Raw genomic sequence first — 72,089 nt, 5'->3', positions numbered from 1 at the left:
TATTTGTGATGCCAATTTTTAATATCATCAAAATTGATGTTAGATATATTTCTTTAGCTATTTTAGCTAGAAGAGCTTTGTGGCTTAAATCTTGGAATGCTGATATGACTTCTAAATCCAGATTGCAATCTCTTTCTTTCCAAGGTAATAAATTATTTGGTTTCTCAGTTGGATTCAATAATTTCAACTGTCACTGGGGGAAGGGAGTCTTTTTGCCTCAGGATAAAAAACCTAAGGGTAAATCTAAAGCTTCTAACTGTTTTTGTTCCTTTCGACATAATAAGGAACAGAAATCTAATCCTTACCCAAAGGAATCTGTTTCCAATTGGAAGCCTTCCTCAAATTGGAATAAATCCAAGCCATTTAAGAGATCAAAGCCAGCCCCCAAGTCCACATGAAGGTGCGGCCATCATTCCAGCTCAGCTGGTAGGGGGCAGATTAATTTTTTTCAAAGATGTTTGGATCAATTCGGTCCAAAATCATTGGATTCAGAGTATTGTCTCTCAGGAGTATCGAATAGGATTCAGAGTAAGACCGCCTGTGAGAAGATTTTTTTCTCTCATGCATTCCAGCGAACCCAGTAAAGGCTCAGGCTTTCCTGAAGTGTGTTTCAGACCTGGAGTTATCAGGGGTTATCATGCCAATTCCGTTTCAGGAACAGGGTCTGGGGTTTTATTCAAATCTATTCATTGTCCCAAAGAAAGAAAATTCAGACCAGTTCTGGATCTAAAGATTTTGAATCGATATGTAAGAGTACCAACTTTCAAAATGGTGACTATAAGGACTATTCTGCCTTTTGTTCAGCAAGGGCATTATATGTCCACAATAGACTTACAGGATGCATATCTTCATATTCCGATTCATCCGGATCACTATCCGTTCCTGAGATTCTCTTTTCAAGACGAGCATTACCAATTTGTTGCTCTTCCTTTTGGCCTAGCGACAGCTCCAAGAATCTTTTCAAAGGTTCTCGGTGCCCTACTTGCTCAGTCTTTACGTTCTGCAGAATCTCACACGAATCAACTAGTGTTGTTTCTTCAAATACATAGTTGGAGGATCAATTAACCAAAAAGTTCTTTGATTCCTCAGACAAGAGTAACCTTTTTAGATTCAATGTCCATGACTTTGTCTCTAACAGACAAGAGACGTTTGAAATTAGTTACAGCCTGTCAGAACCTTCAGTCTCAGTCATTCCCTTCAGTAGCTATGTGCATGGAAGTTTTAGGTCTCATGACTGCAGCATCGGATGCGATCCCTTTTGCTTGTTTTCATATGAGACCTCTCCAGCTTTGTATGCTGAACCAATGGTGCAGGGATTATACAAGGATATCACAATTAATATCCTCAAATCCCAATGTTCGACTTTCTCTGACTTGGTGGTTAGATCACCATCGTATAATTCTAGGGGCCTCTTTCGTTCGTCCAACCTGGACTCTGATCACAACAGATGCAAGTCTTTCAGGTTGGGGAGCTGTTTGGGGATCTCTGACAGCACAAGGGGTTTGGAAATCTCAAGAGGCGAGATTACCAATCAATATTTTGGAACTCTATGAATTCTCAGGGCTCTTCAGTTTTGGCCTCTGTTGAAGAGAGAACCGTTCATTTGTTTTCAGACAGACAATATCACAAATGAGGCATATGTCAATCAGGGTGGGACTCACAGTCCTCAAGCTGTGAAAGAAGTATCCCGGATACTTGTTTGGGCGGAATCCCGCTCCTGTCTAATTTCTGTGGTTCATATCCCAGGTGTAGACAATTGGGAAGCGGATTATCTCTGTTGTCAGACTTTACATCCGGGAGAATGGTCTCTCCACCCAGATGTGTTTTCTCAAATTGTTCAGATGTGGGGGCTTACAGAAATAGATCTGATGACATCTCATCTAAACAAAAAACTTCCCAGGTACCTGTCCAGGTCCAGGAATCCTCAGGCGGAAGCAGTGGATGCGTTGACACTTCCTTGGTGTTATCAACCTGCTTATATTTTCCCGCCTCTAGTTCTTCTTCCAAGAGTGATCTCCAAAATCATCATGGAGCAATCGTTTGTGCTGCTGGTGGCTCCAGCATGGCCTCACAAGTTTTGGTATGCGGATCTTGTTTGGATGTCCACTTGTCAACCTTGGCCACTTCCATTAAGGCCAGACCTTCTATCGCAAGGTCCGTTTTTCCATCAGGATCTCAAATCATTAAATTTGAAGGTATGAAAATTGAACGCTTAGTGCTTAGTCATAGAGGTTTCTCTGACTCAGTGATTTAATACTATGTTACAGGCTCGAAAATCTGTTTCTAGAAAGATTTATTATCAAGTTTGGAAGACTTACATTTCATGGTGTTCTTCTCATAAATTTTCTTGGCATTCTTTTAGAATTCCTAGAATTTTACAGTTTCTTCAGGATAGTTTGGCTAAAGGTTTGTCTGCAAGTTCCTTGAAAGGACAAATCTCGGCTCTTTCTGTTTTATTCCACAGAAAAATTGCTAAACTTCCTGATATTCACTGTTTTGTACAGGCTTTGGTCCGTATCAAGCCTGTCATTAAATCAATCTCTCCTCCTTGGAGTCTTAATTTGGTTTGAAGGCTTTACAGGCTCCTCCATTTGAGCCTATGCATTATTTGGACATTAAACTACTTTCTTGGAAGGTGTTGTTCCTTTTGGCCATCTCTTCTGCTAGAAGAGTTTCTGAATTATCTGCTCTCTTTTGTGAATCTACTTTTCTGATTTTTCATCAGGATAAGGCAGTTTTGCGGACTTCATTTAACTTCTTACCTAAGGTTGTGAATTCTAACAACATTAATAGAAAAATTGTTGTCCCTTCTTTGTGTCCTAATCCTAAGAATTCTTTGGAGAGATCTTTACACTCTTTGGATGTGGTGAGAGCTCTGAAATATTATGTTGAAGCTACTAAAGATTTCAGGAAGACTTCTAGTCTATTTGTTATCTTTTCTGGTTCCAGGAAAGGTCAGAAGGCTTCTGCCGTTTCTTTGGCATCATCGTTAAAGCTTTTGATTCATCCAGCTTATTTGGAGTCGGGTAAAGCCCTGCCTCAGAGAATTACAGCTCATTCTACTAGATCAGTTTCCACTTCTTGGGCTTTTAAGAATGAAGCTTCAGTTGATCAGATTTGCAAAGCAGCAACTTGGTCTTCTTTGCATACTTTTACTAAATTCTACCATTTTGATGTATTTGCTTCTTCGGATGCAGTTTTTGGTAAGAAAGTTCTTCAGGCAGAAGTTTCAGTTTGATTCTTCTGCTTATGATTTAAGTTTTTATTTTTTGAGAATAAACTTATATTTGGGTTGTGGATTATTTTTTTTCAGCGAAATGGCTGTTTTTATTTTGTCCCTCCCTCTCTAGTGACTCTTGCGTGGAGTTCCACATCTTGGGTATTGCTATCCCATAAGTCACTAGCTCATGGACTCTTGCCAATTACATGAAAGAAAACATAATTTATGTAAGAACTTACCTGATAAATTAATTTCTTTCATATTGGCAAAAGTCCATGAGGCCCACCCTTTTTATGGTGGTTATGATTTTTTTTGTATAAAGCACAATTATTTCAAAATTCCTTTGTTGATGCTTTTTATTCCTTTCTTTTTCATATCACTTCTTGGCTATTCGTTAAACTGAATTGTGGGTGTGGTGAGGGGTGTATTTATAGGCATTTGGAGGTTTGGGAAACTTTGCCCCTCCTGGTAGGATTGTATATTTCTTTCATGTAATTGGCAAGAGTCCATGAGCTAGTGACGTATGGGATATACAATCCTACCAGGAGGGGCAAAGTTTCCCAAACCTCAAAATGCCTATAAATACACCCCTCACCACACCCACAATTCAGTTTTACAAACTTTGCCTCCTATGGAGGTGGTGAAGTAAGTTTGTGCTAAGATTTCTACGTTGACATGCGCTTCTCAGCATTTTGAAGCCCAATTCCTCTCAGAGTACAACGAATGTCAGAGGGACATGAAGAGAGTATCACCTATTGAATGCAATCCCTAACGGGGGTCTATTTCATAGGTTCTCTGTTATCTGTCATAGAGATTCATCTCCTACCTCCCTTTTCAGATCGACGATATACTCTCATATACCATTACCTCTACTGATAACTATTTCAGTACTGGTTTGGCTATCTGCTATATGTGGATGGGTGTCTTTCGGTAAGTATGTTTTTTATTACTTAAGATACCTCAGCTATGGTTTGGCACTTTATGCATTTATATAAAGTTCTAAATATATGTATTGTACTTATATTTGCTATGAGTCAGGTTATGATTTTTTTGTATAAAGCACAATTATTTCCAAATTCCTTTGTTGATGCTTTTTACTCCTTTCTTTATCACCCCACTACTTGGCTATTCATTAAGCTGAATTGTGGGTGTGGAGAGGGGTGTATTTATAGGCATTTTGAGGTTTGGGAAACTTTGCGCCTCCTGGTAGGATTGTATATCCCATACGTCACTAGCTCATGGACTCTTGCCAATATGAAAGAAATGAATTTATCTTGTAAATTCTTACATAAATTATGTTTTCATACGTCACTAGCTCATGGACTCTTGCCAATATGAAAGAAATTAATTTATCAGGTAAGTTCTTACATAAATTATGTTATTTACAGGGAACACACAGTTCCCATAGACAGCAATGAAAAGGCACTTTTCAGTGCCGTTTTTTTTCTAACACCCCAGACCTGCCACTTTTAACCCCTAAAAACTGCCTAGTACAGTTATTTTTTATGGGGGGCTTTATTTTTTCCCCATAAAAAAACTAAAAGACCCTCCTTTGGGGGGGGGGGGGGCATTTTGTGCACTTTTAGAAAATTAACCAGAGATCTGATCTCTGGTTCATTTTATAAGCACTAATTGCTACCGCGAGTTTGGGGTAGAAATTACCAACCACTTGTAATAGCAGGTTATTTATCGCACGGCCACAAACGGGCACTTGAAATCTAGCCCTTTAAGTTATCACCACTCGAATGCCCTTTCCGCTCTGATTTCTTTTTAATTGCATGCTCTGTCTGAATCATGGGAGTTTCATTTGTAATTTAATGTCCCTTTAATGTGCAGCATGCCCACAATATTCTCACATTAAGCTATGTAATGTATGAGTAGACTGATGAGGATGCTTAATGTTTAAAGGGTCAGTCTAGTCCAAAATAAACATTTATGATTCAGATAGAGAATGTTATTTTAAACTATTTTCCAATTTACTTTTATCACCAATTTTGCTTTGTTCTCTTGGTATTCTTAGTTGAAAGCTAAACCTAGGAGGTTAATATGCAAATTTCTAAACCCTTGAAGGCCGCCTCTTCTCTCAGGGCATTTTGAAAGTTTTTCACCACTAGAGGGTGTCATATTGATAACATTGTGCTCACGCACGTGGAGTTCCAGTGAGCCAGCTCTGATTGGCTAAAATGGATGTCTGTCAAAAGAACTGAAATAAGGGGACAGTTGCAGAGGCTTAGATACAAGGTAATCACAGAGGTAAAAGGTGTATTTATAGAACTGTGTTGGTTATGCAAAACTAGGCAATTGGTAATAAAGGGATTTTCTATCTTTTTAAACAATACAAATTCTGGTGTAGACTGTCCCTTTAAATATACAATAGCAATCCAGTGGAGAAAGTTGTATGGATATTTGTGTTTCCCAACCCTGAATGTAATTTTGAAGAAAAAAAAATACCCACCTGTTTTGAGTAGTGTGTAAATTATGGACAAGGTGTTCATGTTTAATATTTGTCTTACAAAACTGTAAAAAAAAATTAATCACCATTTTCCTCCAATTTTCTATTTCCAGTGTCTGTCAATGAGTCATCTGGTCCCATTTAAAGCAATTTGGGTTTGTTGAATGTGAACTTTACAAGAGGGATAAATTTGGGTAGATTTAGAAAAGAAAATTGTTTTGTTTTCATTACAGAGCACTGTCTGGAGTTAAAGGGAAATGAAACCTAAAATATTTCTTTCATGATTCAGATTAGAGAATACAATTTTAAACAACATTCCAATTTACTTATAGTATCTAATTTGTTTAATTCTTTAGATATCCTTAACTGAAGAATAGCACTGCACATGGGTGAGCCAATCACATAGAGGACTCTATGTGCAGCCACCATTCAGCAGCTACTGAGCCTATTTAGATATGCTTTTAAACAAAGGATATCAAGAATGAAGCAAATTATATAATACTAGTCCTAAAGCCCGTTCACACGGGCCATGTTGTGTTATTTATTTATTTATTTTTATTTTTCTCTCTCTCGCGTGCGATCAGCTGTGCTGCCGGGTCCTCGCGCTGCTGTCGGGTGGGTGCGCGTGCGATCAGCTGCAAGTGTTTGTCTGAACTGCGCATGACGGCTTCAGACAAACTCTTGTCTTTTATAATATAGGATAAGTAAATTGGAAAGTTGTTTAAAATTGCATGCTCTTTCTAAATCCTGAAAGAAAATTTTTGGGTTTCATGTCCCTTTAAGCTGAGTTGAACGTATTGTAGTTACATTTATGCTCACTACAGCTGAAGAAGTGTTGAAGTGTGACATAACCCCCCCCCCAACAAAGTAGCCCTTTTCAACGGATTCCATTTTTGATCTGTCTATCATTCGGTCTATCTATGTCTCTTTAAAATCATTATTGCTTACTACTGACTTACCTTTGGGGAGCCCCAAAAAAAATGTTTACACAAGAGTCCTCTGTTGAGTAGGTCCGCGACTGTTAAAGGAGTAAACTTGTGATGGGACAGGGTATTATATATTTTATACATTATAAATATATCATTATAGGTGCAGAAAATCTCACCTATGTTTTGGCTAGTGAGAAAGAATGAATCTTTAGTATGTTTAATTATTTGGATTTATGCTTTATACACATATATATATATATATATATATATATATCAGGGGCGTATTATGGCCTAGGCCAACAAGGCCGGTGCCTAGGGCAGCAGATTTGGGAGGGGCAGCACATCTGCCCTATCCTCTCTCTAAAAGCCACCACACAGTACAGTGAGCGATAAAGTGCAGGTTTTTACAGAGAAGACAAGCCATGTGCGCTGATTAAGGTCACTCTTCACAGGCAGTGCTCCTTTAAACCATTGCTTCATTTAGAGCCGCCGGCATTTTTGCAGTGGAAGAGTTCTTGATGAGAAACTTGCCCGGAGATATGCTTACAAGGTGAAGTTGGAGGAGAAGACCTTGTGCCCATATGCTACCTCCCCTTGTCAGCTGTGGTGGGTCTGCGAGCGCAGTACTTATTGCCGGTCTTAGTAACTAACAGACTGGATGCACTGCTTGGATCAGCTTGTGATGTCTAATCATAAACTCTCAGCGCTAATGTATGTTAGCTACTAATAGCTAGCTTTCTCTGCATTCATGAACCCATGGAGTAAATAGTAAACGGACACTTAAAAGTTTCACTACTTGAATGATGGTAATGACTGTATGTTGTTGCATGTGAAGGGCAGTGACTGTTTTAAAGTGTATTCTTCTTTCCCTCCCTTCCTCCTCTATCCCTTCTTTCCCTTTCTCCCTCCCTTCTTTCCCTCCCTACCTTCTTTCTCTCAACTCCCTCCCTTGCTCCCTTCTTTCACTCCTTTCCCTCCCTTCTTTCCCTCCCCCTTTTTCTCCTCTCCCTCCCTACTTTTCTCTTCTCTCTCTCGCTCCCTTCCTTCTTTCCTTTCCCTCCCTTTTCTCCCCTCCCCTTCTTTTCTCTCCCTTTTTTCAGGGAGATGCATGCAATTCAACCCACCTGTAAGCAAGTGTTTTGCTAGCCCATTTTCTTTTGAATTGTTATGAAAAAAAAATAAACATTTTTTTACACACTGACCCAAAATAATATTAAGGGAAAAAAAGGCCTAAAACCATTGTGTGTGTGTGGGGGGGTGTATGCTAGGGGAGCACAAAACCTAAATAGGCCATATATATATATATATATATATATATTCAATTTTTGCATATAACAACCAAAGGTAAAAACAGTGTAGCAGCATTTTGTTGTTATCACAGATAAATGTTACAAAGTTAGAATTCTCTAAAGAATAGTGTATCTAAGACATGATTCCAAGTTCGGTTATTATGTATACAATTGCCAAATTATCAATACTACTAATAGTTCAATTCTCCATAAAAAATAAAAAAGCACTACCCTAAAACAAAATTCAAAAACATTTCATGAAAATGTTTTTGATTGTGGTTAAAAGAAAAAGGGGAAGGTGAAAGAGGGATAAGAGGCAGCTTGTCCTTAACCCCTTAAGGACTGGGCATTTCAGACTAAAACTTCCCCCAAAAGACCAGAGCATTTTTGCCATCACTCCATTTAAACAGAAATAGAGCTTCTTTTTTTTTTAACTATATATTTTTTTTTTTTAGTAGACAACCCAAAGTATTGATCTAGGCCCATTTTGGTATATTTCATGCCACCATTTCAACACCAAATGTGGTTTCTCACTGAAATTATTTACAAAAAGCTTGGGCAATCATGGCACAAATGGTTGTAAATGCTTCTCTGAGATCCCCTTTGTTCAGAAATAGCAGACATATATGGATTTGCCATTGCTTTTTGGTAATTGGAAGGCCGCTAATTAAAACTGTGCACCACAAGTTTATTATTTCCAGCAGTGAAGGGGTTAATCAGGTAGCTTGTAAGGTCAATTTCAGCTTTAGTGTAGAGATTACCCTCCCACCTGACACTTCCCACCCCTGATCCCTACCTGATTCCTTTCAAACAGCTCTCTTTCCCTCCCCCACCCCCCAATGGTCACACCCATCTTAAGTACTGGCAGACAGTCTGCAGTTTTACACTGTTTAATTATTATTATTGTCCTTAGTGTAGGATTACCCCTTTCATGGATACCAGGCTGCCAAGGGTAAACCCCCAACCCCTACTACCTAGGCTCCTCCATTTTCTCACCGGATTTGGACTTTTCAGAGCATTCGCAATCTCCCAGACGCTTGGTTTTATTTGTTTTGTGTTCTTTACATCCTCAAGGAAGAGCTGATATCTGACCGCCCAGCCCCTCTACAGCCGTCCGGGCTTCTGATACTACCGGCCGGCCGCGCCTCACAGAATAACCGCTGACACTCACACCAGGTGACTCCAGCGGCCCTTCACCCCAGAGCTCCGCCCTTTTGGGGATTGGTACCCCATAGGGAGGGCAAGAGGTGGGGTGATTGCCGGAAGGGAGCTCCCTTGGGAACTGGGGTTTTCAGACCCCCTACAACTCCTACCCTTAGCCTTCCCGGTGTACGTTTGATCACCCTTAACTCCGGCCCCCAGCCACGGATCATGTTGCTTTTTGGACTGTCGCAACTCCCCCGAGATCACCCCGGAATAGCCACCTTTGTACGACTGGGACTCTATAAGACAATGGACATTATGGGGGGCGCCAGCCTGTCTGGAGGGGCTGGAATGGCGGGAGATCTGGGAGTCTGATAAGACTCCTTATCAAGATGAGTTGGTGTATAAAAGTAGTGTGTTTTCACAATAAAGTTGTTCTTTGTTTCACCCGAATACTGGTTCTGTCTGGTTATTTGGGTGGGCTCCACTATAATCACTTTGCTCCGCTACATAGCGGCATGTTCCAGGTATAGGAAGGACCCTTCTTGTGGAGTTACCCAGTCTGGGTAGCCGGTGTCCGTCACAACCCCCCTACCTTCCCACCTCCCTGATCCCTCCCAAAAAACTCTCTAACCCTCCCCCTTCTAACCAATTCCCTCCATCTTAAGTACTGACAGCAACTTTTAGCGAGATTGTGGCAGAGATAGGCCCAGGACAGCAGCGTTGTACAGGGTATGACGCTGGCCCTTAAGGGCTTAACAACCAGCATTGTACAGAGTACGGCACTGGTCATTAAGGGGTTAAAACCGTTCTTAATAATGATAAACCACCTTTTTGATTTCTTTTTTTAAGGTATCCTTTATATAAGATCCCTGTAGCAGAAATTCTTCCCTTTCTAGGCACATCGTTATCAGGAAGCAATACAACCAGTCAAACATTTGCTGGAGGTTTCCAGTCCAGGGAAACTTATGGCCAGGGGCCCACTGGTATTTGGTGGGCAGACCGCCACAAGAGGGCAGTGCTGCAAGTGTGCTGCAGGTAGGGTATGACATGGGTGTGATAGAACATTGTATGAAAAACTGTTACATTTGCCCTGTTGGTAAAACTGTAGGAGAGACAGCTTGCAGATCTTCAACCTGTAACAATTATCTGGGACAGTTGGGAGGTATAGGGATATGCCAGGCAACATCTATTGTAGTGAACTTATCTCCAAATGATGTCTTGCTGTAAATATTGTGCCCAATAAAGTTTACACATATTAAACTATGTATTTGTAGGGGGTGGGGGGGTTAAATCACCATCTTCCTCCAGTTTTTTTTATTTTAGTGTCTATCAATAAATCATCTTGTCGTACCTCCTGTTTCTCACCCTCCTACCCTTCTAGATTTTAAGTTCCAATGGGAATAGGGTCCTCAATTCCTTCTGTATCTGTTTGAAAATGTTGGTCCTGTTTTTCTCATCACATTTAAAGCAATTTGGATTTGTTGAATGTGAACTTTACAAGAGTGGGTGGATTTTGAATTAGTTTTGTTGTTTTTTTGTTTTTCGTCAAGTAAAAAGTTTTACATTTAGTATAAGTAGTAGTTATTTTATTTCATATTCGCTTACTTGAAAGGTGATATTAGAGACTGTGTGGTGATATTTATGTTGTTGTAGGAACGATTTGATAACAGAAAATCATGGGCGCAATCCGATATACGGCGTACTTTTCGGCACAAGCGAGGTAACCCGCACCGCCCGTAGTTTCACCTCGCACATCGGGGTATCCAATATACCCCGCCGGCAGTTGCTAAAGTGCCGTAAGTCGGATAAACTAGCGATGTCCAGAAATAAGCGTAAGTACAAATTTCTGGAGTCACCAGTGACTTACGCAACTTTAGAAACTGCCTGCGCCTACAAAAACTTACTAAAATATAATATCTCCCGTAACTGTCTAACACGCCTCCCAAAAATAGCCCGACACGTATAACCCTCTATCCGCAATCCTCCCTCTCACTCCTAACAATAAATGTATTAACCCCTAGACCGACAAACCCCCAGAATGCAATAAGCCTAATTATTAACCCCTAAACCGCCATAGCCCACACCGCAATAAACCTATCCTAGTATTAACCCCTAAACCACCGCTCCCGGACCCCGCCGCCACCTACATTAAATATATTACCCCCTAATCTGACCCCCCTACACCGCCGCCACCTACATTAAATATATTACCCCCTAATCTGACCCCCCTACACCGCCAACCACCTATATTAAATTTATTATCCCCTAATCTGACCCCCCTACACCGCCGCCACCTATATTAAATTTATTAACCCCTAATCTGACCCCCCTACACCGCCGCCACCTACATAAAATATATTACCCCCTAAACCTAAGTCTAAACCTAACACCCCCTAACTTAATTATTATTTAAATAAATCTAAATAATATTAATATTATTAACTAAAGTATTCCTATTTAAAACTAAATACTTACCTATAAAATAAACCCTAAGATAGTTACAATATAATTAATAATTACATTGTAGCTATTTTAGGGTTTATATTTATTTTACAGGTAACTTTGTATTTATTTTAACTAGGTACAATAGCTATTAAATAGTTAATAACTATTTAATAGCTACCTAGTTAAAATAATTACAAAATTACCTGTAAAATAAATCCTAACCTAAGTTACAAATACACCTAACACTACACTATCAATAAATTAATTAAATAAACTACAATTATCTAAACTAAAATACAATTAAATAAACTAAACTATATTACAAAAAAAACAAACACTAAATTACAAAAAATAAAAAAATATTACATGAAGTTTAATCTAATTACATTTAATCTAAGCCCCCTAATAAAATAAAAAAGCCCCCCAAAATAATAAAATGTCCCTACCCTAAACTAAATTACAAATAGCCCTTAAAAGGGCCTTTTGTGTGGCATTGCCCCAAAGTAATCAGCTCTATTACCAGCCCTTAAAAGGGCCTTTTGCGGGGCATTGCCCCAAAGTAATCAGCTCTTTTACCTGTAAAAAAAAGAACAATCCCCCCCCATTACAACCCACCACCCACACACCCCTACTCTAAAACCCACCCGATCCCCCCTTAAAAAAACCTAAGTCTAATCCCAAAGTGGTCCTTACCTGTCCTGAAGACCGGCGGAGAAGGTCCTGTTCCAGGCGGTGAAGTCTTCTTCCAAGCGGCGACCTCTTCTTCTTCCAGGAACCAGCCGGCGCGGAGCAGAGGAGTTGAAGACCGATGACCGCGGAGCTGAAGACCGTCGACTCTGGAACTGAAGACCGGCAACGCTGGAACTGAAGATCGGCGATGCTGGAACTGAAGACCGTGGAGCCATGGAGCGTGGAGGATCCTCTTCATACGATCTCCGCCGTACACTGAATAGGAATTCAAGGTACGCGATTAAAAATGGCGTCCCTTGAATTCCTATTGGCTGATTTGAGCCTTCAAATTCAAATCAGCCAATCGGATGAGAGCTACTGTAATTCTATTGGCTTATTTGAATAGCCAATAGAATAAGAGCTACTGACATTCTATTGGATATTCAAATCAGTGAATAAGGGCTGGTAATAGAGCTGATTACTTTGGGGCAATGCCACGCAAAAGGCCCTTTTAAGGGCTATTTGTAATTTAGTTTAGGATAGGGAAATTTTATTATTTTGGGGGGCTTTTTTATTTTATTAGGGGGCTTAGATTAGGTGTAATTAGATTAAAATTCTTGTAATATTTTTTTATTTTTTGTAATTTAGTGTTTGGTTTTTTTGTAATATAGTTTAGTTTATTTAATTGTATTTTAGTTTATATAATTGTAGTTTATTTAATTAATTTATTGATAGTGTAGTGTTAGGTGTATTTGTAACTTAGGTTAGGATTTATTTTACAGGTAATTTTGTAATTATTTTAACTAGGTAGCTATTAAATAGTTATTTACTATTTAATAGCTATTGTACCTAGTTAAAATAAATACAAAGTTACCTGTAAAATAAATATAAACCCTAAAATAGCTACAATGTAATTATTAATTATATTGTAACTATCTTAGGGTTTATTTTATAGGTAAGTATTTAGTTTTAAATAGGAATAATTTAGTTATTAATATTATTTAGATTTATTGAAATAATAATTAAGTTAGGGGGTGTTAGAGTTAGACTTAGGTTTAGAGGGTAATATATTTCTTTCATGTAATTAGCAAGAGTCCATGAGCTAGTGATGTATGGGATATACATTCCTACCAGAAGGGGCAAAGTTTCCCAAACCTCAAAATGCCTACAAATACACCCCTCACCACACCCACAAATCAGTTTTACAAACTTTGCCTCCTATGGAGGTGGTGAAGTAAGTTTGTGCTAGATTCTACATTGATATGCGCTCCGCAACAGGTTGGAGCCCGGTTTTCCTCTCAGCGTGCAGTGAATGTCAGAGGGATGTGAGGAGAGTATTGCCTATTTGAATGCAATGATCTCCTTCTACGGGGTCTATTTCATAGGTTCTCTGTTATCGGTCGTAGAGATTCATCTCTTACCTCCCTTTTTCAGATCGACGATATACTCTTATATATATACCATTACCTCTGCTGATTTTCGTTTCAGTACTGGTTTGGCTTTCTACAACATGTAGATGAGTGTCCTGGGGTAAGTAAGTCTTATTTTCTGTGACACTCTAAGCTATGGTTGGGCACTTTTTTAATAAAGTTCTAAATATATGTATTCAAACATTTATTTGCCTTGACTCAGGATGTTCAACATTCCTTATTTTCAGACAGTCAGTTTCATATTTGGGATAATGCATTTGAATCAATCATTTTTTCTTACCTTAAAAATTTGACTTTTTCCCTGTGGGCTGTTAGGCTCGCGGGGGCTGAAAATGCTTCATTTTATTGCGTCATTCTTGGCGCGGACTTTTTTTGGCGCAAATTTTTTTTTCTGTTTCCGGCGTCATACGTGTTGCCGGAAGTTGCGTCATTTTTTGACGTTTTTTTGCGTCAAAAGTGTGGGCGTTCCGGATGTGGCGTCATTTTTGGTGCCAAATAATGTGGGCGTCTTATTTGGCGCTAAAAAAATATGGGCGTCACTTTTGTCTCCACATTATTTAAGTCTCATTATTTATTGCTTCTGGTTGCTAGAAGCTTGTTCACTGGCATTTTTTCCCATTCCTGAAACTGTCATTTAAGGAATTTGATCTATTTTGCTTTATATGTTGTTTTTTCTATTACATATTGCAAGATGTCCCACGTTGCAACTGAGTCAGAAGATACTTCAGGAAAATCGCTGCCTGGTGCTGGAGCTACCAAAGCTAAGTGTATCTGCTGTAAACTTTTGGTATCTGTTCCTCCAGCTGTTGTTTGTATTGAATGTCATGACAAACTTGTTAATGCAGATAAAATTTCCTTTAGTAAAGTTCCATTACCTGTTGCTGTTCCGTCAACATCTAATACTCAGAGTGTTCCTGATAACATAAGAGATTTTGTTTCTGAAACCATTAAGAAGGCTTTGTCTGTTATTCCTCCTTCTAGTAAATATAAAAAATCTTTTAAAACTTCTCATTGTTCAGATGAATTTTTAAATGAACATCATCATTCCGATTCTGATAATGGTTCTTCTGGTTCAGAGGATTCTGTCTCAGAGGTTGATGCTGATAAATCTTCATATTTATTTAAAATGGAATTTATTCGTTCTTTACTTAAAGAAGTACTAATTGCTTTAGAAATTGAGGATTCTGGTCCTCTTGATACTAAATCTAAACGTTTAGATAAGGTTTTTAAATCTCCTGTAGTTATTCCAGAAGTTTTTCCTGTTCCTAGTGCTATTTCTGAAGTAATTTCCAGGGAATGGAATAATTTGGGTAATTCATTTACTCCTTCTAAACGTTTTAAGCAATTATATCCTGTGCCATCTGACAGATTAGAGTTTTGGGACAAAATCCCTAAGGTTGATGGGGCTGTCTCTACTCTTGCTAAGCGTACTACGATTCCTACGGCAGATGGTACTTCCTTTAAGGATCCTTTAGATAGGAAAATTGAATCCTTTCTAAGAAAGGCCTATTTGTGTTCAGGTAATCTTCTTAGACCTGCTATATCTTTGGCGGATGTTGCTGCAGCTTCAACTTTTTGGTTGGAAGCTTTAGCGCAACAAGTAACAGATCATAATTCTCATAGCATTATTCTTCTTCTTCAACATGCTAATAATTTTATTTGTGATGCCATCTTTGATATCATTAGGGTTGATGTCAGGTATATGTCTCTAGCTATTTTAGCTAGAAGAGCTTTATGGCTTAAAACTTAGAATGGTGATATGTCTTCTAAGTCTACTCTGCTTTCCCTTTCTTTCCAGGGTAATAAATTATTTGGTTCTCAGTTGGATTCTATTATTTCAACTGTTACTGGAGGGAAATTAACTTTTTTACCACAGGATAAAAAATCTAAAGGTAAATTCAGGTCTAATAATCGTTTTCGTTCCTTTCGTCACAACAAGGAACAGAAACCTGATCCTTCATCCTCAGGAGCGGTATCAGTTTGGAAACCATCTCCAGTCTGGAATAAATCCAAGCCTTCTAGAAAATCAAAGCCAGCTTCTAAGTCCACATGAAGGTGCGGCCCTCATTCCAGCTCAGCTGGTAGGGGGCAGATTATGTTTTTTCAAAGGAATTTGGATCAATTCCGTTCACAATCTTTGGATTCAGAATATTGTTTCAGAAGGGTACAGAATTGGCTTCACGATAAGGCCTCCTGCAAAGAGATTTTTTCTTTCCCGTGTCCCAGTAAATCCAGCGAAGGCTCAAGCATTTCTGAAATGTGTTTCAGATCTAGAGTTGGCTGGAGTAATTATACCAGTTCCAGTTCTGGAACAGGGGCTGGGGTTTTATTCAAATCTCTTCATTGTACCAAAGAAGGAGAATTCCTTCAGACCAGTTCTGGATCTAAAAATATTGAATCGTTATGTAAGGATACCAACATTCAAAATGGTAACTGTAAGGACTATCCTGCCTTTTGTTCAGCAAGGGCATTATATGTCTACAATAGATTTACAGGATGCATATCTGCATATTCCGATTCATCCAGATCACTATCAGTTTCTGAGATTCTCGTTCCTAGACAAGCATTACCAGTTTGTGGCTCTGCCGTTTGGCCTAGCAACAGCTCCAAGAATTTTTACAAAGGTTCTCGGTGCCCTTCTGTCTGTAATCAGAGAACAGGGTATTGTGGTATTTCCTTATTTGGACAATATCTTGGTACTTGCTCAGTCTTCACATTTAGCAGAATCTCATACGAATTGACTTGTGTTGTTTCTTCAAGATCATGGTTGGAGGATCAATTTACTAAAAAGTTCATTGATTCCTCAGACAAGGGTAACCTTTTTAGGTTTCCAGATAGATTCAGTGTCCATGACTCTATCTTTGACAGACAAGAGATGTCTAAAATTGATATCAGCTTGTCGAAACCTTCAGTCACAATCATTCCCTTCGGTAGCCTTATGCATGGAAATTCTAGGTCTTATGACTGCTGCATCGGACGCGATCCCCTTTGCTCGTTTTCACATGCGACCTCTTCAGCTCTGTATGCTGAACCAGTGGTGCAGGGATTACACAAAGATATCTCAATTAATATCTTTAAAACCGATTGTACGACACTCTCTGATGTGGTGGACAGACCACCATCGTTTAGTTCAGGGGGCTTCTTTTGTTCTTCCGACCTGGACTGTAATCTCAACAGATGCAAGTCTTACAGGTTGGGGAGCTGTGTGGGGGTCTCTGACGGCACAAGGGGTTTGGGAATCTCAGGAGGTGAGATTACCGATCAATATTTTGGAACTCCGTGCAATTTTCAGAGCTCTTCAGTCTTGGCCTCTTCTAAAGAGAGAATCGTTCATTTGTTTTCAGAAAGACAATGTCACAACTGTGGCATACATCAATCATCAAGGAGGGACTCACAGTCCTCTAGCTATGAAAGAAGTATCTCGAATTCTGGTTTGGGCGGAATCCAGCTCCTGTCTAGTTTCTGCGGTTCATATCCCAGGTATAGACAATTGGGAAGCAGATTATCTCAGTCGCCAAACGTTGCATCCGGGCGAATGGTCTCTTCACCCAGAGGTATTTCTTCAGATTGTTCAAATGTGGGGACTTCCATAAATAGATCTGATGGCCTCTCATATAAACAAGAAACTTCCCAGGTATCTGTCCAGATCCAGGGATCCTCAAGCGGAAGCAGTGGATGCATTGTCACTTCCTTGGAAGTATCATCCTGCCTATATCTTTCCGCCTCTAGTTCTTCTTCCAAGAGTGATCTCCAAGATTCTGAGGGAATGCTCGTTTGTTCTGCTGGTAGCTCCAGCATGGCCTCACAGGTTTTGGTATGCGGATCTTGTCCGGATGGCTTCTTGCCAACCGTGGACTCTTCCGTTAAGACCAGACCTTCTGTCGGAAGGTCTTTTTTTCCATCAGGATCTCAAATCCTTAAACTTAAAGGTATGGAGATTGAACGCGTGATTCTTAGTCAAAGAGGTTTCTCTGACTCTGTGATTAATACTATGTTACAGGCTCGTAAATCTGTATCTAGGGAGATATATTATAGAGTCTGGAAGACTTATATTTCTTGGTGTCTTTCTCATCATTTTTTCTGGCATTCTTTTAGAATTCCGAGAATTTTACAGTTTCTTCAGGATGGTTTGGATAAAGGTTTGTCTGCAAGTTCCTTGAAAGGACAAATCTCTGCTCTTTCTGTTCTTTTTCACAGAAAGATTGCTAATCTTCCTAATATTCATTGTTTTGTACAAGCTTTGGTTCGTATAAAACCTGTTATTAAGTCAATTTCTCCTCCTTGGAGTTTGAATTTGGTTCTGGGGCTCTTCAAGCTCCTCCGTTTGAACCTATGCATTCATTGGACATTAAATTACTTTCTTGGAAAGTTTTGTTCCTTTTGGCCATCTCTTCTGCCAGAAGAGTTTCTGAATTATCTGCTCTTTCTTGTGAGTCTCCTTTTCTGATTTTTCATCAGGATAAGGCGGTGTTGCGAACTTCTTTTGAATTTTTACCTAAGGTTGTGAATTCCAACAACATTAGTAGAGAAATTGTGGTTCCTTCATTATGTCCTAATCCTAAGAATTCTAAGGAGAAATCATTGCATTCTTTGGATGTAGTTAGAGCTTTGAAATATTATGTTGAAGCTACTAAGAATTTCCGAAAGACTTCTAGTCTATTTGTTATCTTTTCCGGTTCTAGGAAAGGTCAGAAGGCCTCTGCCATTTCTTTGGCATCTTGGTTGAAATCTTTAATTCATCATGCTTATGTCGAGTCGGGTAAAACTCCGCCTCAAAGGATTACAGCTCATTCTACTAGGTCAGTTTCTACTTCCTGGGCGTTTAGGAATGAAGCTTCGGTTGATCAGATTTGCAAAGCAGCAACTTGGTCTTCTTTGCATACTTTTACTAAATTCTACCATTTTGATGTGTTTTCTTCTTCTGAAGCTGTTTTTGGTAGAAAAGTACTTCAGGCAGCTGTTTCAGTTTGAATCTTCTGCTCCTGTTTTCAGTTTTTATCATTATAAAATTTAAACTTTATTTTGGGTGTGGATTATTTTTCAGCAGAATTGGCTGTCTTTATTTTATCCCTCCCTCTCTAGTGACTCTTGCGTGGAAAGATCCACATCTTGGGTAGTCATTATCCCATACGTCACTAGCTCATGGACTCTTGCTAATTACATGAAAGAAAACATAATTTATGTAAGAACTTACCTGATAAATTCATTTATTTCATATTAGCAAGAGTCCATGAGGCCCACCCTTTTTGTGGTGGTTATGATTTTTTTGTATAAAGCACAATTATTCCAATTCCTTATTTTTTATGCTTTTGCACTTTTTTCTTATCACCCCACTTCTTGGCTATTCGTTAAACTGATTTGTGGGTGTGGTGAGGGGTGTATTTGTAGGCATTTTGAGGTTTGGGAAACTTTGCCCCTCCTGGTAGGAATGTATATCCCATACGACACTGGCTCATGGACTCTTGCTAATATGAAAGAAATGAATTTATCAGGTAAGTTCGAACATAAATTATGTTTTTATGTAGGTGGCGGCGGTGTAGGGGGGTCAGATTAGGGGTTAATAAATGTAATATAGGTGGCGGCGGTGTAGGGGGGTCATATTAGGGGTTAATATATTTAATGTAGGTGGCAGCGGTGTAGGGGGGTCAGATTAGGGGGTAATACATTTAATGTAGGTGGCGGCGGGGTCCGGCAGCGGCGGTTTAGGGGTTAAACAATTTATTAGGTATTGTGGTGGGGGATTGCGGTTGACAGGTAGACATTGCGCATGCGTTAGGTGTTAGGTTTTATTTTGCAGGCATTTTAGGGAGTTACGGTGCTCCAATACTCAGCGTAAGGCTTACTACACCTGCATTTTGTGGCGAGGTGAAAATGGAGTAAAATTTCTCCATTTTCGCCACGTAAGTCCTTACGCTGTATATTGGATACCAAATTGTGCGTGTTTTCTATATCAGTCTATGGGCCAAAAAACTATGGGCTAAGGCAGAAATATACGAGCGTAACTTCTATGTACCAAACCCGCGCAAAATCTGGCGTCGCCGGCTTCTGTGGGCGACGCTGCATATCGTATGGGTCCCCATATTTCTGCCTATACTCTTTCCCCTGCATAGTTTGAGGTGTTTGCTTGGAAGGACACACTTTCCCACAAAATAGTTAGGGCTTTAAGGTTTTGAAGAAGACATAAATGGACTCCATTTTGTAACAGATCACTATGTTAGTCAGTAATAAGTCATTGGTGAACCCAGCCAATCAGTATGAGACTATAGCTTGGTCAAGTAATTGAGTAAATAGTAAAACTTTGTATCAAAGATCATTTTTAAAAAAAATAAAAAGTCCCTTACAATTGAAAGCTCTATCTAAACCATGAAAGTTTAATTTTGACTTCGATAACCTTTTAATCTTCAACTTATCCACCATATCTTCTCATGATTTTGCTACCTATATAAAACGTTTTGATTGATATCAGTAGATAGAAAAATATCTTGGGTCATTCTCTGGATCTGCTTGCAACCGCAACCAGCAACTTTTCTCCAATTTTCACTTTCTCCATTTTTCCCATATCCTCTCATCATAACTTTTAACAATACTTAGCCTAACTCACATCTTTAACCTCTTCCTAACTTCTTGTAACTTCTCTTTTGTTGTACAAATCAGTGTACCTATCTGCTAATTAGTATTATCACGAAATATCTATTGGCAAATGAGCTGTAAAGGGACATTGTATCATAAAACATTTTCAGTGATCCACTTTACCTGCTGGAGCGTATTAATTTGTATACAAATAGCTCCTTTGGTTTGTCATTTGAAATAGCTGTTATTAACACCTATACTGAAAATATAAATACTGCTGTATTCACTGTAGAAAAGTTATGTAAATAAAAGGCAGCAGAAAATAACCTCACAGGTTTGGGAAAGAGAGAGAGAGACCAGTCAGTGTTCCTGAAGTTGGTTGGAATAGAGCACTGGTTTTCACACCTGTCCTTAGACCTCCCTAACAGACCAGAGTTTGAGGATAACTGAACTGGAGCACAGGTGAAATAATCAGCTTATTAGTAAACATAGTTATTTTACCTGCTCTTATCCAAAGTAATACAGAAAATCCTGTTGCGGAGACTTGAGGACAGGTTTGAAAACCAGTGGAATAGAATGAACTCGTCAAATACTATTTTGTCCCTTTTTAAGTTTTTTGCCATTTAAAAATATATATTTTTCACATGTTTAATACGCATGGCAAAAAAAAATATCCCTTTAACAATTTCAATGTAAGCTTTAAAGGAATAAATTAAACTTTCATGATTCAGATAGAGCATTCAATTTTAAGCAGCTTACTAATTTACTCCTATATTCCATTTTTCTTTGTTCTCTTGCTATCTTTATTTGAAGTTATGCTTAGTAGCCAGCCCATTTTTGGTTCAGAACCTGGGTAGCGCTTGCTGACTGGTGGCTACATTTAGACACCAATCAGAAAGTGCTACCCAGGTGCTGAACCAAAAATTGGCCAGCTCCTATGCTTACATTCTTGCTTTTTCAAATAAAGATAAGACAATTAAGAAAAAATGATAATAGGACTAAATTAGAAAGTTGCTTAAAATTGCATGCTCTATCTGAATCATGAAAGTTTATTTTTGACTAGACTATTCCTTTAAAGGGACAGTCTACACCTTAGTCATCTTAAAGTCTTACCTTAGATTAAGCTGCAAATAGCCTCCTGCATCCTTTCTATATCATGCAGCAGGAACAGTAAAAAACTTATTTTAAAATTAATAGTGTTTCTGGACAGTTTGAAATGGCTGCCAAGTTCAGCCCACTGATGACATGATCTGGGCTGCATATGGCATCCAATCACAAAAGGCTCACTAGTTCAATTCAACAGACTGTCAATGCTATTCAGCAGAGTGCCTAGATGCAGCCCAGATCATGATGTCATCAGTGGGCTGAGCTTGGCAGCCATTTCAAACTGGCCAGAAACAATAGTCATTTTAAAATAAATGTTTTACTGTTCCTGCTGCATAATATAGAAAGGTTGCAAGAGGTTATTTGCAGCTTAATCTAAGGTAAGACTTTAAGATGACTAAGGTGTAGACTGTCCCTTTAAATGCTGATCTTTCATATAAACTGTGGAAACTTTTTGACTCTAATGTTCTTTTACATATGTAATTTTCCTTTATTTAAAGGAATGTTGTACTGAAAAATTAGGTACAGATGTTCAGTGAACCTACCAGCCTACAAAGAAGTACACATCTGATAACACTGTTCATTTCAGTTTAAACGTTATGTATATGCTGTACCTTTATTTCTGTATATGTTATGAGTTGGAAACATTAACAACATAGCTAGGTGCAAAGAAAAACATAGAGAACTTGTCGTTACAGTATAACTGTCAATTTTATTTTTCATTTATTTAAAATCATATGAATATTTGTTGACTCTATATTCCCTTTTATTTATATAGACATATATATTTTATTCTCTATATTTACATTGTCGGAAATCATTACCACTTCATTTTCTGTATTAAAATATTATGAAACAAAGAATTAAAAAAAAATATACATATATATTGTTCATTCTGATATTTCCTTTCCAGAGCTAGAGGTCTTCATATTGTTCTCTAATCGTCTTCAATTACTTGAATGTCTTTCAACATCCTATAGGCACCACAGAGAACATATTAATTAATACTGGAATTTAGTACATAAAGGGAGTTAAAAAGGCTTATAATTCTGCTAGCCCATGGCTATTTATGGTGTTCTATTGGAACATCTGCCTGGTGGCTACTTATTAGACAAACCCCTTTCAACTTGACTAAAGGCTTTTAAATAAAATTAAAGGGACATAAATGCATTTTATTATTTTGCTATCAATACATATTTTTAAAGTCCGTTCTGGAGCAGTAATTGACTACTAGGGGCTAGCTGAACACATAGTGAGCAAATGACAATCACCAGCTATCTCCATGAAGTACAATGCTGCTCCTGGGCCTATCTAAGTATGCTTTTCAACAAAGGATACCAAGAGAAAAAAGTAAATGTGATAATAGAAGTACATTGAAAAGTCTCTTAAAGTTGCATACTCTGTGTGAACCATGAAAGTTCTAGACTTAGAATGTCATATCCCTTTAAAGGATTGTTTTTTACAGTAGCGATGTTAATTTAACGCAGACTGAAGAACATGTTGCCGTGTTTTAATGTCCACGGATAATGTGAGAACTTGCCACTTTACAGAAAAGTAACACTTCGTGTTCCTTAAAAATACATCTGTTCAAGGATGCATACAACTTACTTTAGTCTAATACTTCTGTTTCCCTCATACCATGTACATCCTTTAGATTGTAAGCTCACTAGTTCACCTCTCCTGTTAATCACTTTATGTAAAGATGGTTTACATCTTATAGTGACTCAAGGGCAGGGCCTTCTGCCCTTATTATTTATGTAAATGTCTTCTGTTTATTGTACTCCCTAACTATATACGTATGATTTATGTATGTGTCTTCTGTTTATTGTATTCCCTAACTGTATACGTATGATTTATGTACGTGTTTTCTGTTTATTGTACTCCCTAACTGTATACGTATGATTTATGTATGTGTCTTCTGTTTATTGTACTCCCTAACTGTATACGTATGATTTATGTATGTGTCTTCTGTTTATTGTACCCTATAACTGTATACGTATGATTTATGTATGTGTCTTCTGTTTATTGTACTCCCTAACTGTATACGTATGATTTATGTATGTGTCTTCTGTTTATTGTATTCCCTAACTGTATACGTATGATTTATGTACGTGTTTTCTGTTTATTGTACTCCCTAACTGTATACGTATGATTTATGTATGTGTCTTCTGTTTATTGTACTCCCTAACTGTATACGTATGATTTATGTATGTGTCTTCTGTTTATTGTACCCTATAACTGTATACGTATGATTTATGTATGTGTCTTCTGTTTATTGTACTCCCTAACTGTATACGTATGATTTATGTATGTGTCTTCTGTTTATTGTACTCCCTAACTGTATACGTATGATTTATGTATGTGTCTTCTGTTTATTGTACCCTATAACTGTATACGTATGATTTATGTATGTGTCTTCTGTTTATTGTACTCCCTAACTGTATACGTATGATTTATGTATGTCTTCTGTTTATTGTACTCCCTAACTGTATACGTATGATTTATGTATGTGTCTTCTGTTTATTGTACTCCCTAACTGTATACGTATGATTTATGTATGTGTCTTCTGTTTATTGTACTCCCTAACTGTATACGTATGATTTATGTATGTGTCTTCTGTTTATTGTACTCCCTAACTGTATACGTATGATTTATGTATGTGTCTTCTGTTTATTGTACTCCTTAACTGTATACGTATGATTTATGTATATGTCTTCTGTTTATTGTACTCCCTAACTGTATACGTATGATTTATGTACGTGTCTTCTGTTTATTTTACTCCCTACTGTATACCTATGATTTATGTACGTGTCTTCTGTTTATTGTACTCCCTAACTGTATACGTATGATTATGTATGTGTCTTCTGTTTATTGTACTCCAGTCCCTAACTGTATACGTATGATTTATGTATGTGTCTTCTGTTTATTGTACTCCTTAACTGTATACGTATGATTTATGTATGTGTCTTCTGATTATTGTACTCCCTAACTGTATATGTATGATTTATGTATGTGTCTTCTGTTTATTGTACTCCCTAACTCTATACTTATGATTTATGTATGTGTCTTCTGTTTATTGTACCCTATAACTGTATACGTATGATTTATGTATGTGTCTTCTGTTTATTGTACTCCCTAACTGTATACGTATGATTTATGTATGTGTCTTCTGTTTATTGTACTCCCTAACTGTATACGTATGATTTATGTATGTGTCTTCTGTTTATTGTACTCCCTAACTGTATACGTATGATTTATGTATGTGTCTTCTGTTTATTGTACTCCCTAACTGTATACGTATGATTTATGTTTGTGTCTTCTGTTTATTGTACTCCTTAACTGTATAGGTATGATTTATGTATGTGTCTTCTGTTTATTGTACTCCTTAACTGTATACGTATGATTTATGTATGTGTCTTCTGTTTATTGTACTCCCTAACTGTATACGTATGATTTATGTATGTGTCTACTGTTTATTGTACTCCCTAACTGTATACGTATGATTTATGTACGTGTCTTCTGTTTATTGTACTCCTTAACTGTATACGCATGATTTATGTACGTGTCTTCTGTTTATTGTACTCCTTAACTGTATACGCATGATTTATGTACGTGTCTTCTGTTTATTGTACTCCTTAACTGTATACGTATGATTTATGTACGTGTCTTCTGTTTATTGTACTCCCTAACTGTATACGTATGATTTATGTATGTGTCTTCTGTTTATTGTACTCCCTAACTGTATACGTATGATTTATGTATGTGTCTTCTGTTTATTGTACTCCCTAACTGTATACGTATGATTTATGTATGTGTCTTCTGTTTATTGTACTCCTTAACTGTATACGTATGATTTATGTATGTGTCTTCTGTTTATTGTACTCCCTAACTGTATACGTATGATTTATGTATGTGTCTTCTGTTTATTGTACTCCCTAACTGTATACGTATGATTTATGTATGTGTCTTCTGATTATTGTACTCCTTAACTGTATACGTATGATTTATGTACGTGTTTTCTGTTTATTGTACTCCCTAACTGTATACGTATGATTTATGTATGTGTCTTCTGTTTATTGTACTCCCTAACTGTATACGTATGATTTATGTACGTGTCTTCTGTTTATTGTACTCCCTAACTGTATACGTATGATTTATGTATGTGTCTTCTGTTTATTGTACTTCCTAACTGTATACGTATGATTTATGTACGTGTCTTCTGTTTATTGTACTCCCTAACTGTATACGTATGATTTATGTATGTGTCTTCTGTTTATTGTACTTCCTAACTGTATACGTATGATTTATGTACGTGTCTTCTGATTATTGTACTCCCTAACTGTATACGTATGATTTATGTATGTGTCTTCTGATTATTGTACTCCCTAACTGTATACGTATGATTTATGTACGTGTCTTCTGTTAATTGTACTCCCTAACTGTATACGTATGATTTATGTACGTGTCTTCTGTTTATTGTACTCCCTAACTGTATACGTATGATTTATGTACGTGTCTTCTGTTTATTGTACTCCTTAACTGTATACGTATCATTTATGTATGTGTCTTCTGTTTATTGTACTCCCTAACTGTATACGTATGATTTATGTACGTGTCTTCTGTTTATTGTACTCCCTAACTGTATACGTATGATTTATGTATGTGTCTTCTGTTTATTGTACTCCTTAACTGTATACGTATCATTTATGTATGTGTCTTCTGTTTATTGTACTCCCTAACTGTATACGTATGTTTTATGTATGTGTCTTCTGTTTATTGTACTCCCTAACTGTATACGTATGATTTATGTACGTGTTTTCTGTTTATTGTACTCCCTAACTGTATACGTATGATTTATGTATATGTCTTCTGTTTATTGTACTCCCTAACTGTATACGTATGATTTATGTATGTGTCTTCTGTTTATTGTACTCCTTAACTGTATACGTATCATTTATGTATGTGTCTTCTGTTTATTGTACTCCCTAACTGTATACGTATGATTTATGTACGTGTTTTCTGTTTATTGTACTCCCTAACTGTATACGTATGATTTATGTATATGTCTTCTGTTTATTGTACTCCCTAACTGTATACGTATGATTTATGTATGTGTCTTCTGTTTATTGTACTCCCTAACTGTATACGTATGATTTATGTATGTGTCTTCTGTTTATTGTACTCCCTAACTGTATACGTATGATTTATGTATGTGTCTTCTGTTTATTGTACTCCTTATATAGTTAATGTTACAGCCCTGTGTAATATGTTGGAGCCTTATAAATAATAGTAGTAGTAATAAATCTCACCTGCAGATAATACTGCCATAGAAAAAAAGCCTAAACTGCCAAATAGGGCCAGAGGACCTAAATAAGCATTGATCGTCAAACAGCTGTTTTCTGCCACCAGGAAGGGACAGAACTATTTTAGGTGCAGCGGCACAAGGGACCCAGTACTGGGGTGGCCCATAGCAGCTGGTATATATAAGTATGTGCAGAATGTGTACAATCCTAATGCAGGGGAGACTTGCAGGTCCAATCTTCAGATTGTTACACTTACTACACCAACATGGTTTTGGTCATCAGAAGCAATTATCAGGTCTCTGTGGGCTGTATGCAATAAGGAGAGAACAGTAAATTGTTTAAAGAATTCTCTCTGTATCCTAAACCTTATTGTCGAAGTTAAATAGTTTACAAGGAATACTACTGAAATGGCCACCTAGGAATTAGAAAAAATCATAATAAACACAGACTATATTTCACTACTGCAGCTATTACACAGAGAAAACAAAACAATTGTTATAGTAATGTAGTTCTCTCCCCTTGCCTGCTGTGTCATATATATTTTTTATCCTTTAAATCACGCAAGTCAAAATTAAACTTTCATGATTCAGATAGAACTGGTCCTTTAAGCTTGAGAGCCTCTCTAACTGTAGCTCACTTTGTATAAAAGTGCATCTACAACTGATTGTGCTCAAAGACAGGGCTCTCCTCTCCTTTTGTTTACGTTTGTCAATGTGAGTGTAGTAATGTGCATTTGTATAGTCTTGCACAATGTCTTATTGTAAGTTGTTTTTGTATTGTACATTTGTAAAGCTCTGCGTAAAATGTTGGCCCTTTATAAATAAACAATTATAATAATAGGGTTTATATATTAAGGCAGTGATGGTAAAGATTGAGCTTGAGAGGTGAATATTTTGTATAAAACACTGCTACTCTGGAACTACTGTTTGGTCTTGATCCTATATCTTCTTAACAAGTTCCCTTAGTGCATAAAACCATATGCCATCTATATTCAGTCATGTTCTGGCTTGATAAGACAATATACAATACCAAATAAAATGTATGTATATAGAACAAGCAAGTTAAACATATACTTGAGAATTGCTGTTAGTCAATTAAATGACATTGGCCTTTGTATTCTAGACTCATATTTGTAAGCAACTAGGATATTTGTTCTGTGATGCCCCACTGGCAGTACGATACGTTTGAGGAGATATTTGACATATGTTTGCCTAGCTATGTTTTGTTTCCTTATTACTATTTTGTATAGTTTTGCCATCTCCATTTCTTCATTACATTTTTTGGTTGTAATAGTGTTAATAAATAAGATAACCTTACAGGTTTACCAAATAAATAAATAAATAAAAATTAGCAACCATTGGAAATGTGAACCACATAAATAACATATTATACACATTTATTTTGTTTCCTAAAGTCATTTGAAGTTTTTTTTACAGTAACTCCTTTGACTACCTGCAGGGTCTGATACAAGTAGGATTGTTCTCTGATGTTAATAACTGTTGTATTGCTGCCTGTGGACCTCCACACTGGCAAAAAAATGGTTAATTTGTAGCCTCCTTTCTACATCAAGAAGCAGGTAACATAGCACAGCATGTCTGATAGAGAAAACATATTATGCTTTTTTTCAGCACAGAAAACTCCCTTTTACTATGCAGAGTTTTTATTCAGTGAGATTCATTATAAGGTAACACGCCAACTTTATCTCATGTTACCAGATATTCCATCAGATATTTCCTTAGCCAGTCTCCTCCCGTATCCTTAATCTTATAATTGAAGTTGGAGGTAACAAGTAGAAGAGTGGAGACTCTTATTTCTTGAAAGCTGTATTAGACATAGCTTTCTTGGAAATATCCTCCCTGACGCCATCCCTGGAGCCAAAGTCTTTTTTTCAAAAAGCTTGGCCGATGGAAAGTTGGCTCATCAGGAGTCTTCTCCAAACATGGACTTCATCCATTGTTTCATTAACAGCAGAAAAGTCTTTCTTCTGTCTCATGGTATTCCCTTGATCTTGTCTTTGTTTTCACTCATTTCCGGCCTCTTCTACATTCTGTAGTTCAGGTTCCCATAGGAAAAACTCATGGAGAAGTGTATTAACAGTTTCAGGACACTCCAGCATGACCATATGACTACCTTCTTCTATCACCTTCAGGAAGCTGATCTGGAGGATCTGGAAAACAGGAAGGTTAAACCCATTATTATAAATTAATAACACTCTGTAGTACATACCCAAGGCAAGGTATTTAAACAGGCCACAATTACAGGATTTATCTGCTTGAACACAATTAATCAGATTAAATTATTATTATTTTATTTAAATCACATGCAGAGATATAATTAAATTCTGTTGGTGGCATTCCTCAATGGGTTTGTAAATGCTTACTAAACTGCTACTGTGGTGTTATCCTGGAGCGCAAGAATGTTGCACATTCAACAGTATTAGTGCTCGTATCACCTCCAACACAATATATATGCAGAGCACATAAAGGGCTAGATTTATTAAAGCCCTACGGCTGCAAGTTCTCACAAGAACTTGCTCGCCGTAATTTATAAAGCAACGTTCACCAGACCGCCGCTTCCCTAACCTCTTCGCCACCTTTAAGGTGGCGAAATTCAATCTCCTCGGTCTAGTCAGACCGAGGAGATTGACAGCTCCTGCCCGCGCTTGATTGGCTGTGCTCGGGCAGGGGGCGAGATTGCATGCGAGTGCAAAATTGCGCTCGTGTGCAATGGTGAATACCTGCGGGTAATTTCGCCCCGCCACAGGCAAGCTGAGGCGTACAGGGGCGTGTATACGCGCCCCTGTCCGCCTCAGCTTTAATAAATCTAGCCCAAAAGGTTTCCACCACTTCCATTCTTTGTTTGCATAGTTACTAAATTTGGCATTTATGTGAAACAGAGGTGAAATGCCTCAAAGAGATGAAATGACACACTGTATGTATATCAATACAAAGAGATGAAATGACACACTGTATGTATATCAATACAAAGAGATGAAATGACACACTGTATGTATATCTGTATGTATATCAATACAAAGAGATGAAATGACACACTGTATGTATATCAATACAAAGAGATGAAATGACACACTGTATGTATATCAATACAAAGAGATGAAATGACACACTGTATGTATATCAATACAAAGAGATGAAATGACACACTGTATGTATATCAATACAAAGAGATGAAATGACACACTGTATGTATATCAATACAAAGAGATTAAATGACGCACTGTATGTATATCTGTATGTATATCAATACAAAGAGATGAAATGACACACTGTATGTATATCTGTATGTATATCAATACAAAGAGATGAAATGACACACTGTATGTATATCAATACAAAGAGATGAAATGACACACTGTATGTATATCAATACAAAGAGATGAAATGACACACTGTGTGTATATCTGTATGTATATCAATACAAAGAGATGAAATGACACACTGTATGTATATCTGTATGTATATCAATACAAAGAGATGAAATGACACACTGTATGTATATCAATACAAAGAGATGAAATGACACACTGTATGTATATCAATACAAAGAGATGAAATGACACACTGTATGTATATAAATACAAAGAGATGAAATGACACACTGTATGTATATCAATACAAAGAGATGAAATGACACACTGTGTGTATATCTGTATGTATATCAATACAAAGAGATGAAATGACACACTGTATGTATATCAATACAAAGAGATGAAATGACACACTGTATGTATATCAATACAAAGGGATGAAATGACACACTGTATGTATATCAATACAAAGAGATGAAATGACACACTGTATGTATATCAATACAAAGAGATGAAATGACACACTTCACTTACACCTATACATAGAAGAACAATTACAGTCTCTACTCACACCTATACAAGGAGGTGCAAACATGTGCACCAGTCACACATATACAAAGAGGTACAATAATACATTCATGTGACACCTATAAAAAGAGGTGGTACAATGACACACTACACTTACACATATACATAAGAGCACACAAAGTCATGCTCTACTCATACTAATAGTGATTGTGACAACAACCCTCATACAATGGGTGGCCAATCTTCCCTCACACATGTACAGTATTAGTAATAGGCTAATTTATACATAAGAATCAGACCAGCAGTCCTAAATAAAAATACTAAAAACCTAAATGTCAAAGACGAGGGTGTTACTAAGGGATGGGGGTATCTGATTGCTCCAAATTTCCAACGTTTCCTTTTTAAATCCTCCTCCTCTTTTTTTTTTTTTTTTTTTAATCTAAACACACTACTTTTTCCTCAAATTTTAGCACCAGCACTGATATCCTGCAGATAATCAAAGGCTTCAGTTTTTGTTTCTGGTCACATGGTCTAAGGTGTAGAACTATGTAGAATTATATAGCACTCAGTAAATTGGCAAAGTAATGGCCAAATCAAAATATGATCTCTCTCCCAGTTACATGCCAAACTTTTCACACACATATAGGTAATAATCTTATTACTCCTCGGTCCGTACCTCTGCCATCCTCTGGTCTTCATCGAGTGGCACAAACTTGTCATGCATGCCATGTACCAGCAATATAGGCACTGTGAGCTCAGCATGATACACCTCATCACCCTCAGGCCAATACTGGCCACTCATCATGGCTCGCAGCACAAAGGACGACACGTTGAAGGCATTACCTTCGCGTAACAGCTGCTTCTCTTTGGCACCTTGTCGAGCAAAACCAGCCCTGGCAAATAAGAAAGTAAAAGATAGTTATTAAGTACTGTGTTAACATCTATTTTCACTACTTGGTACTTATCACTTTACACCGACAGCTCTGTTACACCATTATTTAACCGATATCTCAAAGAACCACATGAGGTGCCCTGTACCTGTTATACTAGTTAAAAACTACCTGTCCTTTCAAAAGAGGGACCTTTATGGGACTGTGAGAAGTATCTTGCACTAAAAGAGGGAGTTGGAGGCATTCTAACCATGGCACACATGGTGGTGATATCGTAGAACATTTTCAACTACTGGCAACATTTTGATGCCAGCACTATTTTAATATCAAACTATCTGAGAACAAGGCTTTTGATGACCAACTGATGACCCCTATTTCATAGCTAACCAAAACTTGCCATAGGTTTCAGGCTGCATGAATGTGCATAAATAGACTGTGGTGGCTAAAACGTGTGCACTACAGGGGTTAACTGCTCTTGGTATATAAGCATTTGGTAAAAGGACAAACAGAAGATGATATATGAGTGATGGAGAAGCATTTATCATATAATGATCCTCTGCCAGGCAGATCAGACAGTCTGGAGCCTGCTGGAGTCCCAGTCCTCTAAATCTGACAGGGGAACCCCTACAGGGAGCAATAAGCAAGTGTTCTATTCAATTAAAGGACTCTCATCGCAGGAGATCTGGAGGCTGATTATTAACCCTATCTGGTATAACATTTACCATTAATGTAACCATTGGTCTGGAAAGCAGTGATTCATTCTCACCCTGCTCTTTTGTTTCCTGCATATACTGTCACCAACACTAGTTTCTCTCTGGGCGAACACTTTTTAGACCAACATCCATCATATTTCTCCCAGATGTACCCTTCATTATTTTTCTTAGTTTTAACCACCGTACTGATGAAACCTTCTCCCTGCTATATCCTGTCAGGTTTATATCCTCCTAAATCCCTATGGATTAGCAGAGCCTCCGTTCTTTTCAGATTAAGATGTTCATATGGTTGGAGCCAGTGTAAACAACTAAAAGATGGCCAACCGTTCTATGATAAATCTATAAGAGATTTTATATACATTTGTCACAGTGCGCTCTTTTTCTTAGCAGAAGCACCTGTGCTAAATAAACCCATTTTTAATTGTTTTGAAATATCTCCCTATCCACCAATGAATACTAATGCAGTCATTTTTGGTAATAGTTATGCCAGCCAATGAGAGAACTAATAAAGAAATAGCAGTTTTACAGGGCATTTTTTCCTGCAAATCTTTTGTTAGAGGAAATACTGTTATTTATTTTTTCAAATGATTTATGATCTAACACGGGTAAAACACAAGTCTGCAGATTTTAATAACACCATCAATTACTTAAAGGGACATGAAACCCAACATTTTTCATTCATGATTCAGATAGAGAAGACAATTTTAAACAACAATCCAATTTACTTTTATTATCAAATTTGCTTCATTCTTTAGATATCCTTTGTTGAAGAAATAGCAATGCATATGGGTGAGCCAATAGCACGAGGCATCTCTGTGCAACCACAAGTAGCAGCTACTGAGCCTATTTAGATATGCTTTTAAAAAAAAGGATATCAAGAGAATGAAGCAAATTAGATAATTGAAGTAAATCGGAAACGTGTTTAAAATTGCATGCTCTTTCTAAATATTGAGAGCAAAAAATCAAAAACATTGAACTGTAGCCCTTGACATGAGACAAGTCCCTTAAACCTCAAGCCATCCTTGTCTTTTCAATACTGGGTGGTAATGCTTGTTACATTATACAGTAACAATATAACTCACTTAAGGAAACTCCAGGCCAGGCAGGGAGACAGGCAGTGCAGCACACATGTGGGCATATTAAAGATGGAACACAAGCTGGGCTCAAGTGCGGTAGGACCTCCTCCATTTATCATGACCACCTTGTGAACCAAATCAGGGTACTCATGGGCCAGGAAAGTGCAGAAGCTAACACTAAAGAGAGAGTGAAAAACAGTAAAGTAAGTATAGAACATTCAAAGAAAGAAACTTATGTCTACTTATCTTATAAATAATATTCTACCTTATTTCTTATCTTAGTTTCTGAATCAGTATTATTATTAGTTTTAATGAGTTAAACAAAAAAATATACACAACAGTACTGAGTAGTTAAAGGGACGTAATGAAAGACACACATTTAAACTTTCATGATTCAGATAGAGCATGCAGTTTTATACAACTTTCCAATTGACGTCTTTTATCAGATTTGCTTTGTTCTTTTGGTATTCTTTGTTGGAGACTAAGCCTAGGTAGGCTTATAGGAGCTAAGGAGCGTGCACATATCTATAACAGTCTATGGCAGCAGGGCTTGAATTCATGTATAACATTGATACAATGTTGCAAACTACTGCCAGATGGCTCAAGGCACATGCACTCTCTTGAGCTCACTTGCGGCTAGATTTAGAGTTTGGCGTTAGCCGTCAAAACCAGCGTTAGAGGCTCCTAACGCTGGTTTTGGGCTACCGCTGGTATTTAGAGTCAGTCAGGAAAGGGTCTAATGCTCACTAACGCCGGTTCATAAAGCTCTTAACTACTGTGCTATAAAGTACACTAACACCCATAAACTACCTATGCACCCCTAAACCGAGGCCCCCCCACATCGCCACCACTCTATTAATTTTTTTTAACCCCTAATCTGCCAACCGCACACCGCCGCAACCTACGTTATCCCTATGAACCTCTAATCTGCTGCCCCTAACACCGCTGACCCCTATATTATATTTATTAACCCCTAATCTGCCGCCCCCAACGTTGCCTCCACCTACCTACAATTATTAACCCCTAATCTGCCGACCGGACCTCAACGCTACTATAATAAATGTATTAACCCCTAATCCGCCTTACTCCCGCCTCAATAGCCCTATAATAAATAGTATTAACCCCTAATCTGCCCTCCCTAACATCACCGACACCTAACTTCAAGTATTAACCCCTAATCTGCCGACCGGACCTCACCGCTACTCTAATAAATTTATTAACCCCTAAGTTAAATATAATTTAAATCTAACGAAATAAATTAACTCTTATTAAATAAATTATTCCTATTTAAAGCTAAATACTTACCTGTAAAATAAACCCTAATCTAGCTACAATATAAATTATAATTATATTGTAGCTATTTTAGGAATAATATTTATTTTACAGGCAACTTTGTATTTATTTTAACCAGGTACAATAGCTATTAAATAGTTAATAACTATTTAATAGTTACCTAGTTAAAATAATTATAAAATTACCTGTAAAATAAATCCTAACCTAAGTTACAATTAAACCTAACACTACACTATCAATAAATTAATTAAATACAATACCTACAAATAAATACAATTAAATAAACTAACTAAAGTACAAAAAATAAAAAAGAACTAAGTTACAAAAAAATAAAAAAATATTTACAAACATTAGAAAAATATTACAACGATTTTAAACTAATTACACCTACTCTAAGCCCCCTAATAAAATAACAAAGCCCCCCAAAATAAAAAAAATGCCCTACCCTATTCTAAAATTAAAATAGAAAAGCTCTTTTACCTTACCAGCCCTTAAAAGGGCCTTTTGCGGGGCATGCCCCAAAGAATTCAGCTCTTTTGCCTGGAAAAAAAAACATAAAAATACCCCCCACCAACATTACAACCCACCACCCACATACCCCTAATCTAACCCCCCTTAAATAAACCTAACACTAAGCCCCTGAAGATCTTCCTACCTTGTCTTCACCACGCCGGGCTCACCGATCTGTCCACCGAAGTCTTGATCCAAGCCTCCGAAGTCCTGATCCAAGCCCAAGCTGGGGCTGAAGAGTGATGTCCATCCTCCAGCTGAAGTCTTGATCCAAGCGGCGGCTGAAGAATTCCATCATCGGGCAGAAGTCTTCATCCTATCCGGGCAGAAGAGGAGATCCGGACCGGCAAACATCTTCATCCAAGCCGCATCTTCTATGTTCTTCCATCCAATGACGAGCGGCTCCATCTTCAAGACCTCCAGCCGGATCCATCCTCTTCTTCCGACGTCCTAAAACAGAATGAAGGTTCCTTTAAGGGACGTCATCCAAGATGGCGTCCCTCGAATTCCGATTGGCTGATAGGATTCTATCAGCCAATCGGAATTAAGGTAGGAAAATTCTGATTGGCTGATGGAATCAGCCAATCAGATTCAAGTTCAATCCGATTGGCTGATCCAATCAGCCAATCAGATTGAGCTCGCATTCTATTGGCTGATCAAGACTTCGGAGGCTTGGATCGAGACTTCGGTGGACGGATCGGTGAACCTGGCGTGGTGAAGACAAGGTAGGAAGATCTTCAGGGGCTTAGTGTTAGGTTTATTTAAGGGGGGTTTGGGTTAGATTAGGGGTATGTGGGTGGTTGGTTGTAATGTTGGTGGGGGGATATTGTATGTTTTTTTTTCCAGGCAAAAGAGCTGAATTCTTTGGGGCATGCCCCGCAAAAGGCCCTTTTAAGGGCTGGTAAGGTAAAAGAGCTTTTCTATTTTAATTTTAGAATAGGGTAGGGCTTTTTTTTTATTTTGGGGGGCTTTGTTATTTTACATGGGGGCTTAGAGTAGGTGTAATTAGTTTAAAATTGTTGTAATATTTTTCTAATGTTTGTAAATATTTTTTTATTTTTTGTAACTTAGTTCTTTTTTATTTTTTGTACTTTAGTTAGTTTATTTAATTGTATTTATTTGTAGGTATTGTATTTAATTAATTTATTGATAGTGTAGTGTTAGGTTTAATTGTAGATAATTGTAGGTAGTTTAATTAATTTATTGATAGTGTAGTGTTAGGTTTAATTGTAACTTAGGTTAGGATTTATTTTATAGGTATTTTGTAATTATTTTAACTAGGTAACTATTAAATAGTTATTAACTATTTAATAGCTATTGTACCTGGTTAAAATAAATACAAAGTTGCCTGTAAAATAAATATTATTCCTAAAATAGCTACAATATAATTATAATTTATATTGTAGCTATATTAGGGTTTATTTTACAGGTAAGTATTTAGCTTTAAATAGGAATAATTTATTTAATAAGAGTTAATTTATTTTGTTAGATTTAAATTATATTTAACTTAGGGGGGTGTTAGTGTTAAGGTTAGACTTAGCTTTAGGGGTTAATAAATTTATTAGAGTAGCGGTGAGGTCCGGTCGGCAGATTAGGGGTTAATACTTGAAGTTAGGTGTCGGTGATGTTAGGGAGGGCAGATTAGGGGTTAATAACTTTATTATAGTAGAGGTGAGGTCCAGTCGGCAGATTAGGGGTTAATAATTGTAGGTAGGTGGAGGCGACGTTGGGGGTGGCAGATTAGGGGTTAATAAATATAATATAGGGGTCGGCGGTGTTAGGGGCAGCAGATTAGGGGTTCATAGGGATAACGTAAGTTGCGGCGGTGTACGGAGTGGCAGATTAGGGGTTAAAAAAATATGCAGGGGTCAGCGATAGCGGGGGCGGCAGATTAGGGGTTAATAAGTGTAAGGTTAGGGGTGTTTAGACTCGGGGTACATGTTAGGGTGTTAGGTGCAGACTTAGGAAGTGTTTCCCCATAGGAAACAATGGGGCTGCGTTAGGAGCTGAACGCTGCTTTTTTGCAGGTGTTAGGTTTTTTTTCAGCTCAAAATGCCCCATTGTTTTCTATGGGGGAATCGTGCACGAGCACGTTTTTGAAGCTGGCCGCGTCCGTAAGCACCGCTGGTATTGAGAGTTGCAGTGGCGGTAAATATGCTCTACGCTCCCTTTTTGGAGCCTAACGCAGGCCTTCTGTGAACTCTAAATACCAGCGGTATTTAAAAGGTGCAGGGGAAAAAAAGCCAGCGTTAGATATGCGGGTCGTTACTGACAAAACTCTAAATCTAGCCGTTAGGATTACTCGTTAACAAAGGATACCAAGAGAACTAAGCAAAATTGATAAAAGAAGTTTACTTCACATTTCTTGAGACAAAACAAATCTTTTTGCTGCTCTTTCATATGGATGATAGGAAAGTTTTAGTCAACGATCCTGTAAGATTTTCACTAGTCACTTTTTATAACATGAATTCATATAATTAGCAAAGATTCACTTACTATTTTCCAGTTATTCAATACTGATACCTCATTAAGCACATTGCATTAGTTCCATGCAGTAACGTATTTGACTTTTTTTTTACTTCATATTGATTTGTATTGCAACCTCCCATTTTGTTTTTTTGTTTTTTTTTATCATAAATCATTAAAAAAAAATCCTTAGGTTTCAAAACATAATTTTGTCATTTGTAGAAGAGGGCCTTCTATATACATTTTGGACGTTTTGTTGGGTTTTGTGTAATAATTGGGAACTTAATACATTGATAATAAAGTTGACTTGTCAGAAAAAAAACAATGTATTTTTAAGTCTAAAGGAACAGTCAACTCCAAATTTTTTATTGTTTAAAAAGATAGTGAATCCCTTTATCACCCATTCCCCAGTTTTGCACAGAAAACATGGTTATATTAAACTTTCAACCTCTGTGATTACCTTGTATTTAATCTACTTTTGACAACCCCCTGATCACATGGCTATTTATTTATTATCTATTGACTTGCATTTTAGCCAATTAGTGCTGTGCCCTGCACAACACAACAGGAGAGAGCACAAGGTTATCTTTATGGCCCACATGGATTAGCAGTCTCTTGTTGTTAAAAGCTAATAAAAAAGCATGTGATAAGAGGCTGTCTGTAGTGGCTTAGAAACAGGAAGAAATTTAGAGGTTTAAATGTTATTAAAAAAAAAGCCTAAGACTAAGCCCCAAATAGGTACTCACCGTTCCTGAAGTCTGGTGGAGAAGGTCTTCTTCCAGGTGGCTCAATCATCTTCTATCTTCATCCGGAGCGAAGGCAGCACAGAACAGAGGTGCGGAGCTGGCTTCCCCGATGCACGGATCCTCAGTGGCGGTCCTCAGCAGTGTGGAGGCTCCTCTTCATGCGATCATCCGTCGCACACTGTAGATTGAATGCAAGGTACCCCATATTTATTGGGGTACATTACATTCCTATTGGCTGATATTTTAAAATCAACCAATAGGATGAGAGCTACTGAAATCTTATTGGCTGATTTAAACAGCCAATAGGATTTAAGTAGCTCTAATGCTATTGGCTGAGTTCAAAATTTCAGCCAATAGGAATGCAAGGTACCCCAAATTGAATGCGGTACCTTGCATTCAATCTTCAGTGTACGACGGACATCGGATGAAGAGGAGCCTCCATGCCACCAAGTAACAACGCTGTCGAGGACCGCCGCCAAGGATCCACACATCGGGGAAGACAGCTCCGCACCTCCGCTCTGCGCCGCCTTAGTTCCGGATGAAGATAGAAGATGATGGAGCCATCTGGAAGAAGACCTCTAATGGACTTCAGGAACAGTAAGTACCTATTTGGGGGTTAGTCTTAGGCTTTTTTCTATTTTTTGGGGTGGCTTTTTTTTTTTAAATTAGGGTTTATTGGGCTGGAAAAGAGCTGATTGCCCTTTTAATGGCAGTAAAAGAGCTGAATGCCTTTTAATGACAATGCCCTTACAAATGCCCCTTTAGGGGCAATGGGTAGTTTAAGTTTTTTTTAGTGGGTGGGCGGTTTTACTGTTAGGGGTAATTGGTCATTTGTTTAGGTAAAATAGCTATTTAACTTAGGGCAATGCCCTACAAGAGCCCTTTTAAGGGCTATTGGTAGTTTAGTATTAGATTAGGGGGTGTTTTTATTTTTGGGGGAATTTTCTATAGGGGTATTAGTTAAGGTTTAAAAAAGATTATTTTGGATAGCTTTGTTTATTTATTTTTTCTGTAATTTTACATTTTTTTATTTTGTGTAATTTTAGCTTTGGGGTTTGTAGTTTTGTTTTGTTTTTTAAAAATAGACTGCCCTCTGGGCAGGCTTATCGCCTAGTCTATAAATAAAATAATTTGGTGATCAGCAAAGGTATAAGGCAGTACAGGAAGCAATACCTGCTGCACAGTCATTTATATGTGCTGGAGGTCATTCACAATTAAATTAAATAATTTGTTACAATTTAAAGAGATAACACACACATCTCAATAGTGCTTTTCAAGGATTATACCTCTGGACTGCAAACCAATGGACATTTTGCTAACAAAATGATTATTTTAAATGTTTTTAAAGCGTTCATTTGCAAACAAATATTTTGCAAATGCTGATTAACTTTTTATCTGTGTGTGTGCGTATATATATTTATTTATTTTTTAAACCCATTGTGACCAGCGACGTACCCTGTACATTGCTGGTCTTTCTATGGGGTGCCGCTTTCAATAGTGCGGTCTGCCCTAATTTAGCAAGCCTTCTGGAGCTAATAGCGAGGTCTTGCAACTCGCGGCAAGACCCGCACTATTATAGTGTATATACACAATCCCAGCGACATGCATCTATTATCTAATCGATCTTTCTATATGCACAATCATTATACAGAGCAGCATGTATATTATTAAAATTGCTTACTACTGAGTTACCTTTGGGGGGGCCACAAAAACATTTTGCACCAGGGCCCTCTGTTGTGTAGGTCTGCTACTGTTTAGAATTCATCTAAATAGTACAATTTTGGGAACTATTAAAAGTATATATTGCATTGTACCTCACTGATTATTCAGCAAAAGTTCTTATTTTCATAATAGGTTATAAATATTTTGCATTATTAATTGTGCAGATTTCTTAACTATGTTTCATGCTTGAAATACATCAAAAACTTTAAGATTGTAATATAAAATTTATAATAAAGCATATGTAAAAGCTTTGCAAATACTTTACTTATTCTGCCCCCTTTTACTGTATTTTAAAGTTAAGACTGAAAATAGTACACTGTATATCTCTCTCTAATTGTCTTCAGCAGGGAGGATAAAATAAGATACTGCAAAACAATGTAAGTTTTACTTCCAACATGACAGTGGTTGGCCTTGTCTACTTTAGTAATAAATCTGGATTTGCTCCTCCAAATAAAGTGAGTTGTGAGAGTTTGGCCACTGAAAAGCAAGTGCAGCAAACAAGGTGTTAACATATTCAGAAAGCTCTACAATTGGCTGATATGTTTAATATTTTACAAGACTACAGTGGGGTTTTTTACTAAAGTGGGTTTTTTTTTTTTGTTTTTTTTTCTTTTATATAATTTTTATTATTTACAATCTTTTATTTATATTTCTATGTTCTAGAAATCAAAACAACTTAAAGAGACATAAAACACTTTGTAATTCCAAATAGCTCTGAAGCAACATGATGCATCAATATACACTGAAAACAAAGTGAGACAATGTATGCAAAAATGGGACAAAGTAATTATGTCCTTTCATATTGATATCCAATTACACTCTATCGAATTTATGTATTTGATCTTGGCAACCTCTTGGTATCCCACAGAATGGAAACATTTGATCTAAAATTATTGTATTATTTTCCTGGTTTGGTTTGTTATTTTTAAGAAAATCTTCAACATTTGGGCCAACAAGAAAAATTGATTTATTTTTATGTGTGTATTGTACAGCTAACTCAAAAACTGATGTAACAAAATATTAGTACATTTTATACTTCTGTTTTGTCATTAATGGTATTCTGGTCTGCTGTACCTGATGTGCTGTATAAAGGCCGTATGCTGATTATAATGTATAAATAGCAAAAATGTTCATCTTCACTTTTATATATTTAAAGGGACATAAAACCCCAAATGTTTCTATCATGTTTCAGACAAAGTATTCAACTTTAAACGGCTTTCCAATGTACTACTATTATCAACTTTTCTTTGTTTTCTTGTTATCCTTTGTTGAGAAGCAGGAACCTAAGTTCAGGAGTGTGCTAGTGTCTGCAGCACTATATGGCAGCAGTTTTGCAATAATGTTATACATTATCTAGATGGCAGCACTATTTTCTGTCGTGTAGCTCCAGACATGTGCATGCTACCTATCTATATATCTCTTCAACAAAGAATCACATGAGAACAAGGCACATTTGATAATAGAAGTAAATTGGAAACTATTTTTTAAAATTGTATTCTCTATATGAATCATGAAAGAGATTTTTTGGACTTCATGTCCCTTTAAAGCTCTGCTTAAACCACCAACTCACCCATATGAATGTCCCACCAGGATGTTTCTCTTCTTTGCATAACGTTTGAAGACGCACCTCATGTCTTCAGCAAGAGAGTAGAACGTGTAAGCAGCGCCAATCTGTGGTGAGGCACTAGCTCCATGCCCCACTAGATCTGGTGCCACCACCTCATAACCAAGTTTGGAAAAAAAGTCCAGCTGCTCCTTCCAAATGTCAAGTGAACCCCCCACTCCATGAATAAAGAATAGGACTACATCAGAGTGGGTTCCCTTGCATCCAGTCACCTGCCTTTGACAGTCAACCAACACTACTTTCTTGGGTTTGCGTTTCCGACGCTTGCTTGGAAGTGTTTCTCCCTCTTTGCAAGGTCCTCCGTCATTGCCTGTGCTGGTATAATCCGACAACTCTACTTCCAGTGTTCCAGCAGGCTCTGGATTTCCATTGCGGCAATGTAAGATCTCAGAGCGTAAGGTAGTACCAAGGTTCTCTATCACCAGTTGACCATTACGATAAACTGTGATTTTGCGCTTGCAATGGACCAATCCTTGCCCTGGTTTCTTCACTTCTTCTTGTGCTTCCTCCTGCCCGCCTCCTGGGCGCGATGGCAAGATGTGACGTACCCTTAAAACCCGTCCTGGCTTTACCTCCATAAAGCTGTAGCCATCGCAGGTCTCTGAAATATCTGCTGGACCCACAGAGTTGGGTGTTTTGCCTGTCAGGCAGTACATGATGCGTTCTGCTATGCTGGTCAGCATGGTGTGTCCTGAAAGAGAGTGAAAGAACAATGTCACACAGGACAACAGAGGGGCAGTTTAAGCACATTATATGGTAGCAACGGATAGATTATTAACACAGTACAGATGTTCTTTGCTCTATGAACATCCCAAGGCACTCTCTCATACTTATGCATACACCAAAGGAACTATTCCCACTCTTAACCCACACCACAATGAGCTCTCCTACTGCTACATACACCCAGGTACATACATACATGAGGTGCTCTCCCTCCCTTACACACCCTCAGGTACTCTCCCTCCCTTACACACCATCAGGTGCTCTCCCTCCCTTACACTCCCTCAGGTGCTCTCCCTCCCTTACACACCCTCAGGTGCTCTCCCTCCCTTACACACCATCAGGTGCTCTCCCTCCCTTACACACCCTCAGGTGCTCTCCCTCCCTTACACACCCTCATCAGGTGCTCTCCCTCCCTTACACACCCTCATCAGGTGCTCTCCCAAAATTACACACACTCCTAGATGCTCTTGCACCATTTCACACATTTCTAGGCATCTTCCCAACCTTACACACTCTGCCAAGTAATCTTTTGTGGAAATGTATAGTTCCACTGAGAATGAAGATTCCTCCTTGCTATCTTCCTCACGCCTCACTACCTGCCCACTCGACCCTATACCTTCCCATCTAATACCCTCCCTATCTTCTACCCTCATTCCTGCTCTTACCCACATCTTCAACCTATCTCTTTCTACCGGCTTATTCCCATCTTCTTTCAAACATGCAATAATCACTCCCATACTCAAAAAACCCTCCCTTGACCCTAATTCTCCTGAAAGCTACCGCCCAATATCACTGCTCCCACTAACATCAAAACTCCTTACAAACCAGTTTATAATCGCCTAACCCACTTCCTGTCTTCCAACTCCTTGCTTGACCCCCTGCAATCCAGATTCCACCTTAAATACTCAACTGAGACTGCCCTTACCAAGGTTACGAACGATCTTCTCTATGCTAAAAATATTGGCCACTACTCCATACTCATCCTACTTGACCTCTCAGCTGCCTTCGACACAGTCGACCACCCCCTCTTCCTACGGACCCTTAGCTCTTTTGGCCTCTGTGGCACTGCTCTTTCCTGGTTTCACTCTTATCTTTCTCACAGGTCTTTTTCTGTGTCATTTGCCAATGACTCCTCCTCTCTAATGCCTCTGTCTGTTTGAGTACCTCAAGGATCTGTTCCTGGTCCTCTACTCTTCTCCATTTATACTTCTTCGCTGGGTAAACTTATCAACAGTTATGGCTTCAAATGTCACCTCTATGCTGATGACACCCAGATCTACCTCTCCACCCCTGCTCTCTCTCCCTCTGTCCTTTCTCATGTCAGCAACTGCTTATCTGGTATTTCTTCCTGGATGGCCTCTCACCACCTAAAGATTAACCTGTCCAAGACTGAGCTCCTTCTTATCCCCCCTCAAGCTCTACGCCAACCTGTGACTTCTCTATCCCTGTTGACGGCATCACCATTTCCCCATCGCCCCAAGTCCGCTGCCTCGGAGTTACACTTGACTCAAATCTATCCTTCACCCCCCATATCCAATCGCTTTCTACATCCTGCCGCAACCATATATGCAACATTTCCAAGATTCAACCTTTTCTGTGCGCTAGCACCACAAAGCAAATAATACACTCCCTTGTTATTTCCCGACTTGACTACTGCAATAACCTATTTACTGGCCTTCCTCTTTCCCACCTCTCCCCTCTTCAATCCATCCTAAATGCCTCTGCCAGACTGATCCACCTTTCCCGCCGCTCAGTATCTGCTGCACCTCTCTGTGAGTCCCTTCATTGGCTCCCCATACACAGCAGAATTAAATTCAAAATTCTCACCCTTGCATACAAAGCACTCACCAACTCCGCTCCCCTCTACCTATCCTCTCTAATCAACAAGTATACTCCAGCCCGCCCACTAAGATACAACAACGACCTGCTCCTTGCATCTGCGACTATCACCTCCTCTCATGCTAGACTGCAGGACTTCTGTCGTGCAGCACCTACCCTCTGGAACACTCTCCCTCGTGCGGTCAGGCTTTGCCCTAATCTTTCTTCCTTTAAATGCTCTCTGAAGACTTTTCTGTTCAGGGAAGCCTACCACCCAACTCAATAATATTCCTTTTACCTAACAACATTTCCCTCCTCTAACTCTGCATTAACATCTTTCTCACTCTTGCAGTCCTCACCTCATGTTTCCCAACCTCCTACCCTTCTAGATTGTAAGTTCCCACGGGAATAGGGCCCTCAATTCCTCCTGTATGTGTTTGTAAATTCTGTCCTGTCTCTTAGTCTTAGAAGTTTTATACTATTGTTTTATTTAAATGATCTGTATCCATGGACAGCGCTGCGGAATATGATGGCGCTTCATAAATAAAGTATAATAATAATACTTCTTTCATGATTCCTGTACAATAAACAAAAAAAAAGAGACTTTACAATTTACGTCTGTTAGCAAATTGACTTTGTTCTCAAGGAATCTTTTGTTGAAAAGCATGTACTTAGGCTCAGTAGCATGCATGTGTCTGGAGATCTGTATTGCACTTTTGCAAAAATGCTATTGACAGTGGTTATGCATTGTGCTAATACTGCTGTTATGCTGGTTTTGAGCCTGTGCTCAAAAGCATTCTTGCAACACTGCTGCCATATGGTTGTCTTACTGTGTGTGTTTAGAGCACTATATGGCAGCAGTTTTGCATGTAATTGATTGACAAGTGAGCGTTAGTGAATCAGCTGCATGGAGCAAAATGAATTGGTGATGCTGAAAAGATCTATTAGTGAATTTAGCACAGTGTATAAACATACACATTCTGCAACTAATTTACTAATTGTGCTGCAGTGCTCTTCTTGTCTTTTTCCTTACTCACAATGCAATTCAGTTGTAGAATTGAATGTATAATAAAGTGGTGCAAGTCTATTAGGGCCGGATTGGGAATAAATAGCAGCCCTGGAAAAATTGAAGACCAGCCCTATTTTCTGTTGAGTCCATAAAATATGCAAGACCCATTTTTCTTACTGGGATACTGCTTTCCCCAATATTTTTTCTTCAGAACTAAATTATATTAGTTTGTAATACAAATAATGTATATATATATATATATATATATATATATATATATATATATATATATATATATATATATATATATATATATATATATATATTAGTGTCAATAGTAGAGAAAGAATGAAAAGTATGATAATCTGTGATTAACTCTTAAAACTCCATTGTGTAGGCATCATTTCTAGAAGGTTACACACATAAAAATAGTGTTGCCATGGATACAGGATGCAGTAACCATAGTTACTTATCTAAGAGGTAAGGAGCACTTGGCTTGAGCAGCCTTCTTTCTGTGCCCTACTTAATTCTATAACACATTTCACTGTTAGGAACTTAACCCTTTAGTTGAAAAAAACAGTGATGCTTTTACGTGGCTACATATAGTCAGTTTAATTTGCAGTGAAGAAATACACAATATACAGTATATTCCAAGGCTATAAATTATAGGTTTTAGATTAAAAACATTACAGAGCTATCACCCAGTCACAATATACCTATCTGGCAGCTGTTGCGTCACATGCACAATTGTTAATAACACTAACTGACACATGTAAACTAATGCATTAATCATTCGTTGAACTGTCATCTGTGTAAATTCACAAACAAGACTCCTCCCTGTTTATCATTATTATGGTGGAACATATCTGTTTTGTTAACACCTTTGTAAATTAGAAAACAAAGGAGCTCACATATGAACAGTAACATTCATGTAACATTTATCCCAGTAACTTCCTTTCTAGTGTAACAAATGTCATGTATTTCTGTATCCTTTGTATAACACAACAAAATGTGTGCATGGATCTCTGTGCATAAATTATCTCATAACTATTGCTTGATCAGCTCACTGGCTTCCATAAAGGCAGCAACATGTTGACAGCTAAAGGGCTTAATGTGCTGTTTGGATGTATTTAAGCTAAATAAATGAGTCACATAAAATAACTGGTGTATATGTAACACACATATTGTACATGTTTCCCTCGTTTAGCATTATGATCCATAATTTGGCCCAGTGTGATATGCAAAAAAAAAAAAACAGATAGCCCATAATTGAACTAGGAAATACATTTTTCATGATTCAAACAAAACATACATTTTTAAACAACTTTCCAATTAACTTCTATTATCAGTTTTGCTTCATTATCTTGGTATCCTTTGTTAAAGGGACACTGAACCCAAAAATTTTATTTTGTGATTCAGATAGAGCATGCAATTTTAAGCAACTTTCTAATTTACTCCTATTATCAAATTTACTTCATTCTCTTGGTATCTTTATTTGAAATGCAAGAATTTACGTTTATATGCCGGCCCATTTTTGGTGAACAAACTGGGTTGTTCTTGCTGATTGGTGGATAAATTCATCCACCAATAAAAAAAATGCTGTCCACAGTTCTAAACCAAAAAAAAGCTTAGATGCCTTCTTTTTTAAATAAAGCTAGCAAGAGAACAAAGAAAAATTGATAATAGGAGTACATTAGAAAGTTGCTTAAAATTGCATGCTCTATCTGAATCACGAAAGAAAAAAATTGGGTTCAGTGTCCCTTTAATGGAGCAGCAATGCATTACTTAGAGATAGCTGAACACATCAGTAAGCCAATGACAAGAGGCATATATGTGCAGCCACCAATCAGCAGCTAGTCCCCAGCTTCTGAGCCTACCCAAGAATGCTTTTTAACAAAGGATACCAAAAGATCAAAGCAAATTTGAATCATAAAGGAAACATTTTGGGTTTTATGTCCCTTTAACTGACAAAAAGGTGTCTCTTTCTGAAATAGTTAAAAAGACATTAAACATTCATGGCATATATTACTGGTAAAGTGCATCATACACATATTCAAATGTCAGTGCTTACCATAAACTGTCAAAATATATGTTTTTCTTTTTTTTTAATTTTTTAACATCAACACTCTTCATTTCCTAAGGCCAACATCTTTGCATACTCTAATTGTCTATAATGTATCTTAAAGGGACATAGAAGTGAAAACTAAACTTTTAAAGTTCAGATTGAACATGCAATTTATTTCTGTTATCAAAATGACTGTTATTCTGATATCCTTTGTTGAACAGCATACCTACATACACTCAGGATCAGCAATGCACTACTGGGAGCTAGCTGGTGACTGGTGGCTACTCACACGTCTCTTGTCATTGGCTTGCTATGAGTGTTCTGCTAAGTTCCAGTTGTGCATTTCTGCTCTTAATCTGATTTGAACTATATGTTTAACCCATTTGGAGAGATTAAATATATAGTTACATGCAATCAGCTGTGCAATAATTACATATGCTCTCACACATTAAAGCATTTTCCTTTTGCACTTATATGTACTGCTAGCCTTCAAAATGCTACACAGTATTGCCTAGATCATTGAATGGGTTAATTGTTAGCTGCCACTAACTGAGCACAGCAAAGGAATGAAGATAAACATAGTCAAAGGGCTTTTTAAGAGCTGTATTCCTGGTAGCTACACCCTGCAATTGCTGCTAGCAAAAGGATAGTTTTAAAGGGACACCTTGAGATTTTGATATAAAATGTTTAGTTATGCGTAATTAAAGGGACATTAAACACTAAATACATGCTAGATAGAATGATACATTCAAAGAAAAGATTAGTCCATAACTAACATGTAGATGTATTTTTTAAAGTTTCATTAGTTGATTAAAAAGTGTCAAAATAAGTGTAAAGTTTTAGTGTCTATAAAACACTGGGAGCTGCCATGTTGTAACTTGTGTTACCTTCTCTGCTGTGGCCAATTAGAGACAGTTATAAATAGGTCACTAGAGTGTGCAGCCAATGGTTGTGCTGGATTTAACAGTGTCCTGCACTTCCATTTCTAACAGGAACTGAAAAGCTCACAATTTCAGAATGGAATTACAGGCAAAGAGGACAAAATAAATAATGAAAATATATTGCAGAGCTGTTTTATATATACAATTTATCATTTTATATTATCATCTCAAAGTGTTCAATGTCCCTTTAACAGCTTTGCAATTTATTTTCATTATTTATTTTGTCCCCTTGTCATGCAATTAAGCTCTGAAAATAGAGCAATTTCTAATTCTCAGAACTTGAAATGTACCCTGCTGACTTCTCAAGGCTAACTCGGTTACATGTCTGTTCCTAATTGGCTTTATTAGATAACAACTGCAAAACAATTCACTTTATACTAACTTTGTGACAGTGGCTAGTCGCGTTGTCTGTACTAAAGCCCAGATTGACTCCTCCATATTAGGCAAATGGTGGGTGGAGTTTGGCTATTGAAAAATAACTGCAGTAAAAAAGGATGTTAACATGGCTGACATGTTATTCTATAGCAACACAACAGAATTGTCTTGTAATTACAATGTGTTTACTTTCCCTTTAAATGGCATTTTTTGGCAGATTTTTTACAAGCTAGGGCTTAACTGCTGATTTACATAATGCATATGTAACAATGGCATTAGTATCCTTTAAATAATCCACATATTTGCCTTTACTATTGTTACAGTAGTTATTATTATCATTTGATGTAACTGTTCTGTGGGAATATATGCAGAGAGCTCCTGTAAGAAGCAAAGTTACACTGTCACTTACTGCCATTGTGTGGGCTGAGTTGATAATTCACACGCAGCACTGACCTACTTAAGGAAAATGAGGTGAAACGCTGAGACTGACAACTACTGCACACAGCAAAGAAATCCGTCTCCAGCCTTTGTTCAAAGCCAGCAACCATACCGACATACACCCTGAGGAACATGCACTTCAGATAAACAGGGAACCATAACTATGCTAAATAGTTAGATCTGTAGGATAAGGATAAGTGAGAATCGCATTTTCCCCACTTATCCCCCAGTAGGTGAAGTGGATCTTAAAGAGGCTTGAACTCGGACCTGATAACCACCACTAACACAGTGATTGCATAATCAAATAATACTCCATATGAGTAATGGTATATTTCTAGACTGCAAAACAATACACATGTTTAAAGGATTACTTTCTGTTATAATTTTTAAGCTAAACAACTAACATATTAAAGTTAATAAACATTAATTAAAACCTACTGACCTATATTTTCTCCAAAACGAAGTTTCATAACGTTCTAAAAGTTATATCTTTTATTCGCCGATGATGTCACGTTATCCTGCCCACTATTTTCAGCACTGTGTGTTCAAAATACTTAAACCAATAACTTTGTGTTTAAAGCGCCATTTTGAAACCTAGGTATTGTAAACGGATTGGTACAGAGCAAAGGATACCCACAGAGTGGGTTTAGAAAACAATTAAATTTGCAGACAAGATTTCTGATATACGGTAGATATGTTAATGAAATGCTATTGATAAAAAGCGTATTTGGGGTAGTTAGTTAGTAACAGGCATAGAAAATATTTACTTACAGTGGCCCTTTAAGTAACAGCTATTCATGTAACTAGTGATATTTACCACACACACATACACAAGGACATTTTCACAGTAAAGTCAAAATTAAACTTTCATGGTTAAGATAGAGTATGCAATTTTTAATGGAAATTAGACAATAGAACTAAATTGTTTAATACTGTATGATCTATCAGAATCATACAAGTTTAAAGGGACATGAAACGCAAACATTTTCTCTCTGTCTTGATTCAGACAGTACATGCAATTTTAAACAACTTTCAAAATGACTTCTTTTGTCAAATTTGCTTCATTTTCTTGGTATCCTTTGTTGGAAAGCATGCCTAGGTAGGATCACAAGCATCAATGCACTAACGAGAGCTAGCTGCTGAATTGTGGCTGCACCTATATGCCTCTTGTCACTGACTCGCCCAATGTGCTCAGCTAGCTCCCCGTAGTGAATTGCTGCTCCTTCAAAAAAAAAAAAAGATACCAAGAAAATGAAGCAAATTTGATAACAGAAGTAATATGTAAAGTTGTCTAAAATTGTAGTCTCTGTCTGAATAATGAAAGAAAAAAATCTTGTTTTACCTAACTACAGTCATGGGTCTATCAACCTCTTTAGAATCACCTATAGCACAGAATGTGTGTTTATTTAGTGAAGCACAAGTATTAGTACATTGTCCCTACATTTTCCTCTAGAGAATACAGTTATAAAATACATACATAGGCCAGCAAGCTGTCTGGTATTCCTCAATAACATAGGTTCACTGTGCACAAGCCAAAGTACTACCTGTAAAATATATTTCTACAGTTATATCTATTTTCTCTCCTATTTCATTTATCTTCCATTTTCCCCCACACATTTCTGATAATTATTTCCTGCAGCTGAACAAAAAACGCATTGCTCAGAGATGCATAAATAGAAACAAATTGATTAACACAAGTAAAAAGCCAAATGTTTTAAGCAGCCTGATTGTATTAAGCAGATCTGTCTAGTGGAACCTGTCAGTAAGTCAGTGTGCATGTGGTCAGCTGGATGCCTGTGTTTCTGTGGGGCAGAGCAGTCAGACCATTACTCAGCCATTTACCAGTTACAGAACTGCAGTGTTTTCCTTCCAAGGTAATAGCATTTAGCTGACAAGGCGATCTGTTTAGCATCTCTCTTTGGTGGATCCCTTGCACTGAAACAATTGTAAACCACAGTGTTCACCCCCAGTCTGATACTGCACTTATTTATTATTGATGGTCTATAATATGGTTATATAGCCGACAATAATGCTTCACAATACAGCAACTAAATAATTATGAGTTGCATTTTACCAATCTTGGGCGCGATCCGATATCGATCGCAGTTTGCGGCGCAAGCGAGGGAACCGGCGTCGCCCGCAGTTTCAGCTCGCAACTCGAGCCATCCCATATAGGTCGCCGTCAGATGCTAACGTGCCGTAAGTCTCACAAACCAGCGATGTCCAGAAATCTGCGTAAGTACAAATTTCTGGCGTCGCCAGTGACTTGCGCCACGTTAGAATCTGCCGGCGCCTATAAAACCTGACTAAAGTCTAAAACACCAGCACTGTCTAACACGCCTCCCTAACATAGCCCGCACTGTCTAACACGCCTCCCTAACATAGCCCGCACTGTCTAACCCTCTATCCGCTATCCCCCCTCACTAGCCTAACAATAAAAAAGCTATTAACCCCTAAACCGCCGCTCCCGTACCCCGCCGCAACCTAATAAAATTATTAACCCCTAAACCGCCGCTCCTTTACCCCGCCGCAACCTAATAAAATTATTAACCCCTAAACCGCCGCTCCTTTACCCCGCCGCAACCTAATAAAATTATTAACCCCTAAACCGCCGCTCCTTTACCCCGCCGCAACCTAATAAAATTATTAACCCCTAAACCGCCGCTCCCGTACCCCGCCGCCAGCTATATTATATCTATAACCCCCTAAAGTGAGCCCCTAACACCGCCGCCATCTATATTAAAATGATTAACCCCTAATTTAATCTACCTACCCCGCCGCCAGCTATATTATCTATATTAACCCTAAGTATATTATAGTTAATATAGGTATTACATTATATATATTAACTATATTAACCCTAATTATATTAGGGTTAATATAGTTAATATAGTTACTATAGTATTTATATTAACTATATTAACTCTATCTAACCCTAACACCCCTAACTAAATTTATATTAAATTAATCTAATTAATTTATAAACTAAAATATTCCTATTTAAATCTAAATACTTACCTATAAAATAAACCCTAAGATAGCTACAATATAATTAATAATTACATTATAGCTATGTTAGGGTTAATATTTATTTTACAGGTAAATAGTTAATTATTTTAACTAGGTATAATAGATATTAAATAGTTATTAACTATTTAATATCTACCTAGTTAAAATAATTACCCAATTACCTGTAAAATAAATCCTAACCTAAGTTACAAATACACCTACACTATCAATAAATTTAATAAACTACAAACATCTATCTAAAAATACAATTAAATTAACTAAACTAAATTACAAAAAAAAAACAAACACTAAATTACAAAAAATAAAAAAAAGATTACAAGATTTTTAAGCTAATTACACCTATTCTAAGCCCCCTAATAAAATAATAAACCCCCAAAATAACAAAAATTCCCTGCCCTATTCTAAATTAAACAAATTTCAAAGCTCTTTACCTTACCAGCCCTTAAAAGGGCCTTTTGTGGGGCATGCCCCAAATAATTCAGCTCTTTTGCATTCAACAAATACAATCCCCCCCCCCCATTACAACCCACCACCCACATACCCCTATTCTAAACCCACCCAAACCCCCCTTAAAAAATCCTAACACTACCCCCCTGAAGATCTCCCTACCTTGTCTTCACCACACCGGGCCGAACTCCTGATCCGATCCGGGCGATGTCGTCCTCCAAGCGGCAAAGAAGAAATCTTCCTCCGGCGATGTCATCCTCCAAGCGGCAAAGAAGAATTCTTCCTCCGGCGACGTCTTCCTCCAAGCGGCAGCAAAGTCTTCATTCTTCCGGCGGCATCTTCAATCTTCTTTCTTCGCTCCGCCGCCGCGGAGCATCCATCCCGGCCGACTGCTAAACTTGGAATGAGGTACCTTTAAATGACGTCATCCAAGATGGCGTCCGCCGAATTCCGATTGGCTGATAGGATTCTATCAGCCAATCGGAATTAAGTTAAAAAAATCTGATTGGCTGATTGAATCAGCCAATCAGATTCAAGTTCAATCCGATTGGCTGATCCAATCAGCCAATCAGATTGAGCTCGCATTCTATTGGCTGATCGGAACAGCCAATAGAATGCGAGCTCAATCTGATTGGCTGATTGGATCAGCCAATCGGATTGAACTTGAATCTGATTGGCTGATTCAATCAGCCAATCAGATTTTTTTAACTTAATTCCGATTGGCTGATAGAATCCTATCAGCCAATCGGAATTCGGCGGACGCCATCTTGGATGACGTCATTTAAAGGTACCTCATTCCAAGTTTAGCAGTCGGCCGGGATGGATGCTCCGCGGCGGCGGAGCGAAGAAAGAAGATTGAAGATGCCGCCGGAAGAATGAAGACTTTGCTGCCGCTTGGAGGAAGACGTCGCCGGAGGAAGAATTCTTCTTTGCCGCTTGGAGGATGACATCGCCGGAGGAAGAATTCTTCTTTGCCGCTTGGAGGACCACATCGCCCGGATCGGATCAGGAGTTCGGCCCGGTGTGGTGAAGACAAGGTAGGGAGATCTTCAGGGGGGTAGTGTTAGGCTTTTTTAAGGGGGGTTTGGGTGGGTTTAGAATAGGGGTATGTGGGTGGTGGGTTGTAATGGGGGGGGGGGATTGTATTTGTTGAATGCAAAAGAGCTGAATTCTTTGGGGCATGCCCCACAAAAGGCCCTTTTAAGGGCTGGTAAGGTAAAGAGCTTTGAAATATGTTTAATTTAGAATAGGGCAGGGAATTTTTTTTATTTTGGGGGTTTATTATTTTATTAGGGGGCTTAGAATAGGTGTAATTAGCTTAAAAATCTTGTAATCTTTTTTTTATTTTTTGTAATTTAGTGTTTGTTTGTTTTTGTAATTTAGTTTAGTTAATTTAATTGTATTTTTAGATAGATGTTTGTACTTTATTTAATTTATTGATAGTGTAGGTGTATTTATAACTTAGGTTAGGATTTATTTTACAGGTAATTGGGTAATTATTTTAACTAGGTAGATATTAAATAGTTAATAACTATTTAATATCTATTATACCTAGTTAAAATAATTAACAATTTACCTGTAAAATAAATATTAACCCTAACATAGCTACAATGTAATTATTAATTATATTGTAGCTATCTTAGGGTTTATTTTATAGGTAAGTATTTAGATTTAAATAGGAATATTTTAGTTTATAAATTAATTAGATTAATTTAATATAAATATAGTTAGGGGTGTTAGTGTTAGATAGAGTTAATATAGTTAATATAAATACTATAGTAACTATATTAACCCTAATATAATTAGGGTTAATATAGTTAATATATATAATGTAATAACTATATTAACTATAATATACTTAGGGTTAATATAGATAATATAGCTGGCGGCGGGGTAGGTAGATTAAATTAGGGGTTAATCATTTTAATAGAGATGGCGGCGGTGTAAGGGGCTTACATTAGGGGTTAATAATATTAATATAGCTGGCGGCGGTATAGGGGGATTAGATTAGGGGTTAATAATTTTTATATAGGTGGCGGCGGTGTAAGGGGTCAGATTAGGGGATAGATAAGGTAGATGGCGGCGGTTTTAGAGGCTCACAGTAGGGGGTTAGTTTATGTAGATGGCGGCGGGGTCCGGGAGCGGCGGTTTAGGGGGGTAATAACTTTATTAGGGATTTCGGGGGGGGGGGGGGGATCGCGGTTGACAGGTAGATAGACATTGCGCATGCGTTAGGTTTATTTTAGCAGATCGCGGTTGACAGGGAGATAGACATTGCGCATGCGTTAGGTGTTAGGTTTATTTTCTAGTTAGTTTAGGGAGTTACGGGGATCCAATAGTCAGCGTAAGGCTTCTTACGGCTGCTTTTTGTGGCGAGGTGAAAATGGAGTAAGTTTTCTCCATTTTCGCCACGTAAGTCCTTACGCTGCATATTGGATACCAAACTGCGCGGGTTTGGTATACCTGCCTATGGCCCAAAAAACTGCGGGCGACGGCAGAAATATACGCGCGTAACTTCTAGCTTACGCCGTATATAGGATACCAAATCCGCGCAATTATTGGCGTCGCCGGCTTTTGCGGGCGACGATTTTTATCGGATCGACCCCCTTATATATAAAGTGATAGCTCTAGATATACAAGTACGCACACATAATTATGTTTCACAAAACACCAGGAAAAGGTGATTAATAGATAGAAAGATAGACAGACAGATATACAGGTATATGGATAGATGATAGATAGATAAATAAATAGATAGATAGATGAAAATGGGTAAATGGTTTGAAAAAATATTTCATGCTATTAACCTTTTTTCTTATGCAGACTTCTAGATATACTTTAAGACATCTCATTTCCATTAGTGGCCTCTCAGTACCAACCTTTAGAAGCAGCATTCAGCCACACTGCTGCAGAGCATATAAGCAAGCAATATTGTTTAAAGAAATCTAAAAGTAATTTTAATATATGCTGCTTAGTTTATATCAGAATTTAAGTAATAACCTACATGCCAATTAAATGTGTTAAAAACAAGGCCGGCTCAACCATAGGACCAAGTGGATCCAATGGACCCAGGAAGCACTTGACAAAGGGCAGAACATCACTGGCTGAGTCAGTCACTGTCAGACCCAGACCACTCCTGTCCTCCTTCGGAAAAGATGCAGGCTCCCAGCAGCATAAACACAACCACAGAACCGGTCAGGGGCGACATTCAAGATGGGACAAGTGCATCTTTTCCGTAACTTCCTTCCCACTTATTGCACAGTGGTGCATAAGCATTGGTTGCATACATGCAGGTAGGCTTAGTAAGGCCAGAGGCCAGGCTATTAGGTTGATATGCTTATCAGTAATGTAACAATGGGGGGGGGGCGTCATATCATTCTCAGACCCAGGCAGCATATTATCTTAAGCCACTCTGGTTAAAACCATTTAAAACTGTCACTTTATTGCTTATTTGCATAAACTGCTTTTGGTTATCCTTAATTGTGGCCAATCAGGGTTTGTTGTAAATAAGTTTGTCAACTACTCTAAACAATCACTGTGTATAATGTAGATGGTTTATGTACGTTCTGCCATTCTGGAGAAAGCTAGGTTACATAATGTGTCATTCAGCCTTTTTGAAGAGCACTGGAGAAGCACAGTTTTCACACAAAAACAAGGTATTTTACAGCAAATGCAAGCAAATTAAGTATTGACTGTATATTGCAACATTTGTTTTTTGTTCTTACAATCCCGTGTTTTAGGACTCTTCAAAGTTATATTTTTACCACCAGGATCCATAGATAGGACACACAGTAGTGCTAGTCTGTAAATTCATCAATAAAATGGCGCAGTTTGTATCAATATTTTACTAAATCCTTTGTTAAAAATAGATTAGGCATTAGATACCATTGCAAATAAATGTAAACATTTACAAATATGTTTTTTTGAGTGTTCATACATATTAATATCAGTATGTGGAGAGAACAATACAAATATATTTCTCTGAGGGTGAATAGATTAAAGGGACATAAATGTAAACTAATAAAATGTTCTTATATGTCAGAATTGTATTATTGGAAAACATGATTTTGAGCATTTATGTGTTTAATACCCACAGACTGGTTAAACAACAGTTAAAGGGACAGTAAAGTCAGAATTACATTTGTATGCTTCAGATAGAGCATGCGATTTTAAAGGGACACTAAAGTCAAAATTAAACTTTCATTATTCAGATAGAGCATGCGATTTTAAAATACTTTCCAATTTACTTCCATTAACAAAATGTGCACAGTCTTTTTATATTTAAAGTGAAAGTAAATCCTAGCGTTTTACAAACGCTAGGATTTACTATTGAAACAAATAAAGGGCACTTTCATTTGTGAAGTATAAGATACTTCATGTAGAAAGCTCCTTTATTTGATTCAAGCTCCTACAGCAGCCCACGGCTAAAAAATTGTTGGCTAAGAGGTGACATTTTCACCTCTTAGCCAATAGTCGTGCGGTAAGTCCAGCTTGGCGCCCATGGTAGCCAGATTTACCGCACGGCTATTGGCTAAGAGGTGAAAACATCACCTCTTAGCCAAAAAAAGTTTTTAGCCATGCGCTGCTGTAGGAGCTAAGAGCGTAGATCGATTGAATCAAATAAAGGAGCTTTCTACATGAAATATCTTATACTTCATGAATGAAAGTGCCCTTTATTTGTTTCAATAGTAAATCCTAGCATTTGTAAAACGCTATGATTTACTTTCACTTTAAACATTTTGAGTCACCAGCTCCTACTGAGCATGTGCAAGAATTCACAGAATAAACGTGTATGCATTTGTGAATGGCTGATGGCTGTCACATGGTATGTGTATGCATTTGCTGATGGCTGTCACATGGTACGTGTATGCATTTGTGATTGGCTAATGGCTGTCACATGGTACAGGAGGAGTGGAAATATACATAACTTTTAAAAGTGTCAGAAAAAAATCTACTACTCATTTGAAGTTCAGACTAAGTGCTATTGCATTGTCTTGTTATCTTGCATTTGTTGATTATGCAAATCTACTGTGTTGATTGGTCCTTTAAATATCTTTTCAATTGAGTTTTGTGATCTAATTTGCTTTGTTCTCTTTGTATCCTTTGTTTAAAAGCATCCCTAGGTAGGCTCAAGAGCAGAAATACACTACTGGGAGCTAGCTGGTGATTGGTGGCTGCACACACATATATATATATATATATATATATATATATATATATAGCACTAATCATTAGCTCACCCAATGTGTTCAGCTAGTTCCCAGAAGTCCATTGCTGCTCCTGACCCTACCTAGGTTTACTCTTCAACAAATACTACCAAAAGTAAAAAGTACATTTTAATTATGACATGTAATTTATTAGATCCCTGATATGTAATATGTTAGAACCCTGGCATATGTATTTTTCACAAGGATCTTATTTTACAGCAGCAATATAGCAATAGGGTGACCTGGTGGTGGCTATGCTCCACCTGCCTCATGTCTGGCCTCTTCAGCAGGACTTACAGTATACAGAATGTGTATGGTTTTGACTTTACAAGTATGGTGAAAAGGCAGTGTTAGACAAAAAAAACTAATTCACAGAAAAAAGTAGCCAACGGTTGAAAAAATGTGTGATAATAAATTAAGGCAAGACTCTGTTATTAGACCCTACTCAGGGGTCAAGTCGAGCGGGAACGCATGGGAACGAAGTTGAAGTTCCCTCAGGACAGAGAACAGAAACACTTCAGTAAACACTGCTGCAGCTGGTGGGAGGAGCTGGAGCACAGTCTGGTTAGAGGGATAGTGAGATCATCTAGTAATGGGCAGTAACACTTCCTACAATACACTAAATGTAAGACTGTCAGCGGTCCTGCTGTGAGATCACCCTGCAATGTGTGTAACACATGGTGCTTACATTTCTGTGTGGCTTGCTCTGGGGTTATTTGTGAATACGGTGACATCAGCAGCAAAGCAATAACAGCCACCTGCTTCCAGCCAGAGATAGAGGGAGGGAGAAGCCAGGGTACACCCCCTCCTTACGCTTCATTAAACTTGAGCTCCTGAACATCCAGGCTTCCGTAGGTTTGGATATCGGATACCTGCTTGCAAAGGTGATTGCGGAGTCATATTACGCCTCAACCTATCACCATCTTCAAACAGTTTGTCTGAGCGGGTGCCGCCATTTCTCGGAGAATAAGCCTGAAAGAGGAGTTCCATTCGTCACATCACCAACTCCGGTGTAAGTAAAAGTGTGGACCTTTTATTGTTGCCTCTTTTTGCCGTTTCATCGGTCCCTTGTCTCGTTCCAGCTGGACCAAAAATTCGATCCTGGGCTTCACAAGACCTATCATCTGACGACCATTGGACTCAAGCGACCATCTAGTCCTTTCACTAACTGTTTTTTACGAGTTGTTCTTTTTAGTAAACTGTTGCTTATTGCTTATTGTATACTACACATGTAATTGCGCCTGATCAGCGCATTTGTCACTTTGTATTTTTTTATATATGAGATAATCAATTTTTGTTATTTTGTTATTAAATATATGCAGAGCACTGCACATTTTTTTATTTGTGTCTTATCACATTTATTGTTTGCATTTTATTAAACACACGCATAGTATTGCACATTTTATATTTGTGCTTTTACACAGTTTTTGGTTTAATTTGTGTTTGCACATTATTTAAACTACACAGTTTTTTTATATTTATCACACTATTTTAAGCTGTATAGCGCCTATGATATTAGAATTTTTTGGTTCTTTCTAGATACCAATTTTTTCTTTTTCACTTGGGAGGAGCTGGAGCACAGTCTGGTTAGAGGGATAGTGAGATCCTCTAGTAATGGGCAGTAACACTTTCTACAATACACTAAATGCAAGCCTGTCAGCGGTCCTGCTGTGAGATCACCCTGCAATGTGTGTAACACATGGTGCTTACATTTCTGTGTGGCTTGCTCTGGGGTTATTTAGCTCCCCTCAGCAGAAAAAGGACTATTGCAGCTGAAGTGGGTGAGACTCTGTGACAGGCCCAAAGGCAATCATTTAACCCTTCATTAGATTTAATTTGCTTTTATTAACAAAAGTGTATAGATTATAAACATATACATACAGTGTGTATATATATACATACTATATATTTAAAAAAAATATTAATTGTGAGTGGGCGAAAGTCTTGGTGAGTTCCCACACTTTTTTTGTAGGACTTGACCCCTGACCCTACTGTGTGCTTTTGTTTTGTTAGGGATCCATATTTTTTCTGCCATTGGACCAATTTTTTTTGTAAATTTGATGACTTTATGTATATACAGTAGTTGAAAGTTAAAGGGATATGAAACCCAATTTTTTTATTTTAGGATTCAGATAGATCATGCAATTTTAAGCAACTTTCTAATTTACTCCTATTATCAATTTTTCTTCATTCTTTTATATTTTTACTATATCCTTGTAAGGAAGAAAAAGCGTACAAAGAGATCATATATTTTGGTTACACAATAGCGGTATTTCTGGTGAGGTGAGAAATGTTGAACAACAATGGTTGTCCTGGAAAAATTGGGAGAGTTGGCAATTATGTAAGGAGAAAACTCTGAGGGGCTGTGTAGTCATTATGGAAAGTATGACCTAGTTACTAGGCAGAACACAGCAGTGATTTTCTCAGGAGCTCCACAGAGTTTCACCTTTCCATGCTGAAGTAATCAATTAGGCATAGTCTGCACAGCATAGAACAAAAATCAATAAACCACTGCAGAGCAGGATAACATAACACAGCATCTAGCTACTTGCAGATTATGATAAAGTGCCCATTTTATTTTAATGGTTATTTTCAATTTACCATATCTCAAATGGAGAAAGTTTTTGTAGCAATCTGCTAAAGAAGATAGAGCAATATGTTTCTCTGAGGCCGTGCACAGCATGGGTAATATTTGTAAACAATCCTAAGCTCTGGCTACTTCTCAAAGGCTATAATGTCCATTGGTTATTATATTTTGCAGCTATTAACAATAATATTGTAGCTAAAGTGGTAGTTTGTGATAGTGAACTATTTAAAGGGATAAGAAACCCAAACATTTTCTTTTGGGATTCAGACAGAGCAGACCATTTTTAAAAAAAATTCAAATTTACTTCTATTATAAAATTTGCTTTGTTCCCATGATATTCTTTGTTGAAGAATGCATAGGTAGGTATCTAGAGCACTGCATTGCAGGAAATAGTGGTCTTGCAAATGAATAACATTCTTGCAAAACTGCTGCCATATAGTGCTCTAGAAATGGGCAAGCTCCTAAGCATACACCCCTGATTTTCAACAAAAGACACCAAAAGAATGAAGAAAAATTGATAATAAAAGTAAATTAGAAATGTGTTTAAAAGCACATAATCTATCTGAATCATTAAAGAAACATTTGGGGTTTAATATCCCTTTAATGGTTATCCCTCTTACATCTTCAAGTAGTTTTCTCTCATTTTTATTTATCTTGCAATTCTCACCCAAGTTTATTGTAAAGGGACATTGTGCTCCAAATCTTTTCTTTGTTCTGCCGAAAAGAGGCTTTTTTTTATGTGTCTTAGATACTGTTTATTTTTTTATTTATTGTTTAAATGGCATTTCTGTGCTGAATAAACCAACGTTTTCTACTTATGCTTGTTGAGGTGCATCCCTCTTCCCAATAGAACTTTTTTGGGGATAATTGATATCAATGGTGGACAATCTATGCCTCTTTCTAAAAAAAAAAAGTCAAAGTACAGCACAGTCAAGACTGCAAACAATCATCAAGTTAGGAATATTATACTAACCAGTCTTCTTGCAGATTGTAGTAAAACGTCATTAAATCACTACATAGATTAGAATAAAAAAAGAATCTATAGAATATTGAAGAATCACCCAGTAACATATTATATTATAGTAAACAATCATACAGTCCTTCTCCTGGTAAAAGCTCATCCAATCAGTCTCCAGATAATGGGAAAGATTATCTGCTCTAGCTATAGACTTTAACTCACTGTCCAATATGGCTATTATAAAACAGAAGCTAGCAATGTTGCACATTATGATGATGAGTAAATGTTTTATATACCACTCACCTCAGTATATATAACATGATGGATAGCTCTAAAACACTGGTTTTCAAACCTGTCCTCAGACCTCCCTAACAGGCCAGATTTTGAGGATATCTGAACTAAAGCACAGGTGAAATAATCAGCTGATTAGTAAATATGGTTATTTTACCTGCTCCCAAGGTAATCCTGAAAACCTGGCCTGTTAGGGAGGCCTGAGGACAGGTTTAAAAACCAATACTCTTAAACCATAAGCAACTAATGTGCAAGTTATTGCCATGTTTCTATTGCATTCATCAAGCAGGTTTTGAATTAGTGATATGCACCCCCATCAATTGTGATTGCACCCCCAAACCTCAAAGGTGCCAACTATTTTAAATTTGTAAGGTAGTGACTTTTATTCCTGTCTAATGCTCTAGGCAACCTTCTAGTAACCACAGAGCATGACAAAGCATCACTTAAAGGGACAGTCAACACCATAATTGTTATTGTTTAAAAAGATACATAACGCCTTTACTACCCAATCTCCAGCTTTGCACAACCAACATTGTTATATTAATATATATATATATCATATAACATTTAAACCTCTCAATTTCTGCCTGTTTCTAAGTCAATACAGACAGCCTCTTATCACATGATTTTTTATTAGCTTTTCACAAGAGACTGCTAATTCATGTGAGCCATATAGATAACATTGTGCTCACTCCCGTGGAGTTGTGGCTGTTAAAGCACTAATTGCCTAAAATGCAAGTCAATAAATAAATAAAAAGTCATGTGATCAGGGGGCTGTCAAAAGATGCTATGATACAAGGTTATCACAGAGGTAAAAAGTATATTCATATAACCATGTTTTCTGTGCAAAACTGGGGAATGGGTAATAAAGAAGTTATCTATCTTTTTAAACAATACAAATTTTGGAGTCGACTGTCCTTTTAATTAGCTACATTGCTTAAAAACTCCTTACACTATACAGGCTATAAAACGGCATCCAGTCTATAAGCATAGAAGAACTGAGCTACTTTGCCAGCTGGGAAGTTGATGATTCGTACAGAACGTTTTCTATGGCACTGAGCTGCAGAACACGTTTGCTTGGGTCACATCCTCTCCGATAAGTAGGTCAAAGCTGAACATACAGAATTGTGTGTATATGAATCATCACACCCAGTGATATTTTACATCTCTGTGAGTTCAAAAGTGCAGTGTTGTGTATGAATATAGCAGCTTAAATACTTACTTATAGCAAGTGCTTACTGTGCTGTTATAGTCTGACCAAACAATACTCTGCGCATAAGCCAAGGAAAATAAGGTTGAGGAGGAAAACTGGAAATGGCAGTTCAAAATCAAAACAATGTAGCAGTACTGTCTTCCTTTGTTTACTAACTGAGCAGAAAGTTAATTTGCACAATGTATGCATACCATTGTTATTTATTAATGTATTTAAAGGGACAGTGAGCTGTAACATTGTTTTATCCATAATGTGTTTCAAATGGCTTGTTATCCCAGCTGCACTGTATATAACATGTAAGGGAAGTTGATCATTTAGGTTTATTTTTGTATATACAATAGCTGTTTATGCTAATTTAAATCACAGCCCAATATAATAGGCTAATCATTATTTTATCTTTTACAAAGGTACCTTTATCATATATTTTATTGTATACACAAAGACCAATACTTAGAGAGAATAATTGAACATTAAAGGGCCATAATACCCAAATGTTTAAACACTTGAAAGTGATGCAGTATGGCTGTAAAAAGCTGACTAGAAAATATCACCTGAACATCTCTATGTAAAAAAGAAAGATATTTTACCTCAAAAGTTTCTCAGTAGCCACATCCCATTGTGAAGGACTTCTAAGCAGCAAATCAGTATGTCTGTCCCGGGACAGCCGAAGGGATGAGCCTCGTACACTCTCATGTTATTTCCCTATTCAGTGTAAGGAAGTTTACAATGAAATCTCATGAGAGTTAAGTCAAATCTAATGAGATCACAGTAAAAAGAGTTCATGACCTCAGCACTGCTGATGCTGATTGGCTGCAGTTCATTTCTTTATTTTTTTATTTATTTTTACCTGCAGCTGGGAGCAGCTGAAGTATAACTTTTTACACAGAACTTACTCTGCTGAGCTGAGGAAATTGTGAGGTAAAATATAAGTGTGATTTCTTCTACATCTTCTTGTTTACATAGCTTTTCTATAATCAGTACAGTTGTGCTGACATTTTTAATATAGGTGGCAGCTGCAACAGGAAAAAACAGATATTTCAAATGGCAAAATAAAGGTAAATAATCTTAAATAATCCAGCCAGTAGACTGTATTGTTGGGAAACACATTAAATGTGAGGGGGGGGGGGTCACAGTACACTGCCCTTTAAGATACATTTTATATTGACTTCTTGCACATATAGTAATTTCCTGAACTTACAGATAATGTAGGAATTTAGGTAAAACTATGTATGACCAGAAGTATTCAGAGGAGCCAACTGATTCAAGTTCAGAAAGTGGAGACTTCATAGCTCACTTTGCAAGTCTCTAGTAATTTATTTACAATGAGCTAATTCAATCAGTGGGTGGTGGTTCTAGGGGTTGTTATGCATCCCCATTTATTACTGTAACAGTCTTGGAGTGGCCAGCTTTCCTTGTAGGATAGTACTGTTTTAACATGTCCAGTCCTGTACTCCCTACAATGTTGATATGTAGCTTTAAAGGGACATGAAACACACATTTTTTTCTTTTATGATTTAGAAAGAGAATGCATTTTTAAACATATTTCTAATTTACTTCTATTATCTCATTTGTTTTATTCTCTTGATATTCTTAGCTGAAAAGCATATCTAGATATGCTCAGAAGCTGCTGATTGGTTGCTGCACATGTAAGCCTCATGTGATTGGCTCACGCATGTGCATTTATTTTTCTTCAAATAAGGATATCTAAAAAATGAAGCAAAATAAATAATAGAAGTAAATTGTAATGTTGTTTAAATTTGTATGTTCTAACTGAATCATGAAAGAAAGATTTTGGGTTTAGTGACCCTTTAAGGTCAATGTTTTGCAATCAAAATGTTGTGGACCTAAATTATGTTCCACAGTTAGTTTGAGGAAGTATGTTGTGAAACCTCTTGTAAGTGCAGATGGTGAGGATATATTCTGAACCCTACAGTAAGGTTACATGTTGATGAGATACTTTAAACAGTTGGACTAATCTTTAGTCCAGGAATAATTATACAGTGTAGAGATACTCTGTAAGACTTGAAGAACCATAAAATGCAGTGAAATACTCTGCCAAAGTTAAAGGGACAGTCTAGTCAAAATTAAACTTTCATGATTCAGATAGGGCATGCAATTTAAAAACAACTTTCCAATTTACTTTTATCATCAAATTTGCTTTGTTCTCTTGGTATTCTTTGTTTAAAGCTAAACCTAAGTAGGTTTGTATGCTAATATCTAAGCCTATGAAGGCCACCTCTTATTTCAGTGCATTTTGAAATAAATATAACATTATAAATAAACATTGTGCTCACTTCCGTCAAATTATTTATGAATCAGCACTGATTGCCTGAAATGCAAATCTGTCAAAAGAACTGAAATAAAGGGGCAGTCTGCAGAGGTTTAGATACAATGTAATCACAGGTGTAAAAAGTATATTAATATAACGTTGTTGGTTATGCAAAGCTTGGGAAAGGGTAATAAAGGGATTACCTATATTTTTAAACAATAACAATTCTGGAGTAGACTTTCCCTTTTCTGCAGACCTAAAGTTAGGATAGACAGGAAGGAGTATGAGCAGGCTTAAACCAAGTATACACAGTGGATATAATCTACAAGCAAGGATTAAAGAAATATATAGCATGTACAGTGAGATGTTCTGCAGACCGCTAACATACCAATTTATAAAATAAAAGTCTATGATAATGTCAAATTAAAGTAAAAGTTAAAGTAACACATTATCATTAAAGAGTTAATAAATGTTCTGCAGGCTTTATTGGCAAGATAATGATTTGGAGTTCCTTGATAGGCAAGAAAAACATTCTGCAGATCTCCATCTGGAAAACAGCAAAGTGATGGTTTGACAGTTGCCTTACACAGAAACATGAGCATCCAGCTGGTAGAGAAAGAGGGCTGGCAGACAGAAATAGATAGACGGATAGATATTAACTTGTTAAGCATTAATATTGATTTAAAACTCATGGTATTTCAATTTGCAAATTAGAAGCAGATGCCCTAATGCATATCATTTTACATACCCACTTGGCATACAGACATCATACTGCAATAGATTTCTTTAAAACTAAACTTGAATTAGATCGATAGATAGATAGATAGATAGATAGATAGATTCTACTATTCATGCTTTTCTAAACATTGCAAGATCTTATATTATGGATATATACAGCATTCACCTGAATCATATTTTCTGCATATTATTTTCACAAATAAATGAAATCCATAACAAAGAAAACAATGTGACAGCTTACCTCATTTATTTGCAAGAAGATTCAGAATTTGTGTTCAAAGGGGTGATTTGTTTGTAGACTAGGATCTGGGTAGCTAATGGATAAAGAGAGAAAATCCTGCAGTGCCAATCTGCTGCTGAGGCTAAATCTCCTTTCCTGCACCCAGTCTCCTGCTCTATGCTACGGCATGGAAAACTGAATGGGATGGTGTGTTTTCTACAGCTAGGTTACCTACATGTTATTATCCATCTCTGTCACCCAGCATCCCCCTCTACAGACCTGAGGATTTTCCTGCCCCTTACATGCTGTTGCCATACAGAATCCCATGTGATCCCTCCCCGAAGGTGTATACAGAGAAGCATACACACAATGCAGCTCCTATCACTGTGCATTGCAGACAGCTTACACTGGCCAATGGTGTGCTGTGCCTGGAGAGGCATCCCCCTCCCTGGGCATCCGTGCTGTGTCCTGTCACCTCTATAGGATGTGACAGCACATCTCTGTTACTAGGAAGACAGATTTATAGGATCACTTACCGGAAACTGGCAAAGAAATGCTGTACTTACATTATGCTAAATGTTCATGTTAGTATTTTTACCTTCCTGCACCTGCAATAATTATGACTTCTGAGCTTAAAGGGACATGAAACCCAATGTTTTTCTTTCATGATTTAGAAAGAGCATGCAATTTTAAACAACATTCTAATTTATCTAATTTGTTTTATTCTCTTGATATTCTTTGCTGAAAAGCATATTTAGATAGGCCCAGTACCTGCTGATTGGTTCCTGCACATAGAAGCCTGGGGTGATTGGCTCACCCATGTGCAGTACTTTTTCATCAACTAAGAATATCTAAAAAATGAAGCCAAATAAATAATAGAAGTAAATTGTAATGTTGTTTAAATTTCTATTCTCTATCTGAATAATGAAAGAAAATTTTAGGGTTTAGTGTCCCTTTAAAAAAAAAAAACATATCCAACTGCGTCTTTATTTTTAGAGTTTATTTATTACAGGTGAAGTCGTAAGAGAGCTTCAACTGAAAAACAAGTACAGGAGTGCTGCAGCTGAATATATACAGCCCATAGTCAGAACGTAGCTTTTGTTTATCCAAAGCAGTTTTCAATTATTATATTATTGTAATCAGATAGTCTTTGTTGTGGTGGTGCTACTGTTCCTGCTGAATTCCTAAAGTGTTGCATGTGTGTGTATCTCTCTCTCTCTCTCTCTCTCTCTCTCTCTCTCTCTCTATATATATATATATATATATATATATATATATATATATATATATATATATATATATATATATATATATATATATATATATAAATATAAAGAGGGAAAAAGTACCCTTATTAGTCCAGCAACAAACTATGTATTGAACAATATATGCTAGTCTCAGGATAAAGTTGAGGTCAAAATGACAAAATAATAAAACACTCTCTCTGAAATGCGTGAATTAATTTGTTTTTATATATGCAAATAAGCAACATAATGTAATATTAACATTTCCCCCAATTGCATGAGCTATAAATCACAACCTAAGTTGTTAAGGAGAGTTCTTAGGTTAGTCCGTTAGTATTCCGGTACACTTAGAAATTGTAAAACACAATAGCACTCCTGGGCATATTTATAATCCAAAAGATGTGGATAAACGTTAATGCAGGTTCTGCACCAAAATTAGCAACATACCCAATGCAAGATGACAACTTGTATCAATTTAGGCAGAATATCGTGTTAGCAAGTTCACAATGCCATTTTGTATCTGGATTTTCACGGCTTGTACAGCATAATACCACACGATAAACAAATACCTGTTCACTTGGTTGTTATGGTGCAATCAGAATACCTGCTCGTTCCATCCAGTGATACGATCTTCAGAACCGGAGTTGGACTTTAACAGATTCATTGCCCTTTATCCTTCTCCTCTGTCTTAGGCTCTTTAAGTGCATCCGCACGCCTTTTTCTTTTTCGGGGATAATCTTTCACTTGGGGGATCAGCTGTTCAGCGGTGCTCAGCTGGTACACCGCTCAAACATACAAACAAGCTACGCGCATTTCACCCGTGTTTCCTTCGGGCTTCTTCAGCTGTGCATGATTGGAAAATACACTCCATGATATTTAAACAGAATGCTCCGCCTTCAAAACCTTCTTTGAAATATATACAAGCCTCTTAGGTGAAATATTAAACATATAATACTCTTTACATTACTTTGCTATCTTATTATAATCACAATGTTTGAAACTACTCCATAAATTCATAGTTTGATCACACATTTCTCAATGAAAAACAAGGTATTCTTGTTCTCATAGCACAGAGTCAAAATTGGATCCTAATCCGTATATGATAATTCTGATTCCATAATTGTTGTAGAACTATAGAATAATTATTTCAGAATATATTCAGTGTGACTAAGATAGATACTTTTATTCATACTAGTTTTATTTGTGTTTGTGTTTCCGCCCCCCTCTCCTTGATTTGTGTTTTTGTGACCTAAAAAACTTTTCTGTTGGTCTCTATAGGATTTTTGTGATTTATTTTCCACTCCACTTGAAGTTTCTGATTCAGAGCCACTGGAGGCACTGTATGCATAATCATAGACCTTTTTATCCTGATAGTCCTGCCAATCTCTTTGATATTTCTTTTTCTTTCTAAATTTGATAGAGTCTTGAATTTTGCGTAGTTCAACTTTTGCTAAACCCATTAATCTCTCATATTTATCTTTACCTTTCCATAAACATAAAAGGGACATTAAAAATAAATGTACTAAAACTAGCAGTGTGGCTCGTCATTTTGCAGAATTCCATGATAGCAATAAGAAAATTCTAAATTTAGGGGCCTTGAAATAGTGGACCTAAAAGGTAGAGGAGGAAACCTAGATCAGATTCTATTATGCAAAGAGAGTAAATGGATTTTCAATCTAAAAAGCCTAAAACCAGAAGGCTTAAATGAGGAGTTAAACTTTGGTTCATTTCTGGGAGATTGAAGTGTTAATAAAACAAGTATGAATAAAAGTATCTATCTTAGTCACACTGAATATATTCTGAAATAATTATTCTATAGTTGTACAACAATTATGGAATCAGAATTATCATATACGGATTAGGATCCAATTTTGACTCTGTGCTATGAGAACAAGAATACCATGTTTTTCATTGAGAAATGTGTGATCAAACTATGAATTTATGGAGTAGTTTCAAACATTGTGATTATAATAAGATAGCAAAGTAATGTAAAGAGTATTATATGTTTAATATTTCACCTAAGAGGCTTGTATATATTTCAAAGAAGGTTTTGAAGGCGGAGCGTATTCTCCAATCATTCTCCAATCATGCACAGCCGGAAGAAGCCCAAAGGAAACACGGGTGAAACGTGCATAGCTTGTTTGTATGTTTGAGCGGTGTACCAGCTGAGCACCGCTGAACAGCTGATCCCCCAAGAGAAAGATTATCCCAGAAAAAGAAAAAGGCGTGCGGATGCACTTAAAGAGCCTAAGACAGCGAAGAAGGATAAAAGGCAATGAATCTGTTAAAGTCCAACTCCGGTTCTGAAGATCGTATCACTGGATGGAACGAGCAGGTATTCTGATTGCACCATAACAACCAAGTGAACAGGTATTTGTTTATCGTGTGGTATTATGCTGTACAAGCCGTGAAAATCCAGATACAAAATGGCATTGTGAATTTGCTAACTCACGATATTCTGCCTAAATTGATACAAGTTGTCATCTTGCATTGGGTATGTTGCTAATTTTGGTGCAGAGCCTGCATTAACGTTTATCCACATCTTTTGGATTACAAATATGCCCAGGAGTGGCATTGTGTTTTACAATTTCTAAGTGTACCGGAATACTAACGGACTAACCTAAGAACTCTCCTTAACAACTTAGGTTGTGATTTATAGCTCATGCAATTGGGGGAAATGTTAATATTACATTATGTTGCTTATTTGCATATATAAAAACAAATTAATTCACGCATTTCAGAGAGAGTGTTTTATTATTTTGTCATTTTGACCTCAACTTTATCCTGAGACTAGCATATATTGTTCAATACATAGTTTGTTGCTGGACTAATAAGGGTACTTTTTTCCTCTTTATATTTATATAGATTATCAATATACCCTTACTGTGCACTACACAGAAAAGTGTATCCTTATATAGGATACACGACTCACATTTTCTGTGTATATAACTGTGAAATACATGAGACTAGGGGTGCTGGTACAGATTTTGTATACATATATATATATATATATATATATATATATATATATATATATATATATATATATATATATATATATATATATATATATATAATAACATATATATATCTTCAACAGTTGAGTGCAGTATGGCTAGCAGAGCTATTGGATAGCAGGTGAAAAACATCACCTCATGGGGAAAAAAAATGTTTTGTGGTGGGTGGCTGGAAGCGGTTATTTTAGTGGAACAATGAACAAAATAAAGTTATGTTTTTAGTGCTGATTCTCTTAGAAATCAGGATTTAAGGTCCATTTAAAGGGAGACTGATCCCAATTTTTTTCTATCGTGATTCAGATAGAGCATGTAATTTTAAGCAACTTTCTAATCTACTCCTATTATCAAATTATTTTCATTCTCTTGGTATCTTTATTTGAAATGCAAGAATGTAAGTTTAGATGCCGGCCCATTTTTGGTGAACATACTGTGTTGTTCATGCTGATTGGTGGGTACATTCACCTACCAATAAACAAGTGCTTTCCATGGTTCTGAACCAAAAAAATAGCTTAGATGCCTTCTTTTTCAAATAAAGAAAGCAAGAGAATGAAAAAAAAATGATAATAGGAGTAAATTAGAAAGTTGTTTAAAATTGCATGCTCTATCTGAATCACGAAAGAAAAAAAATTGGGTTCAGTGTCCCTTTAAGTTATTCCATATGCTAGGATTTCAAAGAAACACTCTTAACATTTACAATCACTTGAAGACTCAGTTTACTGATAATTTGCAAAACTCAGCATACTGTGATGACAAACTGCTTGAAAAATATCAGTGAGTATTTTTATCTTAGCTACCTTAAAGGGACAGTCTAGTCCAAAACAAACTTTCATTATTCAGATAGGGCGTGTAATTTTAAACAATTTTCCAATTTACTACTATCACCAATTTTGCTTTGTTCTCTTAGTATTCTTAGTTGAAAGCTAAATCTAGGAGGTTCATATGCTTATTTCTAAGCCCTTGAAGGCCGCATTTTAGCTCAGGGCATTTTGACAGTTTTTCACCACTAGAGGGTGTTAGTTTATGTGTTTCATATAGATAACACTGTGCTCACGCACGTGGTGTTCCTATGAGCCAACACTGATTGGCTAAAATGCAAGTCTGTCAAAAGAACTGAAATAAGGGGGCAGTTTGCAGAGGCTTAGATACAAGATAATCACAGAGGTAACAAGTGTATTAATATAACTGTGTTGGCTATGCAAAACTAGGGAATGGGTAATAAAGGTATTATCTATCTTTTAAAACAATAAATATTCTGGTGTAGACTTTCCCTTTAATTCTGGCCAAGTGTGATAGATGTAAATGTGTTTGTCTGCAGCTCTAAGCAATCAGTGTCTAGTATGTAGCTGATTTAGGCAATTTACAGGCATGGGTGTAGGAACCCAAAAAGATCTTGGCTAGACAGCATTTTTACTGGTAGGATATATATATAAAATAGAAAGACAATATTTAGCTTGATAGCTTTGTATCTAGCTAAGCAGGGTTCTGTGAAGGAGAGATACGCAAATACAATATAATGCTAAAAAAAAATAAAAAAGATTTTGCATGATTTCTTTTAATACTCGCAAGTTTTTGATCATCAAGACCTAAGTATTTGTCTCATTGTGTATACAGTGAGCGATATGGGTGATTTTGCATAAATATATACAGAGAAACAAAATTAGATCTACTGTCCATGCAAGCTCAGCCCATTAGATTGGGCGGTGGTTACACTTATCAGAGACAGCTTTTTCATATGAAAAATATACCTGAAGGAATAATATCCCAAACTTTTTAAATGCTGCAGCTGGTATAACAAGTCATTGTGAACAAATTAAAGGGAAAACTATTTTACAGTACAGAGGGGGGGAAAAAAGAACATATAAAATGCATATCACAAACATTAACATTGTAAAAAGCAGTAATCAGAGCAAACTCATCAAGCAGTGTCACTTTGCTTTAGCTCCTGTTCTATACAGTGGCCAGATCTGGTTCTATACAGTCGCAATAAGATCCCTGTTCTGTTAAATAAATCTTATACTACAGAAAGTCAAGCTATTCATCTAATCC

The 72,089-nt window shown here is 37.2% G+C and overlaps 1 protein-coding gene across 1 annotated transcript; it reads right to left on the bottom strand.

Annotated features, from left to right (window-relative positions):
• Window positions 1-27,936: 27,936 nt before the first annotated feature.
• On the bottom strand, window positions 27,937-66,032 carry ABHD8 (abhydrolase domain containing 8). The gene is made up of 5 exons (XM_053700703.1): window positions 65,804-66,032; window positions 41,400-42,144; window positions 33,099-33,269; window positions 31,090-31,306; window positions 27,937-28,724 (listed from the first exon to the last, which is right to left on the bottom strand). Exons 2-5 carry the CDS (start codon window positions 42,134-42,136, stop codon window positions 28,578-28,580), a joined length of 1,272 nt encoding a protein of 423 aa, XP_053556678.1. The 5' UTR covers window positions 42,137-42,144; window positions 65,804-66,032; the 3' UTR covers window positions 27,937-28,577.
• Window positions 66,033-72,089: the final 6,057 nt, after the last annotated feature.

Source organism: Bombina bombina, chromosome 2 (genome assembly GCF_027579735.1).
Source record: "Bombina bombina isolate aBomBom1 chromosome 2, aBomBom1.pri, whole genome shotgun sequence".
NCBI lineage: Eukaryota > Metazoa > Chordata > Amphibia > Anura > Bombinatoridae > Bombina > Bombina bombina.
This window is presented reverse-complemented; position numbering and strand designations above follow the sequence as displayed.

Bases quoted from the DNA above. Each gene is read 5' to 3' on its own strand.
- ABHD8 (XM_053700703.1), bottom strand. From the start codon at position 42,136: ATGCTGACCAGCATAGCAGAACGCATCATGTACTGCCTGACAGGCAAA. The intron at 33,270-41,399 runs GTGAGTTGGTGG...CTCTCTCTTTAG, and splicing joins CTGGTGGGACATTCATATGG to TGTTAGCTTCTGCACTTTCC. The intron at 31,307-33,098 runs GTGAGTTATATT...CTTATTTGCCAG, and splicing joins CTGGCCTGGAGTTTCCTTAA to GGCTGGTTTTGCTCGACAAG.